The following is a 72,089-nucleotide window of genomic DNA, read 5'->3' on the forward strand; positions in this document are numbered from 1 at the left end:
ATCCCCATTTTTTTGTACTCTTTTTTCTGTTTGCTGCTCTAAATGGGTGTTTTCTGCAACCTTTTCTTCTAAATCATCAAACCTACTGTTGATTCCCTCTAATGTACTCTTCATTTCAGTTATTTTATTCTTTATCTCTCGCCAGTTCTTTTTTTATGTTTTCTATTTTCATTTTTATGTTTCCTAACTCTTTGTTGAAGGTCTCCCTGAGATTACTGAGTTTCCTTATAAACAGTGTTTTGAACTCTGTGTCTGGTAGATTGCTTGTCTCCATTTTGTTTAGTTCTTTTTCTGGAGCTTTGCTCTGTTCATTTATTTGGGACATGTTTTCTTGTCTCCCTATTTTGGCTACCTCCTTGTGTTTGTTTCTATGTATTAGGTAAGGCTTCTATGCCTCCTGGCCTTAGTAGAGTGGACTTATGTAATACATGGCCTGTGGGTCCCAGTGGCACAATCTCCCCGATCACCTGAGCTGGGTGCTCTAGCTGTGTCCCTTTTGTGGGTTGTGTGTTTCCTCCTGTTGTAGTTGAGCTTTGGTTTGTTTGCATGTCAGTGGGAGGGATTGATCCTCAGGTTAATTTGCTTTGAGTACTAGTCATAACTACAGTGAAGGAGCTATTTTTCAGGGGCTGATACAAGGAGCAGGATTAGCTTTAGCAGGGCTGTGGTGCCTGCCCAGTGTGACGTTTGGGTGTGTTGTCCTTGGAGGTGGCCAAGCAATGCTCTGGCTCGATTCAAAGCTGGCCACCAGGTATGCCAGCCTAAGGACCTTCTGGGAGGGGTCTCACCACAGGTCAAGTTCAGCCACAATCTGTGCTGTGCGTGGGGCCACTTGGTATGGGCCACAAAGCAATCCACATATGGCTGCCACCCATGCATGGCTTGGAGGTATGTCAAGAGGCCAAGTGACGAAACAAGTTTGGCTTTCACTGGTGCCAAACTCAGGGCTCCTCAGCCTGAGGAATGGGACATGCCAAAGCCAAATGAAGCTAGTGTAGGTTTGTTTTTTTTTTTGAAGTTTTATGAGATTTTGGGAAAATCCTCAACATGTTCCAGGACAGGCCATTTATATGGAAAAAGAACTAGAACTTGCATGGGTGTGCTTGAAAGTTGGCTGGGGCATGGTCTCAGGGAATCAGGGTAAACAAATGGTGTTAACCAGGTAGATGGAGAATCAAGTATGGTGACCACGTGCATCTACATGACAAGTAAGGAGGAGGGCTCAACAAAAACAACGACTTCTGTCCAGCTCCTCCATCAGGGAGAAAGCTTCCCCCCCAGCCTTTGCCCTGGAGCTGGGCAATTCAGTTCTTCCCTGAAAATCCCTGGCTCTTTTCAAACTGCTACCCCAGCACTGGAGCTCAGAGCGAGTAAGTTAGTTAGTTAGTGAGTGAGTTCATGCATGGTCCCTTTAAGAGGAGCACCTGGGACTCCATCTGCCCTACGTCTCACTCAGACAAAATCTCTGCTGGTTTTCACAGCCAGAAGATGTGGGGGCGTCTATTCCCAGTACTGGAACCCTGAGCTGGAGATCCTGGTGTGGGGCTGGGATACCTTGGTCCTCTGGGGGGACCTTTGCAGCCAAGATATCCCAACATATTTTTAGCTATCACATGCAGGTGTGGGACCGGCCCGTTCTGCATCTCTGCCCTTCATACAAGACTTAAGGTGACTCTTTCTATATGTCTTCTGATTTTTGACTTCTAGAAAGGGAAGTTCCCAAACATATTTGAATAACCCCATTCTCTTCCCCCATTCACCCTATCTCTAACGGTGGTAGCTACTTCCTGCTGGTACTTCTGTGAATTCTCAAAGTTGTCTTTTCTTTATCCCCTTTCAGGATTCCAATTTTTAATACAATTCATCATTAATGTCTATTCATTCCAAGGCACAAAGATGGTTCAACATATGCAAATCAATCAATGCAATACACCACATAAAATAAAGGATAAAAATTATAAGATCATATTAACAGATGCAGAAAAAGCATTTGACAAGATACAACATACATTTATGATTAAAACACTTAATAAAATGTGTATAGAAGGAAAGTGTCTCAACATAATAAAGGCCATATATGAGAAACTCCCAGCTAATATCTTATTTAATGGTGAAAACCTGAAAGCTTTTCCTCCAATATCAGGAACGTGACAAGGATGCCCCCTCTCACCACTGTTATTCAATGTAGTGTTGGAAGTCCTCGCCAGAGCAGTCAGACAAGAGAAAGAAATAAAAGGCATCCAAATTGGGAATGAAGAAGTCAAATTGTCACTTTTTGCAGATGACATGATTCCATATATATATATATATATATATATATATATATATATATATATATATATATATATATCTCCTTAAAGAATCCACCAAAAAACTATTCGAAACAATAAACAAATACAGTAAAGCTGCAGGATACAAAATGAATGTACAAAAATTCATTGCATTTCTTTCTACTAACAATGCAATTTCAGAAAAAGAATATTTTAAAAATTCCTTTTCTAATTACAGCAAAAAGGATAAAATACCTAGAAATAAACTCAACTAAGGATGTGGAGGCTCTATACATTGAAAATTGTAAGACATTATTAAAAGAAATTGAAGAAGACACAAATAAATGGAAAGATAATCTGTGTTCATGGATAGAAGAATCAACATAGTTAAAATGGCCATATTACCCAAAGCAATATACAGATTTAATGCAATCCCCTTCAAAATCTCAATGGCATTTTTTTTAAAGAAATAGAACAAAAATTCATCAGATTTGCATGGAATCACAAGGGACCCAAAATAGCCAAAGAAATCTTGAAAAAGAGAAAGAACAAGGCCAGAGGTATTATGCTCCCTGACTTCAATTTATGGTACAAAGTGACAATAATCAAAACAACGTGGTATTAGCAGTAAAGCAGACATACAGACCAATGTAATAGAATTGAGGACCCAGAAATAAACATATATATATGTGTGTGTGTGTGTGTGTGTGTATATACACACATATACATACATATATATATATATATATATATATATATATATATATATATATATATAATTTTTTACATAAGAGTCAAAAGCATACAATGGAGGAAAGACAGTCTCTTCAATAAATGGTGCTGGGAAAATTGAAAAGCCATGGGCAAAAAAAAATGAAACTAGACTACTCTCTGTCACCATACACGAAATTTAACTAAAAATGAATCAAAGATTTAAATATAAGACCTGAAACAATAAATTGCATAGAAGAAAGCATAGGTACTAAACTTATGGACCTTGGGTTTAGAGAGGATTTTATGAATTTGGCTTCAAAGGCAAAGAAACGAAAATAAATAATAAGTTAATGGGACTATATCAAACTGAAAATATTCTGCACAGCAAAAGAGACCGTCAACAAGACAAAGAGGCAACCAACCAAATAGGAGAAGATATTTGCAAGAACACTTCCCATAAGGGGCTAATATCCAAGATATATAAAGAACTCATACAACTCAATAAGAAAAAAACAAACAATCCAATTAAAAAAATTGTCAGAGTACCTGAACAGCCACTTCCCCAAAGAAGACATACAACATCCAACAGATATCTGAAAAGATGCTCAACTTCACTAGCTATGAGGGAAATGCAAATAAATCAAAACAACAATGAGATACCACCTCACTCCTGTTAAAATAACTATTATCAATAAAACAACTAATAAAAAGTGTTAAAGAGGTTATGGAGAGAAAGGAACACTCATACACTGCTGCTGGGAGTGTAAATTGGTACAGTCACTGTGGAAAACAATACGGATATTCCTCAAAAAGTTAAGAATAGAATTACCATATGACCCAGCAATTCCTCTTCTGGGTATCTATCCAAAACATCTGAAAACATTGATCTATAAAGATATAAGCATTATTCGTGGTGGCCAAGACATGGAAACAATCAATGTGTCCTTTGATAGATGATCGAATAATGAAGATGCAGTATGTGTATGCGATGGAATATTACTTGGCCATAAGTAAAAGATGAAATACTGCCACTTGGACCAAGACATGGAAGCAACCAAAATGTTCTTCGATAGATGAATGGATAAAGAAGTTGGGGTATATATACACAATGGAATACTATTCGGTGGTAAGAAAAGATGATATAGGAACATTTGTGACAACATGGATGGATCTTGAGAGTGTAATGCTGAGCGAAATGAGTCAGACAGAAAAAGCAGAGAACCATGCGATTTCACTGATATGTGGTATATAAACCAAAAACAAGAAAAGAACAAGACAAACAAATGAGAAACAGAAACTCATAGACACAGACAATAGTGGTTACCAGAGGGTAAGGGGGGTGGGGGGTGGGAGATGAGGGTAAGGGGGATCAAATATATGGTGATGGAAGGAGAACTGACTCTGGGTGATGAACACACAATGGGATTTATAGATGATGTATTACAGAATTGTACACCTGAAATCTATGTAATTTTACTAACAATTGTCACCCCAATAAATTTTAAAAATAAATTGGAAAAAAAAACTAATTAAAAATAAATAAATAATAAAATATTTGAAAAAAAGAATTTACCCAACTTTAGCAGAAGAGAGAAAATAAATTGAAAATAAATTAACAGTCTTAGTGACCTGTGGGACTGTAGGAAAAGATCTAACATTCATATCATTGGAGACCCAGAAGGAAAAGAGAGTGGGACTGAAAAGGTATTCAAAGAAATAATAGGTGAAAACTCCCCAAGTCTGATAAAAGACATAAACCTGCAGATTCACGGTGCTGAAAGAATCCCAAATATGATAAACTCTAATAACTTCATACCAAGACACATCTCATTAAAACACTAATTTAATTAAGCATTAATTGACACATCTAATTTGAAAACAAAAAAAGAAAAATGTTGAAAGAAGACAGAGAAAATATAATGATGGTAGATTTCTCATCTGAAACCACGGAGGCCAGAAAGGAGTTGCACACAATTTTCCAAGCACTGAAATACAAGAAATGCCAGTTACAAATTTTATATCTCACGATAATATCTTTTATGAATGAAGGAGAAAATAGAAATTCTAAGACAAAGGAAACTAAGACAATATGTTTACAGGATGCCTACCCGTATAGAATGGCTAAAGAAATTTATCTAAGCAGAAATAAAATGATAACAGAAGAAGGTTTGAAACTTTAATAAAGAAGAATATCTTAGAGGGTAACAATAGAGGTGAATATGATGTTTCTTTAATATTATTTGATGATTGATTTAGAAATTATAGCTCCATGTAATGTGGTGCTCGATATATGTAGAATAAATACATAAGACAATTATATTTAAAAAGTGACTAGTGTAAGGAGACCTAAACGGAAGTAAGGTTTTTGTCACTTTACTCAAAGTGGTGAAATGTTGATAGCAGTAAACCATGGTAAGTTCATGTGTACATAGTAATACCAGAGCAACCAGTACCATGCACAGCAAAAAAAAATGATCAACAAAATGAAAAGACAACCCATGGAATGGAAAAAGAATATTTGCAAACATCGTATATTTGATAAGGAATTAATATCCAAAATATATAAAGAACTCATACAACTCAATAGTAAAAAACAAATAACCTAATTAGAAAAAACACAAACAAATTTATAGTGACACAAAACACCTCATTGGTTGACTGGGGGTAGGGACTGAGTGGAGAGGGGGCATAACAAAAGGGTGTGGGAAATTGGGGGGCTTGATGGATATATTTATTATATTCATTGAGGTGATATTTTCCATATATATGTCAGAACTTATTAATTGTAACATTTTAAATATGTGAATTTTATTGTCAACTGTATAACTCAATAAAGCTGTTTGAAGAAAAGCAGGTTATGAAACACTAAGTAAGGTGGTCTATGCATTAGATGTTACAATATGCAGTTGCTAAAAAGAATGAATGATATATATATATATATATATATATATATATATATATATATAGTGATATATAAACATGTGATGTTATGTTTTAAAAAAGCAAAATGCCGAATGTCATGTATCCCATGGCCTTGTTTTAAAGTAGAATAATATGTTAAAAAAATCCGGAAAATATGTGCCAATAATTACGCAGTAATATCTGGGTAGGCAGGCAGGAAGTGGGGGTGGTAGAGATACAGGACCATATCAACTTCTATATTATATGATTATCTACTATTCATTTTTTCTTTAAAAATATGCATTATGTTTGCTACAAAATGAAATGACATTTGAAAGAGCAAATATCTTGTTTAAATTATTTTTTAAATGATGAAAAAATATTTTTGATATAAAAGTGTTCAGCTATATTGTTGAACAAAATAATCCTAGTTTGAAACAGTATTCACATATATATGTGTGAAAATTTATGAAGGAGAAAACTACAAATTTAACAGTGAATATCCCTGGTGTGTTATACTGTCTTCCTTATATATCTTCTTGTATTTTTGTATTTTCATATTTTCTATAAGCATATGCAATTATTTTCCAGAAAAATACTGGCAATAAAGACATAATCCTATTGTACCTACTGCTCTCAGCTCCCTTTCCTGTCCTTCCGTACCATGTTTCCCTGAAAATAAGACCAGGTCTTATATTAATTTTTGCTCCAAAAGACTCATTAGGGCTTATGTTCAGGGGATGGCATCCTGAAAAATCATTCTAGGGCTTATTTTCCAGTTTGGTCTTATTTTCAGGGAAACACGATATTATAGGTGATGGAAATCCATAGACTATTTTTCCCAGATCCCCTTTCCAGATTGGTATTTATTAGGCTATGTCAATGGGAGGCACAGTTAATAAGGTGGGAAAAAGAGAGAAGCCATTGTTCCTTTTCTTTCCCCCTCTCCCCTCCCCTCCCCTCCCCTCCCCTCCCCTCCCCTCCCCTCCCCTCCCCTCCCCTCCCCTCCCCTCCCCTCCCCTCCTCTCCCCTCCCCTCTCCTCTCCTTTTCCTCTCCTTGCCACACTTCCTGCAAATACAGCAGCTCTGGTCAGGAGGTTATTTCCTTAGCAAGAGCATGGCTCCTCAGGGGAAGTGTAGCCTCCTTGGTTCATGTTTAGGCAGAAGGGTCTGGGCCTTGGTGGTAAGTCACAGTTGCTGTGGCAGCTTAGGCAGCAGTGTGTTCCTGGCTCTGGCTCCAGCTGTGGCAGAAGCCTTGGTAACACAGGACTTGTATGCTCTGATACCTGTAGCTTCAGGGCACTCATGGGCTTTGGTTCTAATGACAAAAGTGGCAGATGATTTTTAGCATGTGGGCTATTGTAACATCAGTGTTGCTCTCTCTCACACACATGAGTACAAGCTACATACTTACACCTTAAAATAAATTAATGATAATGAGAATAGGTTGGTCTTACCAACACCAAGAATGAATGTACCTCTTAAGAAGGACTCCTGGTAGTTAATTGCGCTCAAATTTATAAACAGAATCTAGGAGTCATTGCTAAACAGGGGCCTCTTATGCCCTCTGAGCTTCAGGGAAAAGCTCACTGAGCTCCCTGCCTCCTGCATTGTGTTCCTGCTGTCTGAGCAGATCCTTATAAAAAAGCTCATAGGTTCCTAAATCAAGGCCTGGGCTGAAAGTCGGCCTTGGCCAATCAGAGCTGCACAGCTATATCCTCATTTGCATCTTTGCCAATCAGACAGAGCGTCTCCATGCTGAGAAATCAGGGCTGTTTGGGCCAATCAAACTGTGTGGATTTGGAGTCTTCATTTGCATAAAAACGGACCACTCAAAGACTGGGGGCAGGCACTCTTCTCTATATAAGCCACCTTCCCCTCCGCCTCAGTGGAGTCCACCTTTGGTTTCCAATGAAGACTGTGTTTCCCAGGATGGAGCTAACACTGGAGCTGTCTCACCAGAGTCAGACCTGTAACCATGAAAGATGGGATGTTATGATAATACTCTTATAGTCTTTTTTTCTTTCAAGTATATTCCATGAATGAGGCCTGCTCTGTATGATCCCCATTTTTTTTCTCTTCATTCTCATATCTCTACTATATTCTCATTGACAGATCCCGTCTTTGACATGACATTCCTTTGTGGATTCTTCTTCCCTGTTCTGGCCTTAATCTAGTTCAAAAGATGTTTTTAAACCTCCTTGGAGTTTTCGGAGGAAAATACAAGGGTACAAAAGGTGAGAGCAATTAGTAATTTTAAGTTAAAAGAGTCTAATTAAAAGCACTGCTTTAGTAGAGAATGAAGAATTAAACACAGAACAATGCTCTAAAGATTGTTCCAGAGCATAGGGAATCCATGTTAGATTTCTTCTCTACATTCACATATATTAATGAACCATGTGTATTTTCAGATACTCTGTAGTTCATTTTGGGCTTTGTTTTCCCTTTTTCCTATTCTTGCTATGCCTTCATTAGCCCCTTGCTATACTGCTAATTAGGTTAGTACTAAACACTTTGAATCATTGTAATTTTGTTTATATTGCTTCATAAATGATAGTATTAATCTTTCCTACTTAAACTTCTTTTTCAGAAGTCTCCTGAAAATTCTCAAATATTTTCGCGTGAACTACAGTATTGCTTTAATTACTTCTATCAACTCTAGAGATAAGTATTAAGATTACTCACTTTTTATACTTATGTACTCAGGAAAGTAAGGTACATAAAAGTTAAGGAACTTGAAGTCACATGACTAGTAAGTGGCAGAGTTTGGAAATAAATTCATATCTACCAAATTGCCTGTCACATTGAGAATATCAAATATGTGGGCATTCTGGCATATATCTCCCTCACAATTTATAAAGACTAAACACTGGGTCTAGTGAATATATATATATATTCACTAGACAATGATAATTACCTCAATTCAAAGTACATGCAGGAATAATTCTGGTCCAGCCTGGTTCTTCTTTTATAGGTCCCCTATAAGAGTCAAAAGTAATACTCCTTGCTTTAGAGTCATCAAGAAAGATCACAAAGGGTCATGTTCTTTGCTTGTTAATCCCAAGAAGAGCTGCGTCACACTGCAACTCTAACCTGTCATCTCAGAGTGTGGCAAGAGCTGATTTTTTTTTAATAACCTGTGCACTGTGATGATATAGTTGTTAGGTCTTCAGAAACCTTATTCACATTTTTAAAAAAACTTACTATAATATTACCCTATGTAGTCCAACTCATAGTATCATTAGCCATTGACAGTGTGTATGGACTCAGGAATACAAAATCCCCAAATGTGCAAACTCAAACTTGCATCCCTGTGGGTTATTTGGCGGAGGGTTCTCTGTGGGAGTTCATTTCTCTACAATGAAACTACATTTTCTCTCACCACCGTGTTCCCACACATTTGAACAGAAATATCTAAGCCCTCTTTGGCTGTGGCAGTGACTCACTGACTAGTTTGCCTTTCTCTGTATCTGAGCACTCAACTCCAGTAAGTTCTTTTCTCCTGCTGTTGTGCTGAAGGTGGGGTGACATTCAGCCAGTATGCATTCTTTTGGTCATCCTGCTTGTTTTTAGCCAGTGTTGGATATTGGTCAAGGCCTCTGACTTAGGGATTGTTACAGGCTTTGTATGTCATCTGTAAAAATTTGCTTTAGATAAATTTATCTCTAACGTGTCAAATTTTAACTCAGTAGTAAGGGAACCAGCAAAATAACAAAAGCATTTAAAAGAGAGTTTTCCAGGTCAGAAAAGGTATTGAAATGAAATGGTTACAAATTTGGGGACTAGGAATGCTTACAAAAACAAGTAGGTTTTTGTAATAAAGTTTCTTTCCACAGAGTCTAAAATACATAATGTCCTTGCCAGTTGTTACAAAAGGAAGCTTGTACATGCTGATTATCAGTCAGAAGATAAACCAAACAAACAAACAAAAAAAACCCCAGCACATTTAAGTAGAAAATGTTCACAATATATCTGCCTGAGACAGAGATTGAGTTTTCATACTCCAGCAATAATGCATTAATAGGGACATTTATCAGGAAAGTATGAAACAAAGTTAACAGAGATTGGAAGCAGAGCACAAAATAATAAGTTAGTGCCAGTGATTTTTTTTCAAGCTGCAGAAAGGAAGATACAGAATATATAATTTGCTCATTTCTTAGTTTGTGCACAATTCTTTTTTTCTTTGACCTTCACTCCTTTTGGTTTACTCTTCCAAAAAGCAATACTCATTCTCATATTAACTTACTGTTTGAATAATTGTTTTGTTTGTTTTTCCTTTACAAGTTTTGAATATAGCAAAAATTAGACATAGGCTTACTTTATACACTGTTATTACAATCACGTTTATCAGCAAGGTTTGTACTTATATTTATGTTATTACTTTCATTCACTTTCCACCGTCGAGGAAAATTTTCCAAATAAAATTCTACAGTAAATCAATCTAATAGCAACAAATTAATTTTGTCTATGAACCTGGACTGACAGAGCATGGTCTTTTTCTACATACCCTCCTATATTTATATGAATGCTTTAGGAGTGTTACTCAGCACACACACATACCTCCTTATTGTATAGTTTCTCACTTTCATGGTGAGAAACTACCAAGGCCTGACACATTTGTTGGAAGATTATGAAAGGAATCCAAAACTCTGTTTTAAATGGTCCCTATTAGCTCAGAAATGCCCTGTACCATTTTTATGAACTTGGCTTATTCAAACTAGAGAACAAGAACCAAGAAATTCATCTCCATCTGTTTGCTATACCTATTACTGTGCAGCAATCCCACATTTTCATAGGTCCCCCACAATTTCCAAGGTTCCTAACCTGCCAGAAAAGATTCTTTACTACCTGTGAGGCAGGGAGTTTCTGGGCAGATCAAGCACCAGATAAATTCCTTGGAAGTGTCTTAGGCATTACTATCAAGTATAATCCTTGTTGTTTCATGGTAGGGCTTGCCAATTCTGATTTGGTGATTTTGCCTTCAAATGTGACATTTCTATTGTGGTTTTAGTTACAAACTTGATTTGATTTGTGGTGAGTTACAGTATTGATTCAATTACTTTTGTCAACTGTAGAGATAGATATGAAGATTACGTATATGTTACAGATGAAGAAATTGAGGCACACAAAAGTTGAGGAACTTACTTAAGATTGCACAACTAATAAAAGGCAGGACTGAAAAATCAGTTCATATTTGTCACACTGCTGATCATATTGAAAATATCAAACATGTAACCACCTTGCTATACGCCTCCCTGAAAATATATAAAGGCTAAGCAGTGGGCCTTTTGAACAGCCTCCTATATATCTTGAGTCATCATCTTTAAGGTATTTTTTATTCCCCTGAAAATTCAAATCTACAGTCTGTTTTTACATTAAAGTGTCATAATATGAACATGCATTTCTGAATTCTGATGGGGTACAACTTCTGATGGGGTACAATTCTGATGTTATACCATAACATTCTGAAGAACTTAATCTGTTGTATCCCAAAATCTGATGCCTTCAGTTACACCATGATATTCTTTCCATGGATTTTTTGGAGGGATCACTTGACTTTCATACTACTTAAGGAGTGAGATATTTCTGTTACCCTGTGATTTTGAGCATTATAATAGAAAAGGAGGAGGAAGAGGAAGAGAAGAAAAAGAAGAAAGAAAAACTTCATGGAGTAACTTTCTGAATAGAAGCTACCAAGCACAATACTAAAACATCCCAATGCAAATAATCACAATTAGATTTTTCTCATTAGTTTCACTCAGTCCTCCCTTAGTCAAATGCAACTAATTCTTATTCATTCATCTTGGATCAGTAGTGTACACCTTGAAGTCCTCTGCTTCTGGACTGATAATAGGCCCAGAAATTTTGAATCCCCATCCTGTATACAATCCATTTAACTGTAGTTTTAGGCTAACTTTCTTAAACCTCTCTTCCATTATACCCAATCATTACCCTGTAGCTTGTGACAGGGCTCCATAAGTTCCCATGTGTGTGGGAGGGAGAGGCAAGACTGACAGGCTTGGGGTAATTTTATTAGAGTGATTGAATATATCAGGAAAAGTGCATGGATTCCCTTATTAGGTAAAAAACATAAACATATGAACCTAACCATGACCTTTTCTTAGGGTGTTAGGCAATATTTGTCAAAATGAGTGTAAGAACATTTTATGGATTGTGATTGACAGATCTCTAGGGCTCTCCTATAAAGTGTGGGGCACAATCATCACTAATAACCAAGTAATAATAACCTAAGAATGAAATCTTAAATGTTTATTTGTAAAAAGTTATTGTGTCAGCCCATGCACATGAATAAAAGCATGCTTCTGTGTATACTGAAAAGATAGTTACTGAAACATATTTATATCAGTAACATTTTAGCTATACAAAATTAACCTAGGAGTTAGGAGTTGATTTTATTTTTTTTGATTTGACAGTTTTTTTTAATAATGTGTATCTGGAGGGGAAAAATATATTTCTTCTAACATTGTGAATACAATTAGAAAATAAAGAGCAAATCAAATACACTTAAATTAAGTTTATTTTTCATCCCTCCTTCTATAAGGTGAGGGAATAAGCCTTTATTATTACTTTTAGCTATCTGGAAACTGCCAAAGGTGATTTGGGTGTAAGAGACACTTTGACAGTTTTATTACACTAAATTTAGGGTTAGATTTGGGGGAAGAACATAACAAAAGGGACTATTAGGGGAAAGTGGCTGTCCGATTAAAATTAGAGCATAGGTACCTAAGTAGAAGGAACAGTTTTATTCTTGGATTCCTCATGAACCAGAGTGACAATACAACATTTAAAATTAACACAGCAGAAAGAAGCACAACAATGAGTAAAAATTTAAGCTTTTCCTGAGATCAGGAATAATAAGGGGCAGTATAGAAGAATAAAGGTTAACTATTTTAAAATGAAAATATACATACAGGTGAGGTATATTACATTTTTTGGAATCTGGATAGCATATATGAAAAATAAACAGTAAGTACATATGATCTCATTGTGAGGTTAGACTATATATTCAAAGATCATTTTTTGTTTTAGTTATTTAACCCTCTCCTTTCTGTTATTCTTAGGTTGTTCTTATTTAAACTAGTGTGCCATTATATGTATATATTTAAACATATGGACCCAGATACACATGTATAAATACATATTATAGAAAGGTTTAAACATAAGGTTTAAAACATAATTAAACGTCTAACATATTATAAGGTGATTCATATACCACACTGATTTTGCTGTTTAATTTGAATTTTATAAAAAGTAAATATTTTTATATGTAAGTCTAAATAAAAATCATAAACCCCATGTTTTTCAAGGGTGAACTATATAAATAAAGATTCTTGTATTCCAACAATGATGTGCTACACCAAATATCTAATTGTGGGTCCCAGGAATCTGCATTTTTAATAAGCAACTCAGATGATTTTATTTTGTTCAATAAAGTTTGAGAGTAAAATTAATACAATGTGTTTTTTTTAAAATAATCATTGCATTGCAACTTGATATGTTTGATGCTCTTTGTTTATGGATTCTGATTTTCTTAGGAATTTTCCTGGTACCAAAAGATATTCATTCATTATTTTCAAGTTATCAAAGTCAATTAGACAACTTAGAAATTAAATTTAGGTTGATATTTAAACCAAAAAAACAACACAATCATTTGGCATTAAAATTTGACTCTATAATGTTACGGAGAAAACTTATATTAAAATATAGTCCAAATGGAATAACTGTAGGGCCACATATTTTGTAGCATTGTCTGAAGTTGGCAAGAACCGATTCTTTGGTAAAAATTTAGCTTAGTACAATTCAGTTTCTCACTATTATCTTAAACATCTAATGGGAGGGATGCAGCTTTTCTGAGCAGTGAAATCAGTATATAGACAATCTAGGAAATTCTGATTAGTCTTTTTGAGATTATAACCCTAAACTATGTAAATCTAGAAGACAAGTGGAAAGGCTATGTGGGCTCTGAATCCCGTAAAGCAGAGATCTCACATATTTTTTATTATCATTAGTGTAAAAAATTATGGACATCCCCCAACGTTCATATTTTTAAAGTACATAATGTACTGCAGTACAAGTAATTTATAATGAGTATTTAAAAATTTATAAATAGAAGCTTATAAAATAGATCGAGATGAAAAAATTGAATTTTAAATATTTACTTCCTACGCCCCGCTGAATAGTTTAAATGTGCTCTAAAGTATACATAATTCTCTAAGGAGTTAATTTCTCTACTGCCAATTTAGATATGACACTGCTACTAAAAGTCCTACATGTTCTACACTAACCTTTATAATGTTCAATTTCAGAGGATAATGCCGAACATTTACCAAAGTATTAGTTCCAATTTACACTTCAGCAATGTATGAACCCTTTAGTTGCTTCTCATCCTCACCAGCATTTGGTATATTCATATTTTATATTTTGCTATGTTCATTTTCTATATTCCACTGGTTTCTTTTAAAATATTTTTAATACTAAAAAAATTTACATAATATCAACAGCAATAAAAGAGCAACACTCAGAGTAGAACCTTTTTGTTTTAAATAGCAGTTTCTCAAGGTTTTATGATTTTAAAGAGCAAAGTTTATCAGTTCTCTGTTCTCAATGTTGTTATGTTTCAGTGAACAATGCTTCCTAGTGTTATGTCCTTGACAAACAGTAGAACTAATTCCACAATTTTGCAGAGTTTCTCATGAACAGAAACTGTTTTTATAGAGTTGCAGTGTTGAGAAGGTTTGTGTGTTTTTTTAATTATTACAGAGATCTTAACAGAATGTTCTCTTATAAATCATATCAGACACTACAAGATCAAAATAAATAGACTTTAATCTAGGAGAGATCGAAATGCTTTGTATGTTAAAAGAGCCTCAGGACAAGCTGACCAGCATTTTCTCCCAATTCTGTTAGAGTGAAACAAAATGTTCTTGCTTGCCCAGTAATGTACTTCTATCCATGTTTGCTTTATTAAACATTCTGAAGTGAATTAGTGGGTACATAAAAGTTTACAATTTTCATATCTTGAAAATAATGAACAAATTGCAATAAAATAGGATAGCAGATGAAATCAAAATGTCAGCTTTATTAAGAGGGGAATGTGAATAGCAGGATATTGATCATTATGAGAGTAAAATGGAACTAATAGAACCCCAGATTTAAGCAAACTATCCATCAGCCTAAAGGTTTGTCTAGTCTAGAAGAAGCAGAGAGAGCCTTCAAGTTGCACTACTTGACTCTCTTCACAGGGAAGTCAATATCAGGAGTAGGAAAGAACATTGTGAATTGTCTGCTTGTGTCCTTCCCCCAGTTCTTTACCTTGTTGTTCATTTCTTTCTTATTGATATATAAGAACTAGTTTAGGGATATTTTTGTTTATACAATCATATGCATTGGAAAGTATTTCTAAGTTTGTGATTGATTTTTTTTTAACTTGGTTTATTGTGATTTTATTACTGATACATATATTTTTTTTTCAATTTCAGTATACTCAGATTTTGTTTGACGATTTTTCTTTACAAATGACCTAAGAAAGGAAGTATTACAAGGCCTGACTGAAAGAAGAGACATATTATGTCCCAGATTCACATTCAAAATTATAAAGAATTAGTTCTACCTAAAATATGTATTAATTCACTATAGTCTCAATCAAGACCCTTAACATGCTTTTCTAGTGGAGCTTGACTAGCAGATCTTTAATTTACTAGAGATAAAGGATGACAGAAGGCCTGAAAAAATATGTAAAGAATATTTTAACAGCATTTTTATTATATGAAAAGGGGTTTGCTACTACTTTACTTTTTTTTTCCTCAGGAAGTCACCCACCCTAAGGGTTTAAATGGAAATGGAACAGACATATGTTGCCATTACACTTTAAAGTTCTTTAAAATAAACATTTTTTTCCCATTTAACTGTATTTTAGTTTAACTTGGTGATTCTCCTCCTTCTAAATGAGGGAAGGACCGCCTGCTTTCTCCATCACAGGGAGGGGGCGGAGCATCCTCTGGAAGCTTGGAAGTGAGCAGTGCCTGGCCAGTCTTGGGGGAGGGACTGCATTTCATACAGACTTCCGAGGCTTCCGCTGAAGAGCAGAGGCTTGGAAGTAATGGCTGTTGAAATCTAGTTATTTTCAGAGATTTCTGGAGACTTTGGAGTAAAGGTGAGAAAAGAAGTGACTGCACCTTTGGAGTAGTGGGAAAGGAGTGTCGTTTTGTGAGAGTCATTGTTTCTGTGAGGAAATTAATACCTGGATTGTGTATTCCTCCAGATATTTTAAAAATCCATGTTTTAGAAGTGGGGGAGGTTGTGATCAGATTATACCTGTGGAAAAAATACTTCATGAGATTGCAAAAGCTAACTTTTGAATAGGGCATTTTATGTTTCCATCAAAAAGCAGTGGTGACAGAGATAAATGATGAAACAAAACTTGAGAAATTAATCATCCTTATTTTGAAAAACAGGACTGTGATAATCCCAAATGAAAAATGAAGTTGTTAGTTGGGAGGTGTTAGCTTTTTATTGTACTTTGGTTGTGTTGATTGTGTTTCTAACAAATCTTACTGTTTTAGCGGATTGTATAGTGGTTATCTGAAGTAATGTATAACTGTACAGATTTAAGTATTGTCTACATCTCTACATATCTATCAAAAGAAGGATATATTCTTATTTGTACTGTAATATGAAAAATATCTGAAAATCATAATCTAAAGAATAGTAAATATATATTAATATAATAAAACACAACAAATAATATATCTAGTAATAAAGGATGTCTAAGGAAAAAAGAGAGGAAATTTTCCACTTCTTTCTTCCATATTTCACTTAGCATGTAGTACCTATGTTTGCATAAAAATGACTGAAATGAGAATTTTAAAACATAGAGAAAAAACTACTTACCCCAAAGTGTGTAAACATATAGACATGGAAAGGTGTTCAAATATGTGGGTGAACAAATGTAATTTCAAATAATACATTCTAATATATATTTATATATGTATATATGTTGAGGGAAAAATCAAGGGGATTAGACTCAAATGTAAGCAATGAACAACTTAAGGTTTGGAGTATTAATGGTGTGTATTTTCTTCTTTAGATTTTACATACCTTTAGATTTTTGGGGAAACAAAATGATGCTGAAATAGAACAATCCCTTTTGTTAGACATTTAAATAGATTCCCACACACATCACATTGTCTATAGACGAAGGTGAATTTTTCTGTGGATCCGAGAAGGCTGGTTATCTGTTGCTCGCACTTTTTTTGCAATTGAAATATTTAGACTATAGTCCAGACTTTGGTTCAAGCAGAAGACATTTATTTGCATTTTTACGTACTTATAAGGAAGAATGCAAAACATGTTTAAAACATATTATGGAATAGTCACATAGGGTAGTATATGCATAAATTTGAATACTATGAAGCCATAAAAAGAATAAGCTAATGCAATGAGCTAAATTCAATGATAATAAAAGATTTGTAAGGTATATTCTAAAAATAAGCAAATTAAAGAATGACCTGTATCATATTAGTGCACTATATGCAAGAAAAAAATCTGGAAATAAACATATTACTTTATTAATTGAAGATATAAATGTAGTTGGAAAGAGAACATTTCACCCTTCTGTAGATCACATTTCTCCATTTTTGAAATCTTATTTTGAAAAATGTAAGCTTGAATAATTTTCATGATGAGAAAATGAGACAAAATTTTAGAAACATAGAAAAATCTTGTAAAAGTAATTCAAAAAAAAGATGATGTAGAAAATATTTATTGATATGGAAAGATTAAAATATATTCTTGGGAGGTGTAAAAGTCTGGTTTCAAAAATTATACACATTGATGAATATCTATCAGAAAAATCTAGAAATATATTGAGCAAACCAGTATATTTTGATCATTATTGGGGGGAATTGCTTTCTTCTTTGAAAAATCAAAAAATGAAGAAAGATATACAATATGCACTAGAGATATTGTAATAACAAACATTAAAATGAGGAATTATGATCCCATTTTTATCTGACACACACATACACACACACACACACACACACACACACACACACACACACACTCCTCTTAAATTGAGAGTGAAAAAAATCTGGAAGCCTTTGAGAAGGCTATACTATCTGGATGGCTGTAGTAGCCTTCCCCACTAAGGACCTGGGTGTCTGCAGTTCTAGTTCTAGTCACAAGATGGCACTTGCCAGGTGTCCTAAATTTTCTCCAGTCAACCATTTTTATGAAGTGAGCAAACAAAGCAATAAAACGTATTTTGTATTAGCAGACTACAAGACAGTATTAGAGTATGATTGCATTTCTGTTGACAAATCGTACATGTATAACAGAAAAAGCAACCCACAGAAGGACTGATGTGAGAATTCAAACAGAAAACTTTTTTTTTAAAGTAGCTGCACAGATTTAGCCTATAGAAGACACAAGGCAATTGTTATTCCCCTCTTTCCAGTCCCACATCATATTTTTCATGAGAGGGATGATTTTAGCATGAACCAAATAACAACTGTCACAGAGAGCATTTCAAATAATAACAAAAAGGAAAATAAACATGGCATCCACATCACAGATGAGATTACATCTCCTTCCTGTGTTTCAGAATGACATGCCTGCTAAAGTTTTGTCAGGGAAGTTTCTTGATGGCATTTCCATTTAATTGGTTTGATTCCCTGTCTTCTTCTGGACAGGCTAGGTTAATATCAGAGATGCACACTAACTGAGGAATCTGCATGTGAAGCCAGCTGAGCCCCAGAAAAGCAGTGTGACCACAGAAGTGTAGAGCTGTGAGAAGCCTCTGCTGGACAAGCAACTAGAGTGAGAATCAAAACAACTGGACCACAGGGCCAGACCTGCTTCGATCCACGTGACATTGGGTAAGACTCTTCCCATTTCACGAAATATTTCACGTTAAAAACATATTGAGAACTTGGGGTATAATTCATTTTGCTTCCTGCTCTGCAGCCATGTCATTTTAAATTAAAAGCCACATTTTATATTAAAATAATGTTAAGATGAGAAATTGAGGTATAGATTATTTTGCTTCTTATTCTGCCACCATAATGTTTTGTAATTAAAAGTCATAACTTCTAGCTTGGGGAAAACAATTTCATGTGTTAAACCACTATGAAGAAATCGTTCAAGAGGCTATTTAACTGAGGTTCCAGTGAGTGGCCTGACTCCAATCCTTTACAACTAGGCTAGATTGTTATCACCACATACTAGATAGCATAGTTACGAAGATTTCTTAAGACCTGCTTAAGGTCTTATGACCTTCCTTGAATAGACATCTGTATACCCTCTTGAATAATATTTGGTAATGGTTTAACCTATTTAATTCTTTCCCAACAACAATCACAATCTCTGACGCTTAAACTCATGCTCTTAATGAGGGTATTTACGCTGAACCCCACTATCTGTGTCCATGAGATCTTTGGTTGTTTTGGAAAGCAATAGCAGCTTAAGAACATTAAAGCCCAGCATTCCCTCATGATAACCCGGTGGGGTCCAGAAGGCCTAAATTATCCAGGAACAGAAATAATGTCCCTGACATCGCCAAAGCCCCTCTCATACACATTCCTTTCTTATAGTACAACAGAAATGGTAAAGAGAGGATATTTGGTTGTGTTATCATAATAATTATTTTCTGGTGTTGTTCCCCTCCCCAAAATATTCCATGTCTCTGACCTTCTCTATCTGATACCCACTATTTATTGTGATTTGTATCTTGTCTCCATTCTCATTGTCCACGTTCTTTCTGCTTAGCAAAGTAAACTTCGTATCTGGTCCCTTTTCTTTTTTGTCATGTTTTAATCTAATCCAGTGTTATCCATTGGAAACACTTTATTCAAGTTATTTTGTGAAGTTTCTGAAGGACAAGAAGAGGCTATATAGCTGGTGAAAACCATTTACTAGCCCTAATGCGATAGTCATGGGCTTGCAAAAACTGCTTTTCTGGAAAACCATGCATCTAACACCAGACCAGTGACCTAAGTATTTTTCCACCATCTTTTGTATCTATTGATTGATTTCTTGTATATATCTGGGTATACTAGTTTAGCATGTGCAAATTCATACCGCTGTGGTTAAATTAGGACTTTTCCCATCTTTTCTGTCTCGTCTGCCTCTTACCCAGTACTACATACTTAGACAGGTACTAAACTCTTTTTTTTATTGTACCATTAAATATGGTTTAATATTTAGACAACCTAAGTTAATGTCAGAGATGCATGTGACTCATGCATCTTTGTTAACTATGCTATCTAGTATGAGGAGATGACAACTTAGCATAGTTGTCAAAGATTTGAAAGTTTTCTCTCCACTGAGCTAATAAAGGCCTCCAACCCCGAACTGTCTGTCTGCCTGCCTATCTGAACACTGTAAAAATGTATTTCTGTCATAATGCCTCCATGACAAACTCTTAAAGGCTAGACTATGGGTTCTGCCAACAAAAATCCCTATTTCCTCATCTAAGAACCCTTGATGTCTTTTATTCAAATTGGTTACCAGAATGATCTTGACACAGGCTTACCCTTATGTCATGTGTCGCTGGAAGAAGGATGGCTTCTTTCTTTAGAGTCCCCAATGCAGACAGTATTCTTTCTCTTCGTTTGTTAATTACAGGAAGAGCTGTGTCATACTGCAGATCTATTTCTCTAACCTGAATAGTCAGAGGGTGGCAGGACATAGGAGCTGTGTTTACTCTTTCACTCTGATAATGGATGGGGTTCTAAGGGCCTCAACAACTTCACTTATATTTTATAATTTTTTTGTTTTTAAACTTAGCATAATATTATCTTAAGAGAACTAGCCCTGAGAATGATCCATTGGCATTGTGTAGGTTTTAGCACTTCCTGGGAAACACTTCTAAGTTTAAAGCAATAAAAATATAAATTTTAATTTTTAATTTCTTGAGTATTTTGTGAACACAAAAGCTCAAAAGAAGAGAATAGAAATATAATTTTCCCATATTGAATTAGCAACTGCAAACAACAAAAACACAAGGACAAGGAGTTGCCAGTTATAAATGAAATGAAGTAAAATGGGCATTTCTCTGCATAACAAATGTGTTTTAGCCCCTATCCAGAAATAGCATATCTGAAAGGGAAGGTAGTCAAACGCCACAACCCAAAGAGACATGTTATATCTACTCTATAGCAAAGTGAATGCAATCATGCTGATATGGTCAGTGGAAAAGCATAGCATAGGAAAAACTACATATATATATATATATATATATATATATATATATATATATATATATATAATTTTTTAATAAAAAGTTTATTAGGGTGACAATGGTTAGTAAAGTTACATAGGTTTCAAGTGTACAATTCTGTATTACATCATCCATATATCACATTGTGTGTTCACCACCCAGAGTCAGATCTCTTTCCATCACCATATATTTGATCCCGTCTACCCTCATCTACCACCCCCACCCTCCTTACCCTCTGTTAACCACTAAACTATTGTCTGTGTATATTAGTTTTTGTTTCTTTATTTGTTTGTCTTGTTCCTTTGTTGCTTTCAGTTTTATATCCCACATATTACTGAAATCATATGGTTCTCCACTTTTTCTGTGTGACTTATTTCGCTTAGCATAATAATCTCAAGATCCATCCATGTTGTCACAAATGGCACTATTTCATATTTTCTTATGGCAGAATAGTATTCCACATTGTGTATATATACCACATCTTCTTTATCCAATCATCTATTGAAGGACACTTTGGTTCTTTCCATGTCTTGGCCACCATAAATAAAGCTGCAGTGAACATCGGAGCACATATATCTTTACAGATAAATGTTTTCAAATTGAAAAATATGTATTTTTTAAATTTGTGTGGGAATGTGGTTATATGTAAAAGACAGAGAGCTCATAGATGAGTATGGTAGTTACTGAAGATTGTTGTAGTTCACCAATGTGTTCACCAGCAGGGATGTGAGATTACGCAGTACTCACTCTGGGGTACATTCACCAATTCCCTCACAAGCTGAAAGTGAATGATATCATCTTTCGTTCTACCAAAGAGATAGGATTCCAAATCCAGAAGGCAGCGAGTACTGGAGGAAAGAGAACACATCTTTCTGTTTGGGAATCTGATAGACTTTGGCTCTGATTTTGTCTTGCCCTCTTCTCTACTTTGTGACCTTGCTCATGAGCAAGAGTGCCCACTTCATTCCTTTGCCATCTGTCCATTGTATCATTTCATTGCTTCTTTGTAAGTCAAAATAGGTAGAAAAATGAAATCTTGTTTACGTTTGCATCTCTTCAATTATTAGGGAAGGTGAGTATCTTTTATGTATTGTTCAGTTCTAATCTTTATTTTGAATGTTTGGGTTTTGAGGAGCCCCTATGAATAGCACCTCCCTTTTCCCACTGAACAAATTGAACAAATTGATATAAAACAAGTGAAGTTGCAGATGGAAGAGAAGATGTCAGCTTTTGCACAAGGGGATGGTAAGTTGAAGGACAATAATTATTGTTGAGAGTTAAGTGGGCCTTATAACACCAAATTTAAACAAATCTACCAAACAGCCTAGAGGCTTGCAACTGTACAAGGACAGAAACACTTGTACTTGTACTACATGAGTTTGATCACAGAGAAGTAAATATTAGGAGCAGGAAAGAATTATGCCCTTGGAAGATTGTGAATTGCTTATTTATGTCCTTTGCTCATTTTTTAACTTTGCTATTTATTTCTTACTAATTTGTAAAGAGTTTATTAATATCTTTAGATTAGAGATTTTCTTGAATTAAAAAGTTTTTGTCAAGTACTTCTGTTTTTAACTTTGGTTTATTATGTTTTACCATAGTATTTTTTTCTGTTTTCTTTCCATTTCATTATATTCAAATACCTCTTTCTTTAAGGATTTTGATTGATGTTGTATGTTTAGAAATGGCTTTACTTGAAAAATCTATGAAATGTCCTGAAGGATAAATGAGACAACCTGAATAAAAAGACATACCATGTTCTAGGGCCAGGAGAATTAAAATTGTAGAGATTTAATTCTCCACAAAATAATGTGTGTATTCACTGCAATCACAAACAAGGAACTAGTGGGTCTTTTTAATGGAATTGCCCAGCTGTTTCTTAACATGTTTTGTAACATGTTACAAATATGTAAGAGATATTTTTACTGGGGCTTTACATGATAAAAGGATTTGCTACTTCTTTTCAAGAAATCACCTACCCCTGTGGTTTGAATGGAAATTAAAGAGACACATGATGTTGATTTCGCTTTCAAGACTTTTAAAATGAGCGTTTTTCCCCTTTAAGTGAATTTCAGTTAACTTGGCGATTCTCCTCCCTCTAATTGAGGGATTCTCCTCCCCATCACAGGGAGGGGGGGCGGAGCATTCTCTGAGAAGCTTGGAAGTGAGCTGTGCCTGGCCAATCTTGGGGGAGGGGCTGCATTTCAGGAGGCTGCAGCTGACAAGAAGCTTCAAGGTAATGGCTGTCTTAAAGCTAGTTATTTTCTGGGAATTTCTTTGGGCTTTGGTGTTACGGTGAAAAAAAAAGAAAAAGAAAAAGAAATTGTTGCCTGCAAGAGGTGGGGGTGAAACACGGTTTTGAGAAAATTGTTGTTATTGTGACAGAGTCAACCCCCTGAAAATTTAGTTTCTCCCGATATTTTTTGAAGTCCACAGTGTGGGAATGGGCGATCATATTACAGCTTCTAAATTAAGACTTCAGTGAGGCTTGCTGTTCATGTTAATTTTTTACGTGGCATTCCATGTATCTATCTTCATCACAGAGTTTATTATATTTTTATTTAAACATTTATTATTCTACACAAAAAGTAACTGATAGAAAATGTGACCATAAAAAGTGATTGAGACATACAAACACAAATATAATGTACAGGAACATGGAAGGGATCCAGATATGCTATTGAGTGATAACATTGTAAAAAAATATATATATGCGTTTTCCTTAAGGAGGGAACTAGACTCCCCTGTTAACAGCATATCTGGAGTGCTGGGATTACTGGGGGTTTCAAAATATATTTTTAACCAGTTTCAGCATTTTAAAAATTGCTTTATTCCATGATAATTTTTATAATTAGAAGAGCAACATGAAGCTGAAATAGCATACCCATTTAGTTGGAGACACATAAACATTCAGACACACACAGGCATGCAAACATTCCCCCCTTGTCTTTTGCCAATAGAGGAAATTTTCCTGGACTGGATCAAGCGAATAGCCTGGTTGCTGTGTTAGCTATAGCCCTGCGTGTGTCCTCCTTGCAACTCATTCTTTCTCACCACAGGTATGGCCATCGTCAGCAAGAACTGTTTTTCTATATCTTTTAAGTTTAAGAGTGAGACAGAGAGATGAGGTGGTTTATTTCTGTTAGCAGTTTTTAAAATATTATGTGGCATGGTGCATCCATACAATTGAATATTATATAGCTGACAAATAGATGTATGAACATATAGTGATTTGAAAAGATGTCTGAGTATTAGGTGAAAAACGAAAATTGCAGAATGGCAAGCACCACATTATGTCATTTAAAGATAAAGGACTGTGTTAATACATTATCTGTAGCAAAATAAAAAATATATAGAAGACTAATGGGATTATTTGTGTCGTTAGAGAGACAGGATACTCTTCACTATGTATTTAAAATATTTATTAATATTCAGTCATTTTTTAAGAATATCAGAAAAAACATTTGAGATAAAATGTTACAAATTAGGGGCGAACATTACATTTGACATGATTCATTTAAAAATCACATTGAAAATACGTATTGATACGGAAAAACTTTCAGACCATGGGCTTGAGCGCAGTAAAATGCTGGTCTGAAATTATATGTATTCATGTATATATGTAAAGAAAAAAATATAGAAGGATATTCAGGAAACAATAATGATTATTTCTTCCAGAATTATCCTTCTTTTTTATAAATCTTCATCTTTTCAGTTTTCAGTAAGCATGCAGCTTTCTTTTGATCAGACCATTGGAAGTAAAGATATTAGCAAAGATAGTAAAGACTAGTAAAGATATTGTGTAATTCATAACAAACCTCTAAATTTGAGCATGGTATATGCTAGAAGCCTGAGAAAACTGCAGGCTTGGCAAGATGTAGTTCCCACCCTTCTATAAGAAGGATATGGTAGTAACAGGATGTAGTTCCGGTACTCGTCACAAGATGGCGCTAGCTAGATTTTCAAATTTTTTCTAGGCAACTATTTTTATGACGTGAGGAGAGCCATGAAAAGATTTTTGTGTTAGCAAACTATGAAACAGCATGTAGAGTGTTATTGTAGTTCCATTCACAAATTTGTGCCTAGAATAAAAAGCCCCACATTAGGACTGATGTGAGAACTTAAAAAGGAAGCATTAAGAAAAGTAGCAACATTGAATTTTGCCTATAGATGACACAAGGCAATTGTTATTTCCTGCTCCTCTGTCACCACCTCAGACTTTTCCTGAGAGAAATGATTTCAGCATTAACCAAATAACTATGTTACAGAGAGCATTTCAAACAATAAGAACAAAAAAGAAAATAAACATGGCATCTACATCACAGATGAGATTTCATCTCCTTCCTGTGTTTCAGAATGACATGTCTGCTAAAGTTTTGTCAGGGAAGTTTCTTGATGGCATTTCCATTTAATTGGTTTGATTCCCTGTCTCTTTTTGGACAGCCAAAGTTAATATCAGAGATGCACATGAACTGAGGAATCTGCATGTGAAGCCAGCTGACCCCTAGAAAAGCAGTGTGACCACAGAAGTGTAGAGCTGGGATAAGGCTCTTCTGGACAAGCAGCTAGAGTGAGAATCAAAATAACCGGACCACAGGGCCAAACCCTCCTCCATCCACGTGACATTGGGTAAGGTTCTTCCTATTTCATGTTAAAAAATGGTTAAGTTGAGGATATGGAGTACAATTTCTTCTTATTCTGGCTCAGCACCATAGCATTTTAAATTAAAAATCTCAGATTCTAGTGTTAGGAAAGAATTAATTAAGTTAAACTCCTATAAAGAAATTATACAAATGGGTATAATGATGTCTACTTATGGAAGACTTCTAAATGCCAGCCAACTGCCTGGCTCTCAAGAAATCTTTGAAAACTACCCTATTCAATAGGTAACCATTGTGTCCAAATACGTGACTCCTAAATTCATCCTGTTAGTAAGGTCATTGTGTTGTTGTCTAAGTCCAGGAGACACAAACACCAGTACCTGTGTCTGGCTGCCTTTGTTAGATGGGGCAGCACTGACAGCTTTAAAAAGTTAAGCTATTACCTTAGAATAAACCTTGAGAGGCCCCAAAGTATCAAAGTATCCAATACCAGAAATGGTGTCCCTGACACACTCACCAATACCCCTCCCCCCAATCTCCTACCATACAACACATTAATTTGTTATATGTAATAGCTATAATAAGGCCCACACACTGGGGCAGTATAGAACTACTTCTCTTTTCTTGCAACCACAATATGTTTCTTTGGTGCTCAATATTTATTCATTGCTTTGTATGTCTTTTCCATTTTCATTGCCCACCTTACTTCTCCTTTGACAGAAGTAATCCCTTTGCTTATTTATTCTCTTTTCTCTTTACCTTTTCTTTAAGTGAGTATCCTCTAGTATTGCCCATTCAAAATTATTTTCAAGCGTCCTTGCAAGTAAGAGAAAATGATTTAGTGGCCCTAAGGCAATAGAGACCTCTAAAATCACTTGGTGTTTTTTTTTAAACATAAAAAAAAAATTTCATTATTAAATTTTATGTGTGTAGTTAGACAGTAATTTTACCAAAAAAAGTACAAAAAAAGAAAGAAAAAGTAATGGATTAATAATTTTAACTACATGAAAGTATTCCTTCTAAAGGCACAAAAAAGAAGCACTTCAAAAGGAATAGACTCCACAAGGTTCAGAGAAAGATTTGCACATAGCACTATATGTAGTAAAGCAAGCCTAGCTTCTTTATTCTTACAGTTCTTGAGTTATCATTGTCTTCAATCTTCTCTTTAAACACAGGAATATGTAGTGTCACAGGGCTTAGAGATACAAACTGTGCTGGAAGCAAACTCAAATGATCCTTTAACTTACAAATGATTCTTTAGTTTAACTTCAAACTCAAATGAGCTTAAACTTTGTATTGGTCAGGATTCTCCAGAGAAGCAGAACCAATAGGAGGTTATTGATGATTGATTGATTGTAATTATGGAGGTAGAGAAGTCCCATGATCTACTGTCTGCAAGCTGGAGACCCAGGAAAGCCAGTGGTATGATTCAGACTGTGTCTAAAAGCTTGAGTACCAGGGGAACTGATGGTATAAATCCTACTCCCAGGGCAGGAGAAGATGAGATGTGATGTCCCAGCTCAAGCAGTGAGGCAGCAAAAAGAAGTGAATTCCCCTTTCCTCTGCCTTTTCTTCTATTCAGACCCTGGATGGATTGGATGATGCCAGCTCTCATTGGGGAGGGAAATCTAATTTATTGAGTCCACCTATTCAAATACTAATATCATCCAGAAACATCCTCACACAGACATACCCAGAAATAATGTTTAATCTGGTCACTCCATGGCCAGTCACGTTGACATATAAAATTAATCATCCCACACTTGATTGTGTATAGCTGAGTCTACTTGTGTAGGGAGTCAAAAGATATAACTGGGAGTTTTACAAATTAACTTCTAAGTAGAATACAATATTTCTTAAAGGATAAGTCATAAATGTGCTGCTTTATTTTTTTTATTATTAGTTTCAGGTGTACAAAACAACATAGTAATTAGACATTTATGCACCTCACAAAGTGATAACCCCAACAAGTCTACTACCCATCTGACACCGTACATAGCTATTATGATACCATTGACTATATTCCCTATGCTGTACTTTACATCCCATGACTATATATTCTTTAATTATAGTTGATATTCAATATGAAGTTATCCCTCAATAAGTCTAGTACTCATCTGACACTATACATAGTTTTTACAATATTATTGACTTTATTCCCCATACTATATTTCACATCTCTGTGACTATTTTGTAACTACCTATTTATACTGATATATAATCTTGGGCAAGGGAAACAAAAGAAAAAATAAACAAATGAGACTACATCAAACTAAAAAGTTTTTGCACAACAAAGGAAATCATCAACAAAATGAAAAGACATCCTCCTGAATGGAAGAAGATATTTTCCATTGATACATCTGATAAGGAGTTAATATCCAAAATTTATAAAAAGACTCATACAACTCAACACCAAAAAAAAAGGAAAAAAATCCAATTAAAAACATGGGCAGAGGACCCAAATAGACATTTCTCCGAAGAGGACATACAGATGGCCAATAGACATATAAAAAGATGCTCAACCTCACTAATCATCAGATAAATGCAAATAAAAACCTCAATGAGATACCACCTCACACCTCTCAGAATGACCATCATCAATAAATCAACAAACAACAAGTGCTGGTGAGGATGTGGAGAAAAGGGAACCCTTGTGCACTGTTGGTAGGATTGCAAGTTGGTGAAGCCACTATAGACAACAGTATGGAGGTTCCTCAAAAAATTAAAAATAGAACTACATTATGACCCAGCAATTCGACTCCTGGGTATTTATCCAAAGAAATCCAAAATACTAATTCGAAAAGATATATGTACCCCTGTGTTTTTTGCAGTACTATTCGCAGTAGCCAAGATATGGAAACAACCAAAATGCCCATCAATAGACAATTGGATAAAGAAATTGTGGTACAGTTATACAATGAACTATTACTCTGCCATAAAAAAAGAATGAAATCTTACCATTTGCAACAACATGGATGAACCTAGAGGATATTATGCTATATGAAATAAGTCAGAGAAAGACAAATACCAGATTATCTCACTTATATGTGGAATCTAAAGAACAGAATAAATGAACAACCAAAACAGAAATAGACTCATAGATACAGAGAACAAACATGGTTGCTAGGTGGGAGGGGTGTTGGGAAGATGGGTGAGAAAGGTGAAGGGATTAGGAAGTGAAATCACTGGTTTTGTAGTTAACCAGGCTTCTACACCTTCCTTTCACTCACATGGTTTAATGGCATGTGAGATCTTCAGTGTAGTTAAAATCTCTGCCAATCAGGATAAATTTCACAAACTATAGGATGTGGATGTCATCTGGATTCTTGACATTTGTCCTGTGCTAACTAACTTTCAATGATAGATATTTAGTGAAGATGTGAATTTATAGAAATAATTATGTCACATCAAAAGTTAGGTGTCTTAGGTGCCCTAACATTTTAAAGCAAATTCAAAAATTGAAGTTAATAAAATTTAAAGAGATTAAAACAAACTGAATTTCTAATATATTCTTTGTACACTCCAGAGGATATTTTCACATATATCTTGTGGTACTCACAACCTTCTTTTGCAATCATTGATCCAAAGTACAAATCAAAATTCCTGTATGTAAACCCATTACTCTCAGAGTAAAATACAAACTTCTTATATAGGTCATATTCTGGTTTAGATGCTTTTTTAAGACTTGGGCTTATTGAGGTATAGTTTACATAGAGTTAAATTCACTCTTTAGGTATATAGTTTGATGAGTTTTGACAAACGTGTACAGTCATGTAACAGCAAATACAGGCATACTTTAGATATTGCAGGTTCAGTTCCAGACCACTGCAATAAAGCAATTATCACAATAAAGTGAGTCACACACATTTTTTGGTTTCCCAGTGCTTATAAAAGTGATATTTATGCAATATTGTATAATTTTAGGTGTGTGATAGCATTATTTCTTTAAAAATGTACATACCTTCATTTAAAATATTGCTATAAAGTGCTGACCATCATTTGAGCCTTAAGTGAATTGTAATTTGTTTGCTGATGGAGGGTCTTGCCTTAATGTTGATGGCTGCTGACTGATCAAGGTAGTGGTTGTTGAAGGTTGGGATGGCTGTGCCAGATTCTTAAAATAAGACATACCATCCTCTCTAAAGTTAATCATTTCTAGCTTTGAATTGAAAGTGAGAGGTATGCAAATCTTTCTTTCACTTGAACACTTAGAGGCCATTGTAGGATTATTAATTTGCCTAATTTCAATATTTTGTGTCTCGGGGAATAGGGAGGCCTGAGGAGAGGGGGAGATATGGGAGACTGCCAGATCGGTGGAGCATTCAGAACATACATATTTATTAAGTTCACCATCTTATATTCACGTGGTTTGTGGTACCCCAGAACAATTACAATAGTAACATCGAAGATCACTGATCACAGATTACCATAACAAATACAATAATAATGAAAAAGTTTGACATATTGTGAGAATTACCAAAATGTGACACAGAGACACAAAGTGAGCAAATGCTGTTAGAAAAATGGTGCCAATACCCTTGCTCGGTACAGGGTTGCCACAATCCTTCAATTTCTAAAATACACAATATATGCGAAGCACAGTAGAGCAAAGCACAATAAAATGAGATTAGCCTGTACAGTCAAGTTATAGAATCCTTCCATAACTCCAAAATGTTTCCTCCTGCCCCATTGTAGTTAATGCTTTCTCCATCCCAATTCTTGGCAACCATTGATGATCTGAATTCTGTCCCTATATTTTTTTTATTTTCCAGAATGTCATAGAAATGGAATCACGCAATATATAGCCTTTTGCATCTGGCAACTTTTACTTAGCATAATGTTTCTGGTATTTACCCATGTTGTTGAATCTATCAATAGTTTATTCCTTATTATAGCTTAGAGGTATTCTATTCTACAATGTGTATGTCTACTCACCAGTAGATTTATAGTTTTGGTTTTATAACTATTTATAAAATTATTATATGCATTCCATAATAGGTCTTTGCCCATAAGTTTTCATTTCTCTTGGGTAAATACCTAGGCGTAGGATTTGAGGTTTATATGGTAAGTGTATGTCTGTCTATATTAGAAACTGCCAAACTGTTTTCTAAAGCAGCTGTGTTATTTTACATTTCTACCAGCAATGTATGAGTTCCAGTAGCTCTGCATCATTGCCAGCAGTTGATATTGTCAGGTATTTTTCCCCCTCTTTTTAGTATTAGCCATTCTTATAAAGGTGGTAGTGGTGTCTCATTGTGGTTTTACTTGCATATCCTTAATTACTAATACCACTGGAACATCTTTTAAAGTGTTCATTTGACGTTCATATACAGTTTTCCCCCACTATCCAAAAGTAGAGTGTTCCTATGAAACCTTTCATAAGTCAAAATGGCATAAAGCAAAGAAGGAATTACTGTTAATTTATATGGAAAAAAACATGTAGCATTTCCAGATCCAAAAATAACCCACCAAACCATACCAAATAATGCGTATAACCTAAAAATAACATATGAGGTGTGATCAAAAAATACTGTGAGGGGGGTTGTCACTTTGTGAGGGATGTAAATGTCTAACTACTACATTGTTTTGCACTCCTGAAACTAATAAAAAAAATATTATAGTAAAAGACACATTGTCATTAATCCCCCTCAAAATACTCCCCCTCGCTTCGAACACACTTATCCCATCGTTCTTGCCACTTTCTGAAGCAGTTCTGGAAGTCCTTCATGAGTACCTTTAGTTGCGCTGTTGTGACTGCCTTGATGTCCTGAATCAACTCAAAATGTTTACCTTTCATGGTCATTTTGACTTTGGGGAAGAGCCAGAAGTCGCAGGGTGCCAGATCCAGTGAGTAAGGTGTTTGAGGACACACCGTAATATTTTTATTTGACAGAAATTGCCATACCAGAAGTGATGTGTGACACGGAGCATTGTCATGATGGAGGATGATTTACAGCACACTTTAAAACACACCTTCTCTCAACTCTAGCTTACACCCAATTGACTGCATCGAACAAGTTGAAACTTGCCACACACTGTTACTAAGGTTTGACGTTCCACTTCCTGCATTGAAGATCCCTCTCTTTTTTGTTGAATGGCATTCGGCAGGCAGCAGCATTCACCATATTTTTTGTTCATATAGCATATAGTAAAATCAGGAATGATATGATAAATACATGGTTTGTATAAAGGATAAATAATATATGTACAGTGTACTTTCATCTGTTGAAAAGACTGATTTCTCCTTAAGTATAAGATAACAGAACACCACAGTTTGTACACCCATCAGTTGGCTCAAGCAGTAGACTTTCCACTTTATGCATTACTGGATGCTGACTAAAAGAGACCACTTTGCTGCTAGCAGAACCAATAGTAACTTGTCAGCTTTCAAGATTCTTTTTCTCTGTGTGTAAATAGTATGAATGGTGGACACGGGCAAGTTTAAAGAACATACAGTGTCCTTATTTCAGTCACCATGATTGACACCCTTAATGAGAGCCAGTTTTACCCTAAGCATTACGCCCTTACGAGCTCTTTTAGGCTTTTCTGATACCTTAGGACATATCTTGCTAATGGATGCACAAAATAAATCTAGATAAAGCACAGATGCTCACAGAAACAGTTGAAAGTTATGAAGGGTTGATGCTGAGATGCTGAGTATAGTTCCCAGGGAAGGAGCTGGGTGGTGCCATTGTCCTTGCTGGGGGTGCACACTGCCTCTTATAACTGCTCACTGCAAAACAAACACTGAACTCTATTTTTAATTTTTGCCTTTTTTCGTAAAAGTGAAAATCCTCGTAGGATTTGTTTTTGTTGTTATTAGAGAAAACAGGTACTAATGTAGGTCTTTCATAAAAGTGAAGTGGCTTAACACAAACTTGGAAAGAGTGGGGAATACTTGTATCTTCAATTCTTATTGGGTTAATATTATTGTAAGAATTCTTTATATATTCTGAATAAAAGTTCTTTATCAAATATGTGTTTTGCAAATATATTCTCCCACTCTGTGGATTTTCATTTTATTTTTTGAAGAGCAGAATTTTTCAAGTCCAATTTATCAAGAATTTTATGGCCCGTGCATTGTGTGTCCTAATAAATCTTTGCCTAAAAGAAGGTCTCAAAGATTTTCGTTTTCTTCTAGAAGTTTTCTAATTTTTGCTTTTACATTTAGGTCAGTGATTCATTTTGAGTTAATTTTTGTATATGGTCTTAGCTAAGGGGTCAAGATGGATATTTCTGCATATGCTGTCCAATTTTTCCAGCACTATATGCTGAAAAGACCATCATTTCTCCATTTAATTGCCATTGTCAAAAATCTATTGAGTCTACCTAAGTGGCGCCTTCTGCTACTGCCCCCTCTTCTGCAGCCCCCTTTCCAAGGATCTAGGTGCTTGAGTGGATGCTCACACTTCCCCCACTAGCCACCGTCCCCCTCCCAGTGCCAGCCCCATCAGGTTCATAGCCTGTCTCACTGGCAGAACTTGGGCTCAAGCCAGAGATATAGTTGGTGCTGTGTTGGTGGTTGGCTTAAACCTGAGTTTCTAGAACTGCCTCTGTTGGTGGCATTGAGATTATAACTAATGAGTACAGCGACCTCTGTACGCCATGAGTTTGGGTCAGGCTGGCCGAGTTCCCCAGGGGGCTGGGGAGGTAGCCCTTGTTAAGGTCTGTGACCCTCGCTGTTGTGGGGAACACGGACTAGGGAGTCACCTCCATTAGGAGCTGAGGGCTTGATGGATAGGGGACCTCCACTGGGTGCCAAGTTACTAGTGGCCACCACACGCCTTGTGGGTCTCCACCAGAGCCAGGGCCTTTTCCCTGGTGGACCGCCGGCTGTATGAAGGCTGTGAGTGGGTTCTTCGACCAGTGGAGGGCATGGGCAAGAGCTGAAGAGAAGGTAGGCCTGGGATGTGGGATGAACTGCCATCTCCTTTCAGAGGGCAGAGACCAGGCCTGGGGCATACTGATATTTCTTGAGCCCAACACAGTTTGGAGCTTTGCACCCAGCAGGTGCTTAATAAAAGTTAGTTGAATTGATCGGGTTCTGGCATCTGCCTTCTGCAGGACAGTGGAGCTGCTAGAATTCTCACACCAGTGGGGGTGAGGTGGCACCCGAAAGAGAGGGAGCTGGAGAATGAGAGGCTCATGCCGCGGATGGACCCAGAATTTCAAGATTGGGGTGGCACAAGCAGATAACAAAAAAGAATTTAATAAAATTGATGCCTTCTTGAAAGAAAAAAAATCCCTTGAGTATATTTGCTAGTCTGTCTGTATTGTATTTATATGTCTATCTTATGCCAATAATACACTATTTTGATTACTAGTCTTGAAATCAGGTAGCGTGAGTCTTCCAACTTAGTATTTCCTTCTCAGAATTGGTCTGGTTATTCTAGTTCCTTTGCTCTTGCATAAACATTTTAGAGATATCTTCTCAATTTCTACGCAGTCTACTGGGATTTTGATTGAGATTTTAATGGTTCTATAGATATGTTTGGGGAGAGTTTACATCCTAAAAATAATCTTTCAGTCAATGAACATGATATATTTCTCCATTTATTTAGGTCTTCCTTAATTTCTCTCATCAGTGTTTTGAAGTCTGCAGCATACAAATTGTGCACCTGTTGGTTAAATTTTGTCCTACATTAGTATTTCCTGTTTCTTGATATTATAAATGGTTCTTTTTAAAACTTCAACTTCCAAATTATATTGTATAGAAATGAACTGTTTTATATTGCCCTTGTGTCTGTGATATTAACAAACAGTTATTAGGTCTAGTCGCTTTTTTTTTTTTTTTTTTGTAAACTCATTGGAATTTTCTTTTTTTTCTTTTCATTAAATTTATTGAGGTGACAATTGTTAGTAAAATTACATAGATTTCAGGTGTACAATTCTGTATTACATTATCTATAAATCCCATTGTGTGTTCATCACCCAGAGTCAGTTCTCCTTCCATCACCATATATTCGATCCCCCTTACCCTCATCTCCCATTGGAATTTTCTACACAGATAAATATGTTTGCAAATAAAGACAGTTTTTTTTCTTCCTTTCCAATATGTATGCCTTTAATTTATTTTTTGGGCATTGTTGTATTGGTTAGGCTCTCTAATATAATGTTGAATAGAAATGGTAAGAGCAGACATCCTTGACATGTTCCTGATTTTAGAGGAAAAGCATTCTGTGTTTCACCATTAAGTATATTAACTCTAAGTTTTTTGTAGATGCCCATGATCAGGTTGAGGAAGACCCATTTAATTCCTAGTTTGAGAGTGTTTTTATCATGGATGTTTGTGGAATTATGTCAGATGATTTTTCTGCGTTAATAGAGATGATCTTTTCTTCTTTCCTCTTTAGGCTATTGATATTTACATTGATTTCCAAATGTGTAAACTATCCATGCATTCCCAGGATAAACTCCATTTGGTCATAATATATTATTCTTTTTCTCTATCATTGGATTTTACTCGATGTAATTTTATTTTCTATATCAGTCTATACCATTTTATGTATCATATATGACATATGTATCATATATATGCTATATATATATATGCTATATATAATGATATATATGATAGATATATAAAACATTGGATGTGTCTTTGTTTGTGAGAGACGTCGATCTGTAGTTTTCTTTCGTGATGTTTTTCGCCTTGTTTTGGTATCAGTACAGTGCTGGTATCATAAAATATGTTGCAGATCATGTCCTCCTTTTCTTACTGTATTGTCATCTGGCTTGCATAAGACACTGTGCTTTACTTAGAGTGGAGCCTACAGTGCTAGCTGATTTTTCTCAATGATCTTTCTCTACCCTAAATTTTCAGCAGTCCCTTCACACCTGTGCCTATAGAAAGGAGTCTCTCTTTGTGCCCTTGCCTATTTCACAGCAGTAGGCTCCTGTTATTATTTGATGCTAGGTTCATGATGAGCCAGGGAGGACTCTGTTGTTCTGTCCAGCCTTAAACTTAGGGAGGCACTAACCAGTTGGACCTTGAGGGTTGCACATTTTTCTCAGCATTCTTTTTCTCTTGGCATGGCAGCTAACCTCTGATTTGTATCTGGGGGCTGTCTTTGGTGGGAGATACATTCTTTCCTCTTCCTCATCAGTAGCTGACCACTGCCTTTTACTCCTGTAGGATCCTGGGCCTGAGGGGTTTCCTGCTCCTCCTAAGGGGCAGACAGGTTTGCTTCTATCCCACCCCCAGAAACAATATTTGTTTTTTTTTGTTTTTAAACTGAGTTTAGGAGAGGGTTTGCTGTTTCTCCCCTAATGGCTTAGGGTTTTTGCTTCCCACGGAAAGGTTTGGATAGTGTGTTGGGCTGCAAGTCTATCTGCCAGCAGTATCCGATTGCTTCCTGCGTACCTGAATCACTGAAATGAGCTCTTTTTAGCCTCCTCCTTTATACCCAGTCATGTTTGTGTGCTTCTGGTTAAGGATGGAGGAAAAGAACTTGGTAGTGAGTGTATTAGTTCCTAGGATGCCAGATATTCCAAACTACTGATACACTAGCCCATTAAGAATTTAAGACTTCATTAAAATTTCAGCTGATTTCTTTGTACCGGCTTGCTGACCGCCACCTCTGTCTCCATACTTTGCCAAAGGTGAAACAGTGCATATGTCCCTCTTTTAAGGGGTTACTCACCCTTTGGAATTCAGTTTACTTCAGTTCTCTGATGGGCTGAAGGAATGGTATGATTTTGTTGATTATATAGATTTGTATTATTGTTATGGGTGACATTCTTTTAAATCTTTAGTAGAACTGGTGTTTTCAAATTATGTATGGGTATTATTTTTGTTTTCTTTGTTATTATGCTTTAGGAAGAAGCAAATAGTTTCTAAAGCATACTTGTAAAGAGTTTATTTTTATATAATGGTTATTAAATTTTTTCATTTAAGTTTTTATTTTGAAATTATCCATTAAAATCATACATTAAGTATCATACATAATACATGACTTTTTCTGTATATATTTCTTTGCGTTTTACACATATATACATTCATGTCATCACTACCAGTCAGAATACAGAAGAGTTCCATCATCCCTACAACTTTCTGTGCTATTTTTATGTAGTCCCATCCTCCCCTTACCTGTAACCCCTGGCAGCCACTGATCATGTCACCATCACCATACTTTTCTCTTTTTGAGAATGTCATATAAATACGGAATCGCACAGTATTGTGGTGGAGGCACCCTAGGTGACCCACCCCTTTGTATAACTCCCTCCCCTTAAGTTTGGGCAGAACCTGTGATTTGATTCTAATCAGTAGAATTTGGCTAAAGTGATCAGATGTCACTCACTCCCATAATTACATTCTGTTATATAAGACTAATTTATGTTAAATTAGATGCAGAGCCAGGTATAGAATTCTCTAAGTTCCAGTGACTCCAAATACATAACTATTTCAAATTCATTAATTAATTCACCCATTCATCTCACACATATTTATAGAACATATTTCTCATTTACAGTGAGGTAGGTACAGTGTATTTTAGTGATTAAGAGCATGGGCTCTGGAGTCAAATACTATGTGCCAAATACTCTCTAGATATCCTTGTAAAAGGTCATTAACCTCTCTAATGCCTCATCTACAAAATGGGAATATTCATAATACCTACATAACAAGATTTTATGAGAATCAAGGGAGATGGTATATACAGAGCACTTGGCAGAATGCCTGGAACACTTTTGGCTTCTATCTTTTTCATCATTATTATTAATAATACTGTTGGTATGCAGAATGAGTCAGCTATAGGTGCTCTCCTTCATAAAATAACTATCTTATTATTAAATGAGATAATATGTCAAGTGCTGGGAACTGTGCTGGCATATAGAAAACTTTTATAGGTAATAGACATTATTATATCTATAATTATTATCTATCTTCGTTATAATAATAGTAGTATTAGCATTTATTATTAGTTATCATTCTTCTCCTTCTACAAAACAGTAAAATATAAGATGTTATCTAATTAATCTTTTCCTTTGCATTTTGTTTGGAAAATGGTGAGGTTGTGTAGCATTTCCTAATTTATGTGCAATATAGGAAATAGAATAAATACAAGAGTGTAGTTTTAATGAAATGACCATACTTTATGTGCATTTGTTTTTTCCAAAATGTGAAATGAGAAGACAGAATGAGAAATATTACATTATAAAATACATAATTGAATATAGCTCTTCATTTAAATAAAGCCATATTTATATTGGCCTGATAATACTCTTTATATAGTAATGATTTGAAAGCTTTGAAAAGATTCATTCTGTAATAAGAATGATATTATTTTTGTAGGTGATTGTAAGATCAACTATTTTGTTCTACTAAAAGAGTGGCTGGAAAACACGGTGACTTAGGTAAGATAGAAGTTTATTGTTTCACTAAATTAAAATGATTGGAATGAGGTGATCCCCTTATTCAGGGGTTTAGGTATTTCCATCCCTTGTAAGTTATTGTCTTTTTTTAAGTCACTTTTTGGTCCAGAATGGCTATCCAAATTTTATCATGCTCAAATTCTAGAGGGGAAGCAAGAGAAAGAGGGCAAGTAAAAAGAAAACCCAAGCTGGCTGTTTACCCCCTTTGGAGGTACCTTCTCAAGAATCTTCACAACTATTTCTGTTTACATTGTTTGGCAAGAAATGCCATCACATGGCCATCCATGGCTTATAGTAAGGGAGTCTAGGAAAAATAATATTTTAACAGTTTACACCCACCCTGAATACAACTAGGATTCTACTAATGAGGAAGAATGCAAAGAGTATAACAGATTTAGGGTGGGCAACTAGAAGTTCTGCCCTAGTCATTATAAATGTGGTACATGGTTGTAAGAAAGCATAAATCATATAATAGAAGTCTGCAAAAGATTGAAAGGGACAACTTCCTGTGGCAGAGAGAATGCAACATATTCACAAAACCCTGTTTCGTTTTCCTCCTGGGTCACAGAGAGACTACGTTCCCCAGCCTCTGGCAGTTTTAGCTAGGTGACTGTGACCAGCAGGGAAGTTTGCCAGACCTGGCCCCTAAAAATTTCCACAGGATTTTCGAACCCTTTCTTTATGAGATTGCTAGCCAGATGCAAAGAATGCAGTGGAGGACTTCAAGGCCAAAGAAGATGGTAGGGACATAGGATGGAAGAAGTTTGAGTCCCCTAATAACTGCTTGGAAGAAAGAACCCTCCCTCTTTCTGACAACGTGATTACCTACATTGAACTTTGAGATCAGCAAAATAAACTTTTGTGGTTGAACTTCTGAGATTTAGGGGTTGTTTATAGCACAAAACATTACGTGTAATTATTAGAGCCCTCACTAATACATCAGCCTAGAGATGATCTTCTTTAATTTATTTGCATTTATTATTCCAAGATTAATACTTGTATAAAGGTGGCTTTTTAAAAATATGTATATATTACATATTATATGGCACACAGGCACTTTATTCCCAAATATCTTCATTCCCAAAATTATCACTAATGATATTTAAAATTGGCTTTCTAAGTTAAATCAGAAATCTAAGTTTAAATTTAATACGGGAGAATTTTAATGAACAAAATTTGCTAAATTTATTTCAGACATACATACGGGGGTGCCAAAAAATTGTATACAAGTGGACACTTTGGTCAATGTTGCTCAAGCAGTAGTTCACTGTAATCAGAAGTGTCTGGACACTGATGGTAACCACTTTGAGCACCTTCTGTAATTGCAGAAGTCAAACGTGACTTGTATTCATCTTTTGTTATCAGTATATATTGAGTACTACAATTTTAATACAGTTTTCCTTTCTTAAAATGTGTATGCATGTTTTGGCGCCCTCTGTATAAACAAAGACATGTGAATTTTTAAACATCAATTTTCCCCACATTGAATTGCCTGAGACAAAATATAAGAAGAAGGAATTGCCAATTGTTGACGAAGAGTATGTGAAATGTATACTCTACTGCCAAATCAGTGTTTTTCAGCCTTTAGTGAGAAACACCCATGTCTGTGAAGAAATCTCTGAAACGTTCCTGAAGCGCTTAAGAGATCAATTGAATCAAAGTAGAGGCATATCATGTACTGAAAACAGAAAAAAACATGTGTATAAAAAAGTCTTCTCCATAAAGTAAAGTACAGTTTTAGTGCAATCCCATTGAACATCCTCAGTGAGTTATTTTAACAGAGCTTGACCAGCTGGGTTGTAAATGTACCTGTAGAGGTAAGGTGCCAGATAAGGCAAGGAAAAAATATGTAAGGAGTATTTTAATGTAGATTTTTGTTTTTTAATAACGTGATTTGCTACCACTTTTTATCAAGAATTCACACACTCTAAGGGTTTGAATGGAAATTAAACACACACTTGTTGCCATTTCATTTTAAAATCCCTTAAAAAGGAATATTTCTACCCCTTAACGCTTCAACAGTTTAACTTGGCAATTCTCCCTTCTGTAATTCAGGGAGGGGCCTCCTGCTTTCCCCATCACAGGGAGGGGGCGGAGCATTCTCTGAGAAGCTTGGAAGTGATCCTGTGCTTGGCCAGTCTTGGGGGAGGGACTGCATTTCAGGAGCCTGCGGCTGAGAAGAAGCTTCAAGGTAATGGCTTTCTTAAATCTAGTTATTTTACCAGTGCCCTAGAGAAAAGATGAGAAAAATAGGAATGGTGGTCTTGGAGTGGTGAAAAGGGTGTGTAATTTTGAGAGAATTGCTGGCATTTTTAAGGAATTAATCTTTTAGAATTTTCTGTATTTCCCAATGCTTTAAAAGTCTACAGTGGGAGAAGGGGAGATCAGATTAAAGTCCCTATATTAAGATTTCAGTGCAGAATGGCCGTTCATGCTAATTTATTGACTTGACATTCCATGTTTGTATTTCTGGAATGTTGTTACTGTTTGAATTTTTAAGCATTTATTAATTTACAAAGAAAATGATGAATAAAAATATTTGACAGCATGGGGGAAATACTCTTATGAATTGGTTGACACATAGAAAACTATGTGTCACCTGTATATGAGCATGGAAAGGCGAACAGATATGTAGTTGAGTGGAGATACTTGCACATATACTATATGCATGGTTGGGGAAAAAATCTCAGAGAAAATAAACTCCCATGTTAGTCAGCATTTCTGAGTGGTCAGGTTACTAGTATTGTAATATTATTTTTTCGCCTATTTCAGGATCTTCAGAGTAGATTTCCCCTTGATTATTTTTATAATCATGAAAGAAAAATGAAGCTGAAACAACATACACATTTTATTTCAAACACATGAGCATTCACAGACACACACAGTCATACAAACATGCCCCCTCCTTGTTTTGTTTTGTTTTTGCCATAGTGGACATTTTCCTGCACCTCATCAAGCGTGTAACCCTAGTTGCTGCGTTGGCTACAGCCTTGCATGTATCCTCCTTGCAACTCATTCTTTCAGATCTCATGTAAGGCTGTGGTTGGCAAGAACTATTTTTCTGCATCTTTTAAGAATGAGACAGAGAATGTATTTGGCTTATTTCTATAAGCAGTTTTTAAAATATTATGTGGTGTAACTATACAATGGAATATTATATATCTGGAGAATGGAAACATAGAAACATGACCTTCTACATGTAGTGATTTGAAATGTCTGATAAATAGCACAAAGTGAAAAAGTAAATTATAGCATAACATTTGTCATATGATCACACTTAAAAATAAATATGTGTGTTACTAAAACATGTATGCTACTACAATACATGCAACAAACCTGAGAAAACATATCTGCCACACTATTAATAGGATCATTTGTGTAGTTGGAGAGACAGGGCAAGCTTTACTGCTCTCTATTTAAAATATTAGTATATACTTATTTATTTACTTGTTTTTCATCGTCAGGGAAAATACTGAGAAAAAATGCTGCAAATGTGGGAAAAAAACATTTAAAATAATTTGTAAAATATCATGTGAAAAGCATTTATGTAGAATGATGTTGAAACTGTGTTCTTAATTGAGATCTGATGTTGGTTTGAAGTGATAAGCATTTATACATGGAAACAATTCTAGAAATATAGAAAATATTCGTAGTGATTATTGTATAGAGTTGTACTTTATTTTGCATATATCTTTCTGCATCTTTTCAATTTTTAATAAGCTCCTGGGTGTTTTTATAACCAGAAACGCTGTAGTTGAAGTCATTATGATCCTATTATAATCCTACAAAACAAAACCCTTTAGCTTAGACTAGAAAATTCTGGAAGCCTGGGAAGGCTTCTGGCCGGCTAAATCTATTTCCTAACTCTTCTCTCATAAAAAGGATCTGATGGTGCCTATGCCTCCTGGGGTGGCCGCAGTTCTGATTCTGGCCACAAGATGGCACTTTCCAAGTTCCCTAAAATTTCTCCAGGCAACCATTTTTATGAAAATGGCAAAGCAATGAAACATATTTTTGTATTAGTGGACTATGAGACAGCAGGTAGAGTATTGTTAAAATTCCAATTATAAAATTATTTATATATATATATATATATATGGAAAAATCCACAAGGTGATTAATGCGAAGATTGAAACAAAATCTACAATCTGGCTCAGAGTAGACACAAGGCAATTGTTACTTCCCTTCTCTCTTGTCCCACCTCACACTTTCTCAATCAGAGAGATGATTTCAAAATGAACCAGATAGCATAACTGTATCACAGACAGAATTTAAAACAATAAGAACAAGAAGGAAAGTAAACATGGCATCTACATCACAGATGAGATGAAATCTCAATCCTGTATTTCAGAATGACATGCCTTCTAAAGTTTTGGTAGGGAAGTTTCTCTTAGCTTTTTCCATTTAATTAGTTTGAATGTCTGTCTCCTTTTGGACAGTCTTTCTTCTTTTGGAGTGAGAATCAAGACAACCGGATTATAGGACCAGATACTCTATGATCCACGTAACACTGGGTAAGGCTCCTCCCATTTCATGAAAACATTTCACATTAAAAATTTGCTGAGAACTTGAGGTATAATTTATTTTTATTCCTGCTCTGCAGCCATAGCATTTTAAATTAAAAGCCACATTTCATACTAAAACCATGTTAGGTTGAAAATTTGAGGTATAATTCATTTTGCTCCCTGTTTTATAGCCACACCAATTTGTAATTAAAAGTCGTAGTTTCTAGTTTAGGGAAAGAATCTCATATGTTAAACCATTATGAAGAAATTGTGCAACAGACTCTTCAGATTTCTACCTGAGGTCGTAGCCAGCCATTCATTCTCAAGAAATCTTTGATAACTATCTTTTCCAATAAGTAAACATAGCAACCATTCTGAATCTGTGCCTTCTAAGCTCATGCTTTTAACAAGGTCATTGTACTACTGTCTGGTTCCAGGAGATCCATACTCCATTATCTTTGCCTGCCTTGGGTGAACAGGAAAGTATCACTAATATAAAGCTATGTGTTCAGTTAGAACAGTGCTTCTCAAGGAGTTCTTGGACAAACTGCATTACGATCACTTGAAAACTTAGAAATACAAGATGTTAGGTCCTATCTAGACCTTCTTAATAAAACTCTCAGGATAGGGCCTAGAAATCTAGTTTATTAAGACCTCTAGATGATTCTGACACCTCCAAAATTTATAGTCCCACTGCCGTAGTATAACATTAGGGGCACAAATGTCCCAAAATATCTAATGACATAAATAGAGCCCCTGATACAACCACTGCAACCTTTCCCACCTCTGCCAGCATGTACACAAATTTACTCCTTAATAGTCATGTGCAATAATAAGGGCAAATTCTTGAATTTGAGGTATTATAAACCACTTCTCCAATTCTTTTCCCCCACTTTATATTGTGCTGCATTTTCTCTTCCATCTCATGCCTCGCTGAGTATTATTTCCTTTTGTCTATTCTCTATTTGCAATTGCTCACCTTCTGCTCTAGCAAAATAACTTTATTTGCTGATACTTTTCTTCTTTTCTTGTTCCCTATTTCAGTATCTTCCACATTGTCACATTCAAACAACAGACTCAAGCGTCCTTGGGAAATTCTGCTGGAGGAGAACAGGCTACACAAGCTGTAAACACTTTGTAGTTCTAAGACAAAGGAGACTTTGGTAAGACTGTTGTTTCTGATAGGAACTGCCTTAGCAGTGACGAGAGTAGCCAGACAACTCAGTCTCTGATAATAACCTTGTAGCACACAAATCCAAGTCATGATGGATGCCGAGTATGTCCTATGCAATTGGGAAGACCAGTTATGGCCAGCAAAAGTTTTGTCCAGATCTGAGACTTCATCAAACAGTAAGAGAAAAAAGACATTTTTCCTAGAAGTTCAAATACTCTCACTAGATTTAAAAATTAAAGTGGAAAGCACGGAAACAAAGATCCTAAATAAATCGCAGATTGAAGCCATCACCTCCTCACTAGCAGCACAGTCAGAGGGCAGTGCTCCACCTAGAGAGGAAACAGCCTATGCAAGGTCATTAAAAGTGGCACTGGATATTCTGAATGAGAAAACAAATTCGAATCAAGCAAGCAGTTCAGATGAAGAAGAGGCCACTACACTGTCTCAAAATGTACCACCAGAGCTTTCTGATTCACCACCTCGTAAAAAGTGTAGAGAGCATGAAGGAGACTTATCAGAGTGTCTTGAGGAAAGTAAAAATCCAACATTCCTGTCAGTATCTTCAGAGAGTGATGATTCCCTGTATGATGATAAATCACAGGTGGATGCAACCACTGATACCATTTCAAGTGAAATGGAAACAAAGTCATCACAAAACTGCAGCTGGTACCAAACTTCCCCTTCACTTTCAGAAGAAGATGAAAAGGAGAGCAAGGAAAAGATTGACATATCAACAATTACGCCTTTTCATTCCACAGTTAAAGAGGAGAATGTATGTGTTAAAGATGAGAAGTTCACTCCAACTTGGCCGTCAGGTTTCTTCACTGTGCCCAAAGCTGTGAAAAAGGAGCCAGAGGACATCTGCCCAGAGACCCTGGCTATTTCCTCTGAACGCTCTTCCTTCTCAGAGAATACTGAAGATCCCGGAGAGGGTCCCTCGAACCTACACTCAGACACCAGCCAGAATCAACCTACTGTGGAATCAGAGATTGGTGCTGCAGCATCCTCCAGGTATTGTTCATGGGAATCTCAGGTTTTATTTAGTGCCTCTAACCACGTCCTGGATTATTCACACCTTGTGAATAATGAAAGAAGTCTTCAGAGACTGGATTTTGAGGAACTTGGGGAAGAACTTCAAGCTTCTGACAAATCAGGGTATCTAAATCTTATTGATGCTTCTGTATTAGATGACAGTGAGGAAGATGAAGAAATTCCACGCTTAGTTTTGAATTATGGGCCACGTTCATTTGAAACAGGAATGATAGTCTGGTTTAAATATCAAAAATACCCATTCTGGCCTGCAGTGGTAAAAAACATCAGGAGAAAAGAGAGAAAAGCAAGTGTGCTTTTTGTTGAGTCAAGCATGAATCCTGAAAAGAGAGGCATTAGAGTGTCTTTTAGAAGATTAAAGAAATTTGATTGTAAAGAGAAACAAGAACTAGTGGATAAAGCCAGGGAAGATTACAGAGAAAGTATTGACTGGTGCATCTCACTGATTTGTGACTATAGAGTTAGATTAGGTTGCGGTTCTTTTGCAGGCTCTTTCTTTGAGTATTATGCTGCTGACATTAGTTATCCAGTTAGGAAAACAATCAGACAGGATACCTTCAGGGACTTATTTCCAAAGCTGCCTAATGAAGATTGTAGGGAACATAAGGCTGTGACTTCCAAAACCAAGAAAATGTCCTTCCAAAACATTCTCCCTGACCGAATGAAGACTGCTCGGGACCGAGCCAACAAGAACCTAGTGGACTTCATTGTGAATGAAAAAGGAACAGAGAATCATCTTCTGGCCATTTTAAACGGCACAAAAAGGTCCAGGTGGCTGAAATCGTTTTTGAATGCAAAGGGTTTTTCTCCCTGTATTGAAACATACTTAGAGGATGAAAATCAGTTGGATGAGGTGCTAAAATATTTACAAGAAATCTACAAACATATAAACGAAAAAATGCTGGCTCTGATAAGAGAAGATAAAGTTAAATTTATCCTGGAAGTTCTTCTGCCAGAAGCAATCGTTTGTTCAATTTCTGGTGTTGATGGATTAGATTACAAAACAGCTGAAGCAAAGTATTTAAAAGGACCATGTCTAGGATACAGAGAAAAAGAATTATTTGATGCAAAAATCGTACATGAAAAGAGACGGAAACCACTAACAAATGAAGCTCATTAAATCTTTTGAGAGTCCAAACCATAACAGGGAGCTTAATAGATAAGAGTTTTAAAAAGTCTCTCTAACACATAAATACTTTGCAGAAATGGGAGACTGGCTGATGTGTGCACTTCTTTTGTTTTTGTTTTGTTTTTTGTGGTTTTTTTGGCGATCACTATGATCTATGAATATTACTACAGCAACATTTTCTTTTTTTATGCTTCTTCAAAGTGAATTTTATTAACATATTTCAGCAGTTGTACTTTCTTGGATATTTCTAGAATGCATAATTCCTAAATGATTTTTAAGGGAATGTACTATTTTGGGTGGGTTTTTTTTTTTTTTTTTACATTTTTGTGTCTATGCTGTATAGTTAAATACAGTGTGCACAATCATTTACATATTAAGATTTCACTCGTATTAGATATTAAGCAAGATAATTAGAAAAAAGTGTAAGAAACATCAATTATATATTTTTGCTTAGTTTTTTTAAAAAAAATACTGGGTTTCTCTTAAGATAGTTGAATTATTTTTCCTGCCATGCCTATTTATTTTTGGAAAAACTATCTCTGAGACATAGAACCAAAGATAGAGATGCTTTGCTATATATTATAACTAACTATAATTGCTTTTGCAAGAAAACAATCTGGAATTCAAAAATAAAGTAAATGGATTACCTGCATGCAGTCTATATGTGTGTGAATAACATCTCAGCATGCAGAAAATAATTTTGGCAGCCTTAAACAGGATTGTTCATTCTACCCTGGCCTGACATTCAATTTATGGAAGTGTCTATTCAATAGCTGAATGGTTTCTTAAAACAGACAGGCTTTTGGCTGTTTTCATGACTAACAGTAACTGTATCTTAATATAGCCATCTGACCACATGTGGAAGGCAGCTAGAGTGATTGTATTCACAGTCTGGCTACTGCAGAGTATGAGTCCAGGTTGACTGCTTAAAAGCCCATCTAGTTTGATATAAACTGTAGAAAATTCAAGCACTTTGTTCTGAGTCTTGTACCTCTAAATAAATAGTCATTGGTTTCAAATCAAGTAATCTGTATCACCTGGCTTATTTGTAGAATAGTTCCAATTGGTTCCAATAATATAAATGTCAAATGTTAAGTCATTCCAGGCTACCACAAAGAATAGATGGACCAGAATCTGTGAATTTGGAAATGGTTCATAGAAAAAGCCTCCACTTGGCTAAATATGACAATTATCCAAATATATTTGAAAATGCACAGTTAAGAGTTAAAATCTAACTTGAAATAAGACTTGTGTGAAAATAAATGTTAGAAGGGCTACTTTATTTTAGAAACTTGACATAAAAATAAATGCTAAATGCTTAACATGAACTTGTCTGCATTTTAACTCTTAAAGTGAGACAACTGTTACTCTTGAGCTTTTGTACTGTGTTTACATGGCCACTTGTTTATGTAAACTTTGCAAAACTTTAATGGTTTGATTTGTAATAAAACGTTATATCTTTCACCTTGGATGTTCACGTCATTATACTTCCAATTGTGTAGTTACATACCTGGTCTCTCTCTCTCTCATATATATATGAAACATATATGTATATATCAATTGATATGTATATATCAATTATACATATATATGTACACACATATGTATATATGTATAATTGATATATACATATATATAATTTGTATGGAATTTTTGCTTATTGTAGTTATCATTATTTTAATGCTTATTATACATTATCATTCTAAATAAATAGTCACTTTCATGATTGACTTTGCATTATTTAAAAAAAAAGCCTTCCAACTTGTATAAGCTTCAGATTCCACAGAACCTTTCCTGGACCCTGCCTGACAAAAACCAGGACACCTTGGACATATAGCCTGTGTCAATCCACATAGCTTCCTCATGCTCCTGAGGAGGATTTGACAACAGACTATCACAATATATCCTCGGAAAAATACGCTGTATTTACTCCATAACACTGTGTCCCTTTGATTCCAGTATATTACCCACCTTCAGTTTTCTCAGTGGAGCCATTTCCGTCTCTTGGTTCTAGCGTTTTCTTAACTACTTCATTCATGTATTCATTCATTCACACATTTGTTAGTCAGGAAAGCAAGCAATGTGTAGTTTAAAGTTTTGCTTTGAGGATTTAAGGTGCCAGATTTAAGGTGACCCAAATGACAGCATCAGGTTTAAAGTAAGCCGAATGACATTCTCATTTCTAAAATGACTAGGTTATACTACTTCATAATAGAGAGAAACATTTATTAACCTCATAGACTAACTGCCTGTATTTGAAAACCAGAGTCCCAAGCTTCCCAAAATTTGTCAATTCTTGTGTATCTTGTTTGGGGTAAAGAGAGGGCACCTGATTCCTCCCAGGATGTCATTTATATTGTGGCTTATATTAAAGTTAGGGAGACGTTTCTCAGGCATCTATTTCCTTCTTTGAATGAGTTTCAGCCTGAGTAATTGAAGCTAGCTCTAATAATGCCCTAATCTAGATCTCTAACCTAGGTTTGTGTGTCTGATGGGAGTACCCCGTCTAACCCATTGGATTAAGGAGACCCTCAACTCTTCCAGTAATAAGGCAGATTGCTGAATATCAGACCCAGATTTTAATTTTAAGGTTGGCAGAGCTGCATGGAAACTGTATTCACAATATTTACAGGTCTCTATATCAATACATGTACCCAAAAAACTCTGAGACTTGCAAGAGTACTGAGTATGAGTATCTTGAATAACTACAATCCCCTGACCCCTCAGCCTGGCAAAAGCAGTTTCCTAACCCTTGCTATTGGAGAACAGCTTCCTTGTTCCCAGAGATAAGACAAGCTACCTCACCTATAGTTGCTACCTCAAAGGACATTGCTTGTCTTACTCAACATCCATCAATGATATTTTTTATTGCTCCCAACTCATGACGAGGGTAAGTTATCACAACACAAGAAGAAAAAATACAGTCTCTGTTTAGGTGGAAAAACCAGAAGGAAGTATAGGAACTAGGTAATATGTACTAGCATGAACCGGGATAATATATGTTGGAATGGATTTTGAGGATGTTGAATTAGCAAGGGAAAGGAGCAGGCTATAAGTAAATATAGGGGAGAACTTACTGATGTGTGACTCAGGGTTCAATGACCTGGAGCTTTCTTAATATGCTGCTCAGGCGGCATCTTTAAGTGTGGACAACAGCCTATATATAGTAAATGAGATGGAGACACTGGCACTTTCTTGCCAGTTTTGAAGAATTGGTGAGAAGATCAAATGGTTTACTGCACAAGACAAGAGGACTTATCTCTAAACTATCTCCCCTGGGAAGGCAGAGAAAACAGTATTATACTAAGAACTGTGTTGGTGAAGAGGAACAGTGACATATTTGAGAAGCTCAATGTTGGCTCTCCTCTGCAAACCATGATCGGAAGTAAACTATGTTGCAATGGAAATGATAGGTTTCCCAAGTAGTAGGGCCCAGATGGCAGCACAAAAACTCAGGGGCAAATTGGGCATCATTACCATAATGGGAAGCAAGGTTAGAGTAGAGTTGGGCTATGTTGACTGACAGAAATCTGTTGCAATGACTTACAAACAGTACTCCAAGGATAGATGTATGCACAGCTGACTAGAGTATTACTTCTTTTGTACAAAAAGAAAACCAAACTTGGAAATTTAAAGCCTGATGTTAGTAGCTGTGGTGGAAAATCACAATCCCAACCAACTTTTCAGATCTGCAGTGCAAGTAGCCCTGCTACTAAGGCCAGGAGTCAGCATATCTGGCAGTGCTTACCATATCTATGGTAGATACACTATCTAGTCATTCTAAGCCATAACATGGGAGTACAGCACAGCATGATGGAGTTCTGAACAAAAGCCATAGCTCTTGGGCCTATAAACTCCTTGCCATTTTAAAAACAGCTCCTTGTATATTATTTAGCATTAGTACATATGGAGTATCTACCCAAGAGATACCAAATAACTATGACAGGTGCTGCCTACCATGTGCTGTACATTATAAGATTCACCCAAGTGATAAGGTCTGGCAGTCTCAAGAGCAGTCCACACTATGACAGAAATGCTACATTCAGGATCTAACCAGAGTAGACACAAATAAATCAGCAGATTGCACAAAACCCCATGCCATTGAGCATTGTTTCAATAATGACCCTCATAGGGTAGGAGATGATGTATGACAACTAATGGAAGAGGAAATTATGAAGACAGGTGCAAAGATATGTCAGCATTAAATATTGATGATAGCTGTAAATGAACTGCCACCTCATTTCCGCTTCAGTTGGAATAGACTTGAAAAATAATATTGAGTACTGGTCATCAAAATGGCGGCATGAGGTGAGCCTCGGGAAATCTCCCCTGGACTTTACAACTAATCGGACAACTGTAACTCCACAAAGGACTCCCTGCACAGCAGACAGGCAAGAAGAAGAGGCCCACTACTGAATTCACCTAAAGGTGGGTGAATTGCACAAGCGGGGCAGAAGGGAAGGGAGAAAGGCGGAGACAGAGCCTCGTGGGCTCAGGACGCAGACCTAGCTCAGTGCTCCGAGCTTGCTGCATCCCGGAACTACCACAGCTGTGGGAGAGGGAAGAACTCGGACTGCTAGGGCTCCGCTTATGGCCCACAGGGCTGAGGGGGCAACATATAACACGGCTGAACCCAACGCTCACAGCAGAGACCTCGGAGAAAAGACTGAGGGAAGAAGGCTGAAAACAGTGGTTTAAGTCCTCACTGCCGAGCACAGAATAGAAGCAGTAGGCACTCAGACGAGCCGCCCCCTCCCTACCCTCCCAAAGCTTGCACTGCCCCCACCTGCCCTGAGCTAGAAGCAGAACAGTAGCAGTGTCAGATCAAAAGAACAGAATATTTGCTATTCTGAGAACTATGGACCGCAGACACAGATTCGCAGCCCAACTAGTTCCGGCAAAGAGCAGGGAGCTCTGGAAGCAGGACCAGCTGTGGTGGTGGTCACCGCCATTGCTTTGGGACACGTCTCACAGCTCACCCCACCCCTGGCCCCACCTATATGGGCGGATCCCTGAAACAGAACTGCTGAAACAAACGGGCTCTGAATCTGGTACAGGAAGAGCTTTGGAACTTCAAAATCTCTCCACATACCCACACAGATACTATGCCCTGTGACCCAGGCAAACTATTAACAGAGGAGAAGCCCATCTCCCAGGGAATCCCCCCATTGTGTGAGAAGCTGGAATAGTGCAAAGAAAACATAACACTACACTGTGAGAGAGAAAAAAAAGGCTGCAGTCGGAGAGAAAATAAAACATTCTACCAACAAGTACTGGAAAACAAAAGAAAGACCTCTTCCTATCTACCGGTTGCAGAAGCCACTCCTGTAGATGTCTAGGAAGAGAAATAATAAAGCAGTAATTGCAATCAAAAAAGGCAACAAGACAGCTCAGAAAGAAAGTGAAAAGTCTTCAGAAAAGGAACTTAAAAATATGGAAATATGTGACTCAAATGACAGAGAATTCAAGATTGCAGTACTGAAAAATCTCAAAGAGATGCAAGAAAACACAGAAAGGCAGTTTAATGAACTCAGAAACACAATCAAAGAGCAACATGAGCATTTTACGAAAGAGATTGAAATTTTTTTTAATTTTTTTTTATTAAATTTATTGGGGTGACTGATTGAAATTTTAAAAAAGAACCAAATAGAATTTCTGGAGATTAAGAACTCAATAGAAGAAATTAAGAACAAAATGACCAGCTTAGGTAGTAGAGTTGACGAGATGGAGGAAAGAATCAGTGACATCCAAGATAGAAACCTGGAAATTACACAGATGGAAGAAGAAAGAGACTTGAGACTTCAAAGAAATGAAAGAACTCTACAAGAACTTTCTGATTCCATCAGAAAGAGAAACATAAGAATAATGGGCATTACAGAAGGAAAAGAAAGAGAGAAGGGAAAAGAGAATATATTCAAACAAACTGTCGATGAGAACTTCCCAAACTTGTGGACAGAACTAGATCTTCGAATCCAAGAAGCAAATAGAACACATAATTAGCTCAATCCCAACAGGCCTTCTCCAAGGGACACTATACTAAACCTGTCTAAAATCAATGTCAAAGAAAGAATCCTCAAGGCAGCCAGGAAAAAGAAGATGGTAACCTACAAAGGAAAGCCCATTAGATTATCATCAGATTTTTCAGCAGAAACTCTACAAGCCAGGAGGGAGTAGAACCGAATATTCAAACTCTTGAAAGAGAGAAATGATGAGCCAAGAATAATATATCCAGCAAAGATATCCTTTAGATATGAAGGAGGAATAAAGACCTTTCCAGACATACAGAAGCTGAGGGAATTTTCCAATACACGACCTGCACTACAAGAAATACTGAAGGAGGCTATTCGACCACCATCAACAGTGACAATTTGTGGCAACCAAAACATAGAAAGGGAGAGAGTAAAGTCCTGAACCAGAATATGGGAATGGAGAAAGTAAGCATGCTGAAGAAAATGGAATACTCTAAACGTCAAACTTTCTTTCACATAAACGTAAGGGTAACCACTCAAAAAAATAATAATTCAGAACTGAAATATATACTGTAATAAAAGAACGAATGGAAGGAAACATCATAGAATACCACCACACAGAAATAATAAACAACAAAAAAGCAAAGAAACAATGGAGACACAGCCTTACCAGAAAACTAAAGATAGAATGACAGGAAATCCTCACATATCAATAATCACCCTAAAAGTAAATGGACTGAACTCACCAATTAAAAGGCACAGAGTAGTAGATTGGATCAAAAAACTAAACCCAACCATATGCTGTCTCCCAGAGATACATCTCAGCTACAAACACAAGCATAGACTGAAAGTGAAAGGGTGGAAATTGACATTCCAAGCAAATGGTATCCAGAGAAAATCAGATGTAATCATACAGATATCAGATGAAACAGACTTTAGTGTGAAAAAGGTAACAAGAGAGAAAGATGGACATTTCATAATGATAAAGTGGACTATACAACAAGAAGACATAACAGTCATCAATATATATGCCCCCAATCAGGGAGCATCGAAATATACCAAGCAACTACTAGCAGAACTAAAGGGAGAAATTGACCAAATCACGATTATACAAGGGACTGAAATACATCATTGACAGCTATAAATAAATCATCCAAACAGAAAATAAAGAAAGAAATAGCAGCCCTAAATGACACATTAGACAAAATGGACATAATTGACATATATAGCGCACTTCGTCCTAAAACATCAGTCTATATATTATTTTCCAGTGGACATGGAACATTCTCAACGATAGACCGTATATTGGGAAATAAAATCAGCCTCAGCAAATTTAAGAAGATTGAAATCATACTAAGCATATTCTCTGATCACAAGGCTTTGAAATTGGATATCAACTGCATAAAGAAAGCAGGAAAAAAACACAAATACATGGAGGTTAAATGGATAACCTCACGTTACACCTTAAAGAACTAGAAAAAGAAGAATAAATGAAATCCAAGGTCAGCAGAAGAAAGGAAATAACAAAAATCAGAGCAGTGGTATATGAAATAGAGAACAAAAAGACAATAGAAAAAATTAATGTGACAAAGAGCTGGTTCCTTGAAAAGATTAACAAAATTGACAAACCCTTGGCTAGACTCACTAAGATAAAAAGAGAGAAGACACTAATTAACAAAATCAGAAATGGAAAAGGGGAAGTTATCACAGATGCCACAGAAATACAAAGGCTCATCCAAAAATACTGTGAAGGACTATATGCCACCAAATTCAATAACCTACAAGAAATAGACAAGTTCTTAGAAACATAGAGCTTCAAAGGCTGAACCATGAAGAACTGGAAAATCTAAACAGACCGATCACCAGTAACGAAATTGAATCAGTCATCCAAAACCTTCCCAAAAGCAAAAGTCCAGGACAAGATGGCTTCACTAGTGAATTCTACCAAACCTTCAAAGAGGATCTAATACCAATCCTGCTCAAACTCTTCCAAAAAATTGAAGAAGAGATAGTACTCCCTAACTCATTCTATGAGGCCAACATTACCCTGAAACCAAACCTGGTAAGGACAACACAAAAAAAGAGAACTACAGACCAATATCTCTGATGAATACAGATACAAAAATCCGAATCAAAATTCTAGCAAATCGAATACAACAATGCATTGAAAAGATTATTGATCACAACCAACTGGGGTTCATACCCGGAGCACAAGGATTGTTCAACATCAGCAAATCCATCAATGTGATACATCACATAAACAAAATAAAGGACAAAAATCATACGATTATATCAATTGATGCAGAAAAAGCATTTGACAAGATACAACATCCATTTATGATTAAAACACTTAATAAAATAGGTATAGAAGGAAACAACCTTAACATAATAAAGACCATCTATGACAAACCCTCAGCTAATCTCATAATTAATGGTGAAAAACTGAAGCCCTTTGCTCTATGTTCAGGAACACGACAGGGCTTTCCCCTATCACCTCTGCTTTTCAACATAGTGTTGGAAGTCGTTGCCAGAACAATCAGGCAAGAGAAAGAAATAAAAGGCATGCAAATTGGGAATGAAGAAGTTAAATTGTCACTCTTTGCAGGTGACATGATGCTATATAGAGAGAAACCTAAAGACTCCACGAAAAAGCTATTAGAAACAATCAACGAATACAGTAAAGTTGCCGGCTACAAAATCAACGCACAAAAGTCCATTGCATTCCTATATACTAACAATGAAATCTCAGAAAAAGGAATGCAAAAAACAATACCTTTTCCAATTGCAGTAAAAAGAATAAAATACCTAGGAATAAACTTATCCAAGGATGTGAAACAGCTATATGCTAAAAACTACAAGACATTTTTATACAAAATTGGAGAAGACTCAAAGAAATGGAAAGACATCCCGTGCTCATGGATTGGAAGAATCAACATAGTTAAAATGGCCATATTACCCAAAGCAATATACAGATTTAATGCAATCCCCCATCAAAATCCCAATGGCATTTTTTAAAGAAGTAGAACAAAAACCAACAGATTTGTTTGGAACCACAAAAGACCTCGAATAGCCAAAGCAATCTTAAGAGAAAAGAACAATACTGGAGGTATCACACTACCTGATTTTAGCTTGTACTACTGGGCTACAATAATCAAAACAGCATGGTATTGGCAGAAAAACAGACACAGAGACCAATGGAACAGCATTGAGAACCCAGAAATAAAACCACATAAATATGGACAGATAGTTTTTTGTTGTTTTTTTTTAATTAAATTTATTGGGGTGACAATTGTTAGTAAAATTACATAGATTTCAGGTGTACAATTCTGTATTACATCATCTATAAATCCCATTGTGTGTTCACCACCCAGAGTCAGTTCTCTTTCCATCACCATATATTCGATCCCCCTTACCCTCATCTCCCACCCCCCACCCCCCGCCCCCGTTACCCTCTGGCAACCACTAAACTATTGTCTGTGTCTATGAGTTTCTGTTTCTCATTTGTTTGTCTTGTTCTTTTGTTGTTCTTGGTTTATATACCACATATCAGTGAAATCACATGGTTCTCTGCTTTTTCTGTCTGACTTGTTTCGCTCAGCATTACTCTCTCAAGATCCATCCATGTTGTCACAAATGTTCCTATATCATCTTTTCTTACTGCCGAATAGTATTCCATTGTGTATATATACCACAACTTCTTTATCCATTCATCTATCGAAGGACATTTTGGTTGTTTCCATGTCTTGGCCACCGTAAACAAAGCTGCAATGAACATTGGAGCACACGTGTCTTTATCTCTAAATGTTTTCAGATTTTTTGGGTAGATACCCAGAAGAGGGATTGCTGGGTCATATGGCAATTCTATTCGTAATTCTTTGAGAAACCTCCAGATAGTTTTTGACAAAGAAGCAAAAAACATGCAATGGAGGAAAGACAGCCTCTTCAATAAATGGTGCGGTGCTGGGAGAATTGGATAGCCACGTGCAAAAGATTGAAACTGTACTGCTGTCTGTCACCATGTACCAAAAATAATTCGAAATGGATCAAAGACTTAAGCATAAGACCTGAAACAATAAACTGCATAGAAGAAAATATAGGTACTAAACTTATGGACTTTGGGTCCAAAGAGCATTTTATGATTTTCACTCCAAAGGCAAGGGAAGTAAAAGCTAAAATAAATGAATGGGACTATATGAAACTTAAAAGCTTCTGCACAGCAAAAGGAACCATCCACAAAATAAAGAGGCAACCAACTGAATGGGAGAAGATTTTTGCAAACAGTGCCTCCGTTAGAGGGCTAATATCCAAAGTATACAAAGAACTTATGCAACTCAACTACAAAAAAACAAGCCACCCAATTGAGAAATCGGCAGACGACCTGAAGAGACATTTCCCCAAAGAGGACATATAAATGGCAAATAAACATATGAAAAAATGCTCAACATCTCTAATCATCAGAGAAATGCAAATAAAAACCACAAAATGATATCACCTCACCCCAGTCAGAATGGCTATCATCAACAAGACAAATAGTAACAAGTGTTGAGGAGGCTGTGGAGAAAGAGGAACCCTCATACACTGTTGGTGGGAATGCAGACTGGTGCAGCCGTTATAGAAGGCAGTGTGGAGGTTCCTCAAAAAATTATGAATAGAATTAACGTATGACCCAGCAATCCCTCTCCTGGGTATCTACCCAAAAAATCTGAAAACATTTATGCATAAAGACACGTGTGCTCCAATGTTCATTGCAGCTTTACTTACCGTGGCCAAGACATGGAAACAACCAAAATGTCTTTCGATAGATGAATTGATAAAGAATTTGTGGTACATATACCCAATGGAATACTATTTGGCAGTAAGAAAAGGTGAAATAGGAACTTTTGTGACAACATGGATGGATCTTGAGTGTATAATGCTAAGCGAAATAAGTCAGACAGAAAAAGCAGAGAACCATGTGATTTCACTGATATGTGGTATATAAACCAAAAACAACAAAAGAAGAAGACAAACAAATGAGAAACAAAAACTCATAGACACAGACAATAGTTTAGTGGTTACCAGAGGTAAGGAGAGAGGGTGGTGGGAGATGAGGGTAAGGGGGATCAAATATATGGTGATGGAAGGAGAACTGAGTGGGTGGTGAACACACAATGGGATTTATAGATGACGTAATACAGAATTATACACCTGAAATCTATGTAATTTTACTAACAATTGTCACCCCAACAAACTTTAATAATAATAATAATAATAATAATAATAATAATAATAATAATAATGAATGTAAAACTTCCAGTTGACAGAGCGCCCACTTGGTCTTTTAATTTGTATAGAGGAAGTTGTAGCTTGTGGTGGTTTCCCGGACTGTGGAGAATGACTTAGCTGATATACCAGGTCTTGGAAAGAGAAGCATTGGAATTTGAAGGTAAGAAAGTTTGGAAAAGAGGCATGTGGATGGAACTATGGGAATGGAAACTACGCACATGTATCTCTGTACCTCATATTATTGGTCATCCAAGGAATTGACTGTAGAGAAGACACAAAAAAACAAGTAGATCTGATGACTCATGCTGTGGATGTCAAACAGCTTGTCTTAGTTCTGACAATCATCTTAGTTCTGACATAATGGATCCATGAATTGTCATGGTGGCAGGGATGGAGCCTAAGCTTGAGCTCAACAGTGTTGGTTCTTTCTCACCAAGGGTGATAGGGCTACTGCCACTGCTGAATGTATAACTCCCCAAAAGTAACATCTGATGCTGGGCTCTTATTCCTGCACCTTCATTCAAGGATATCATCCAGCTACCTCATTCCACATTGAATGCACTACACCCATTCTATCTTAGAGGTGGCAGTTATTCATCCTCACAAGAATGGATACCACCTTTGGACCCACAGGATCAAACACCGCTTGCCTGTAGTGTGGTGCAATTTCATAACACAAACTTGTTTCACTTTTCCTCCTTCCTTGTTTTACTACTCACTTTCCTCATGCTGGCTCACTAGAACCATTTGCCAAACAAACTACTTACATGGAAGCCACTGTGTCATGCTGTCTTTTGTGGGCACTCAGACTAAGATAACCAGCAATAATGTACATATTTTATAAAATATAAGTAGGTACCACTGTATCAAAAATGTGTTAAATGTTTTAAACTTATTAATAAATGAAAACTATTAAAAGTAGTAATTTGTCCAGTTCTTCATTAGATAGAGTCATACACTTCCCCCTATTCCTTCTGCCAAAATCAATAATCTAAATTTTCACCTATGAAACTAGAGAAAGAAGAGCACATTAGATCTAAAATAAGCAGAAGAAAGAGAATACATAGAGTAGAAATCAACAAAATTGAAAACAGGGAGGGAAACAAAAGAGTAAATTAATGAAACCTAGAGCTGGTTCTTTGAAAAACATCAATAAATTCGATAATATTTTAGTGAGGGTAACCAAGAAAAAGAGAGAGACAGAAGATACAACTGACCATTATTAGCAATGAAAGAGGGGATACCACTACTGATCCCATGGATATTAAAAGAATAATATATTATCAGTAACACTACACACACAAATTAAATAACTTAGATGAAATGGACCAATTCCTCAAATAGTTTCAAAGGCAATTATTTTATATTTCTTTTGACTCTACTTGATGTTTTAAAATAGGATTCACATTCTTTTATTTTACATGAAAAGGCACTGGTGTCAGATATTAAACAATAGTAATTTTTAAAAAAAATAATGTATATTTTCCCAGAAATATAAATCTATTTTTCCTTTTATTTATTTATTTTTGCTTCATTTATATAAACCATTGTATTTCTTTTTAAGGCAATTCCTAATTTCCCCCTATTAAGACAATTTATTTTTGGAAAAATATCTTTGAGACCTCAAACCAGTGACAGAGATGCTTTCTTGTATATTTTTACTAACTTCACTTGCTTTTGCAAGGAAATAATCTGCAATTAAAATAAAGTTAATGTATTACCTGTATACAATCTACATCTGTTTGAATGAAATGTCAGTAAACTACAGTAAATTATTTTGCCAACCTTGAAAAAAATTATTCACGCTACACTTCCCTGAATTTTCACTTATGGGAGTATCAATTCTTTAATGGCTCAATGGCTTCTTAAAATAGACATGTCTTTTTGACAGTGACTGGGTCTTCTTAGTATACGAGTAGCTATATGACCACATTTGGAAGGCAACTAGAGTTACTGTAGTCAGGATCTGGCTACTCTAGAGTATAAGTCCAAGCTGACAGCTTAAGAGCCCATCTAGTTTGTAGAAAATTTAAGCACTTTGTTCCGATTCTTGCATTTTCAAAAATGTAATTTGTCATAAGGCAAACAAGCTTTATCATCTGGCTTATTCAGAGATGAGATCTAATAGGTTCCAATAATATAAATGCCGACTGGTAAGTCATTCCAGATTGCTAGAAAGAATGGATGGAACCGGTCTAGGAATTTGGAAACGTATTACAGAAAAAGCCTCCATTTGGCTAAATATGACAAATATCTGAATATAGATAAATATACACAATTAAAAGTTAAAGTCCGAAGCCAATTCATTGTTTTTCTTAATTTGAAACAATTTTTTTTTAAAATAAATGTTGGAAAAATTATTTCAAAACTTGATCTAAAAATAAATACTAAGGGCATAACTTAGACCTGACTGCATTTTTACCTCTTAAGGTAGGCCAACTGCACCTCACATGAGACGTCATTTACGTATGTTTTTTCATAGTAATGACTATGGTAGCTGAATTTATTGGGAGAATGAGACCACTTTCCTAATTTCCCCTCATTTTACAGAAGCATCCTTAACTAAAATTATATTGCATTTCCTATTGGATGGGTGATGACCCATTTTCCCTTTACTTAGTAAGTTAATGTTTTAAGAGGAAGACAGAAGTTCAGGCAAAATAATTGCAAAGAAAAATTGTAATATTTTGTACACATTTTCAATGTATGATGTAGAAGTTAAAATTATTTATAATTAATTTGCATGGTGTTGCTGAAATTGTGAAGTAGAAAAGTCCAAGGATCTTTCAATCCACTGAAGCAATGAATAAGCTTGCAAAAACTATCAGAATCAATTTTTTTGAAACTCTGGAATCTAATAAAAAATATACAACAGAAACCCAAATGTCCATTGACACATGAATGGATAAACAAAATGGCATATACTCGTACATACAGTGGACTATTATTTAGCCTGACAAAGGAAATCCTATAACATGTTACCATATAGATGAACCTTGAGGACATTATGCTAAGTGAAATAAGCCACTCACAAAAAGACAAGTACTTTATGATTTCACTACTATGAGCTATCTAAAGTAGTCAAATATATAGAGACAGAAGTAGAATGGTGGTTACCAGTAGCTGATGGAGGGAAATGAGGAATTGTTGTTTAATAGGTGTAGAGTTTCAATTTGGCGAGATAAAAAAGTTCTGGAGATCGGTTTCACAACAATTTAAATATACTTAACACTACTGAACTATGCACTTAAAGATAGTTATTATGGTCAATTTTATGTTACTTTTTACCATCATTTTAAAAATACAACAACCAGGGAAGTCCTTAAAGAAGAAAGAAGATGGTAATTTTTGGTGAGAGACTGTTGAGGAATTTTTACTTACCTGTCTATCATCTACCACTCACCAGCTCAGAGGTGGCCATGGGATGACAGCCCACATGCCTGGTATAGCTAGCTTTCTAGTGCCAGAGGAGCAATATTGATATGGTTTGCAAAAATATGTGGTTGTGTATTTTGACTTGTCTGATAGCTCCCTTAGGAGACTTGCCTTTGTTTTGACTCCCTCAGAACTTTCTCAAGTTTGGAGTAGCCTCCCTGGTGGTATTTCTCAAAATCATTTAAAGGCACATACAAGCAACCATCTAGAGCAAGGAACAATAGACATAGCAAGAAACAGACAAACTGAAAATTCTGGCAAGGAAGCAGCTGGGGAAGGAGATACATGGAGGAATAAGTGTTTTGAGATGTTCTTATTTATGCTGGGGACTCTAGAAGGACACATGCATGCCCAAGGCTAAATGCATCCTTATAAAAGACCTGAGAAGACGCAAATTTTCACCTCTCCTTGATCTTAAGGCTCAATATAAACAAGAAGTGACACCTACGTTGATTTTTAATGGCCTGGCTAAAGTGTTGAAGCAGTGCCCCCAACCCAAAGCCAATGTACAAAGAAAACACCAGAAGCGGTTTTTTTGTTTGATAGGGTTTTGTTTCTTTCCTTTTATTTTTTTTACTTTTTTTTTAACATTGTCTATCTCTTTTCATTTTTAATTGACTCAAAGCTTTTAAGGAAATCTCTGTCAAATCAAGAACTGGCCACTATGCTAATGGAACGGAGACTTTAGTGACCACACACAACAAAGAATATGCTCTTTTTTTTAAATTAAACTTTATAAGGGTAACAATTGTTAGTAAAGTTACACAGATTTCAGGTGTACAATTCTGTGTTACATTATCTATAAATCTCATTGTGTGTTCACCACCCAGAGTCAGTTCTCCTCCTATCACCATATATTTGATCACCTTTACCCTCATCGAACACCTCCCTCCCCCCCTAACCCTGTGGTAACCACTAAACTATTGTCTGTGTCTATGAGTTTTTGTATCTCATTTGTTTGTCTTGTTCTTTTGTTGTTTTTGGTTTTTATACCACATAACAGTGAAATCATATGGTTCTCTGCTTTTTCTGTCTGACATATTTTGCTTAGCATTATACTCTCAAGATCCATCCATGTTGTCACAAATGTTCCTATATCATCTTTTCTTACATCAAACAGTATTCCATTGTGTATATATACCACAACTTCTTTATCCATTCATCTTTCAAAGGACATTTTGGTTGTTTCCATGTTTGGCCACCATAAATAGAGCTGCAATGAACATTGGAGTGCACGTGCCATTATGGATAAATGTTTTCAGATATTTTGGGTAGATACCCAGAAGAGGGATTGCTGGGTCATACGGTAATTCTATTTGTAATTTTTGAGGAACCCCCACACTGCCTTCCATAGCGGCTGCACCAGTCTGCATTCCCACCAACAGTGTATGAGGGCTCCTTTTTCTCCACAGCCTCTCCAACACTTGTTACTATTTGTCTTGTTGATGATAGCCATTCTGACTGGGGTGAGGTGATATCTCATTGTGGTTTTTATATGCATTTCTCCAATAATTAGTGATGTTGAGCATTTTTTCATATGTCTATTTGCCATTTGTATGTCCTCTTTGGAGAACATCTCTTCAGGTCCTCTGCCCATTTTTCAACTAGGAAGCAGTTTTGCCTCAAGACAGCAACACAGAAATTCTGCCTGAGTTTACACGCTTCAGACTCAAGATCACAAGAGCAACTCTTGCTAGATTTCCCAGACTGTTGGTTTTTTGTGAAGATTTTGGACTTACCTGCCCCCAAGTCACACGAGCCAATTCCTTAAGAAAGATGATAGACAGACAATAGATGATAGATAGATAGATAGATAGATAGATAGATAGATAGATAGATAGATAGATAGACAGATAGATGATAGATAGATAGATAGATAGACAGATAGATGATAGATAGATAGATAGATAGATAGATAGATAGATAGATAGATAGATAGATCCATCTCTAATCTATTAGTTCTGTTTTTCTGGACAACCCTAATGCAAGTTCCTTTAGTGAAATTTTCATTTCAGTTCTTATACTTCTCAATTCCAAGGTGTTTATTTGGTTCCTTTTTATAATTTATATCCTTTATTGATATTCCATATTTGATAAGACATAATTCTCATGGTATCCTTTAGCTCATTAAGCATATTTAAATGTGTTAATTTAAAGTTTTATTTACTAAATCTAATGTCTGGACTTCTTCAGGAGCAGTTTCTATTGTCTTTTCCCTGTGTATGGACCGTACCTTCTTGTCTTTTTGTTTATCTCATAATTTTTTGCTGTATATTGGGCATTTTGAATATTACAATTTGGCCACTCAGTAAACCAGATTCTCCTCTATCCCCAGGGTTTAGTATAGTTTTTTTTCTGTAATAGTTATTGTTTGTTTGTTTAGTGACTTCTGGACTAATTTTTAAAGTCTGAATTCCTTGTCATGTGTAGCTAATGAAGTCTCTCTTTTCTTCCACCTGCTTGGTGATTTGACAGAGATTTCCTTGAAGCCCTGGAATTTTTAAAATCCCAGTTATTGCAGATGGGGTCTTTGTGTGTATTGGGGCACTCACCTTGTCAGTTTACAGCTTTACTTAATCCTGCATTTTTTGCTTGCAGAGAACCTAGACGTCAGCCAGAGATGAGAGTTTATAGCATTCTCAGGTATTTTCTGAGTATACACTGCACCCTGGGATTGCAGGACACTTTCTTTATTCCCAAAAATGTGATAGCTTTTGCTAGACTTCATTTCCCAAATTCCTTAATCCCACCCTTTACTCCTAGGCTTTTGGGTTAGTTTATTAAATTGTCCCAACTGTAATCCATTAACCTAGGCAGCAGTAATTAATACATTTACCTTTAAATGTTTTCAACAACTGTCCCCAGTAACCACCTCAGGGCTGGGAAGGTTAGATGAGATAAGAGCAAGCCTTTGAACCAGTACTATAGGGATCCACCAGAGAGATCAAAACAATCAACCACATTTCTTTGAGAATAAGGTCCCTATTATACTTCTGGTACTGCTACCTACTCTAGATGTAGCCTGCTGTTTTCAAGGCCTCCACCAAACTTGGGGGTGAGCGATAGAACCAGGGTAAATTAAAATGTCAGAAAGCTCTCTGACCAGGATTCAGCTGTGTGTTTTTTTTTCTTATTTATTTCCCTGTTTTCTGCAAGATTTAAGTTAGTGTCCAGAGTTCATATAAAGTTGATTTTGACAGGTCTCTCCCTAGTTTATTCATTGCTTTTGTGGAGGGACAGATTTTTGTAGTTACCTACTCTGCCTTTTTTTTTTTTCTCAATTCTATTTTAAAATACTTTTTTTAAAAAATAAACTTTTGTGAAATAACTGTAAATTCAACAAGCAGTTATAATAAATTATATGTTATCCCTTGCACACTTTGTTCAATTTGCCTCAGTGGTAACACTTTGCAAAAGTGTAGCATATCACAACAATAATATTTACTTTGACATAATCCACCGATCTTACTCATATTTCATCAGTTTTACTTGAAGCTGTGTGTGTATGTGTTCGGCATGTGTATTTGATTATTACATTTTTCCCTGAGTAGGTTTGTGTATTTACCACCACAATTAAGATACTAAACAGTTCCAACACCAAAAGGATCCTGTTTTTTGCTCTTTTATAAACATAGTCATCTTTCTTTCCTCCTTCATCCATTCATAATCACTGGTGTTAAACAGAAACTTTCACAGCCAGAAGCATTTCTAAAAGAAATGGTTAATTGAGCCACTTGCATGCCAGAAAAAGAACCAGGTCCTGGGGCATGCAGTCTAAACCACCACCAGCAGGGCTAGGTGCAACACACAAACATGTCTGTCGTCCTCAAGTTCTGGAGTTGGCAAGCTCCTTTATACCTCAAATTTGAGGAAGAAAGATTAAGTTGTTTTGAAAGAATTTACGTTGGCTATAGATAAAGGAATTGGAGCAGGAAAAGTGGGGCTAATTCTGGGACAGATGCATGATCCCTAGGAAGGAGTGTGTGCTCTTTACAATTGGCTGTGGATAACAGTCCAAAAAGATCATGTGGAGCAAGATGTAGAGGTGCCTGGTGGTCAGTGGCACCTTATGGTAAGCTACTGCTGTTCTCTTTAGGTAATTACAGAAATAGCCACCTAGAAGTTAGTAATTCAAAGTTTCAACATACATTCAGGAATGGAAGCAGTCTTCTGTTGGTTTTGCCCTGCAGTTGTTAACTGATTAACCTCTTTAGTCTCTTCCTTCCACCCTCTGGCCTACTGTCATTTAATTTAGGACATCTCAGAATATTTTCTCATTGGCAAATACTAATCTGTCCATCATTTATCAAATATTATTTCAAAAATGTTATTTAAATGAAATAAAAATGTTTATAACCTTTTTTGCTTATCTTTTTTCACTCACCATAACTTCTTGGAGATTCATTCAAATTGCGTGTATAGCTTGTTCATTTTCATTGCTGAATAGTAGTATTTCATAGTATGGCTATACTACAGTTTCTTTAACCATTTACTTTTTAAAGGACATCTGAGTTATGTTCATTTTAGAGTATTACAAATAAGGCTACTGTGAACATTTGTGTACAGATTTTTTGTAAACATAAATCTTTATTTCTCTGAGATAAATGTCCATGGGTGCAATTGTTGGGTCCTATAGTAATTGCATGGTCAGCTTTATAAGAACCTGCCATACAATTCTCCAGAATGTGTGAATCATTTTACCTTTCCCCGAGCAATACATGAGTGATCACATTTCTCTGCATCCTCACCAATATTTACCATTGATACTATCTTTTATTTTAGCTCTTCCAATATGTGTGTAGTGATAGCTCATGGTGATTTTAATTTGCATTTCCCCAGTGGTTAAAGATATTAAATACCTTTTCATGTGCTTACTTTTGATCTGTATATTCTATTTGGTGCAATGTCTGTTCATGTATTTTGCCCACTTTCTATTTGAATTTATATATACATATAACCTAATATATATGTGTCTATATATACATACAGAAGGTGCCAAAAAATGTATACGCATTTTAAGAAAGGAAAAAACTGTATTAAAATTGTAATACTCAATATATACTGATAACAAAAGATGAATACAAGTCACGTTTGACTTCTGCGATTACAAGAGGTGCTCAAAGTGGTTACCGTCAGTGTCCAGACAGTTCTGATTACAGTGAACTACTACTTGAGCAATGTAGACCAAAGTGTCCACTTGTGTACATTTTTTGACACCCCCGGTATATATAATATACATAATATATACCGGGGATGCCAAAAAAATGTACACATTTTAAGAGATGTTATCTTTAAATATATATATATATATATATATATATATATATATATATATATATATTACATTTATATTTAATATGTATGTATTATGTATTATGTACAATATGTGTAGTTTCTCTTTTTACCGTTGAGTTTTGAGAGTTCTGTATATAATCTAAATTCTAGTCCTTTGTGGGATATGTACTGTGTAAATATCTTTGGTTGGCCAATTTGTAGCTTTTCTCTTTATCCTCTTCACATAGACTTTCAAGAGCAAAATCTTTGATGAGGGTTAATTGATCAATTTTTCCCTTTTTTCATTATACTTTTGATGTAAAAACTAAGAACTCTGTTTAGCCTTAGGGTACAAGAAGTTTCCCCTATGCTTTATTTTTTCTAGAAATTTTATAGTTTTGTATTTTACATTTAAGACTTCACTCCATTTTATGTTAAGTCTTTTGGCAAGGTGTGATGTTTAGTCAAAGTGTGTGTGCTTTTATTGTTTGTTTTGTTTTTGTGTTCTGCCTATGGGTGTCCAACTACTCCACATCATATGCTGAAAAACTTATCCTTCCTCTACTGGACTGTTTTTGCATCTTTGTCAAAATCAGTTGGGCATAGCTGTATGAGTCTATTTCTGGATATCTATTCTCTTCCCTTAAGGAATATATTTTTCCACCAGTGTAACTATCATAATTATTATATAGATACAGGTATAGATGTAGATATATAGGTGATATAGATATAGATTGATATAGATATAGTTAGATATAGATATAGATGATATAGATATACAGATACAGATAGATAGACATAGTCATAGACATAGACATACACACCACATTGGGAAGAGTGCATTATTCTTCTCTTACGAAATTGTTTTGGCTATACTAAATCCTTTGTGTGTGTGTGTGTGAGTGTGTGTGTGTGTGTGTGTGTGTGTGTGTGTATATATATATATATATATATATATATATATATATATATAATTTTGAATAAAGTTGTCTATGCCTACAAAAAACTGAGATTTTTATATGAATTTCAGTAAACCTAAAGATAAATTTGGGGAGACTTTACATCATTACTTGTTGAGTCTTCCAATCCATGAACACAGCTTGCCTTTCCATTTATATAGGTCTTCTTTGATTTCTTTCATTAGCATTTTGTAATTACCAGCACAAGATCCTGTACATGTTTTGATAAATGTTTCCTTTTGTTTGGAGTACGAGTACTTATATATTATTTAAAATTTCAGTTTCTGCAGGTCTTTTGTCAGCATATAGACATACAATTGATTATTTTTTGCATTCAATATTATTTTACATTAATTTCAGGTGTACAGCATAGTGGTTAGACATTTATATAATATAAGAAGTAATCCCCCTGACTAATCTAGTACTCAACTGGCATTAAACATAGTTATTACCATATTATTGACTGTATTCCCTATGCTTTACTTTACATCCCCATGACTATTTTGTAACTACCAATTTGTACTTCTTAATACCTTCAACTTTTTCACCCACCCACAGTGTATCTATGAGTTTGTTTCTGTTTCAATTGTTTGTTCATTTTGTTCTTTAGATTCCACATATAAGCAAAACCACATTGCATCTGTCTTTCTCTGTGTGATGTACTCAACTCAACACAATACCCTCCAGACCCATCCATGCCATTCCTTTCTATGGCCAAGATCCCGTTCCTTTCCATGGTCATGCAGTATTACATTGTATATATGTACCAACTCCTATTTCTCTATTCATCAATTGATAGACACCAAGGCTGCCTCCACATCTTGGCCATTGTAAACAATGCTGCAATGAATATGTGGAAGCACATGTCCCTTCAAAGTACTGTTTTGGGTTTCTTCAGATAAATACCCAAAAGTGAGTGTACTGGGTCCTTCCTTGTCTCTTGTTGTCTTTGTTTTAAAGTCTATTTTGTCTGGTATAAATATTGCTACCCCAGCTTTTTTTGTTGTTTGTTCCCATTTTCATGAAATATGTTTTTCCATCCCTTTACTTTCAGCCTGTGTGATTCTTTCAATCTGAAGTGAGTCTCTTGTAGACAGTACATGTAAAGGTCTTATTTTCTTATCCATTTAGCCATACTATCTTTTGATTGGAACATTTAAGATATTTACATTGAAAGTAATTGTTAATAGGTATGTAATTATTGCTATTTTATTATTCATATTTTTTATCTTTTGATCTTCCTTTTCTTAAAAATATTTCCTTTAACATTTCTTATAATATTGGTTTGGTGATGACAAACTCCATTAGTTTTCTCTTGTCTGGAAAGCTCTTCATCTGTCCTTAAATTCTAAATGATAGCTTTGCTGTGTAGAATATTCTTGATTGCAGGTCATTGCTTTTTATCACTTTGAATACTTCATGCAAATCCCTTCTGGCCTGTAATGTTTCTGCTGAGAAATCACCTGACAGTCTTATGGGAGCTCCCTTGTAGGTAACTAACTGCTTTTCTCTTGCTACTTTTAAGATTCATTCTTTGTCTTTAACCTTTGGCATTTCATTTATGATGTGTCTTGGTGCAGGCCTGTTTGGGTTTATCTTGTTTTGAAACTCTTTGCACTTCCTGGGATTGTATTTCTACTTCCTGTGAAGGATAGGGAAGTTTTCCATCATTATTTCTTCAAATAGGTTTTCAGTTCCTGGTTCTCTTTCGTCTCCCTACGATGCAAACGTTGTTGGTATGCTTGATGTTGTCCCAGAGGTCCCTTAAACTATCCTCATTGTTTTTAGATACTTGTTTTTCTTTTTGCTGTTTTCTACTACCTTATCTTCTAAATCATTCATTCGATTCTCTGCATCATCTAATCTACCGTTGATTCCCTCCAATGTATTCTTTATTTCACTTATTGTATTCCTTATTTCTGACTGGTTATTTTTTTATGTTTTCTATCTCTATTTTTATGTTTCCTTTCTTTTTGTTGAAGTTCTCCCAGAGATCACTGAGCATCCTTATAACCAGTGTTTTGAACTTTGTGTCTGGTAGATTATTTGTCTCCCTTCTGTTTAGTTCTTTTTCTGGAGTTTTGTTCCGTTCTTTTATTTGGGACATGTTTCTTTTTCTCCCCATTTTGGCTACCTCCCTGTGTTTATTTATATGTACTAGGTAGGGTTGGTATGCCTCCCAGTGTTAGTACAGAGGACTTATGTAGTAGGTGTCCTGTGGGACCCAGTGGCACAGTCTCCCTGATCTCCAGAGCTGGTTGCTCCCAGTGTATCCCTTGTGGTTGTTGTGTGTGCCCTCCTGTTGTAGTTGAACCTTGATTACTGTTCATACATCAATGGGAGTGACTCACCCTCAGGCTGATTCATTGTGAGGGCTGGCCTCCGTGACTACAGTGTAGGAGCTGTGGTGCAGGGCTGACCCTACAGAGCAGGATTCACTTTAGCAGGGCTCCGGTGCCTGCCCAGTGTGCTCTTTGGGTTTGTTGTCATTGGAGGCAGCTGGGTGATTCTCTGACTCAGTAAGAACCTGGCCTCTGGGGGTGCCTGTCTCCAGGGCCTCTTGAGAGGGGCCCCACCACAAACCAAGTTCAGCCACAGTCTGTGCTCTGCCTGGGGACACCTGGCATGAGCTACAAAATCAATCCACAGATGGCCGCCACTTATGCTGTGCTTGGAGGTACCTCAAGAAGCCCGGCCTGGAACCAAGACCAGCTGTGTCTAGTGCCAGACTGAGGGCTGCTCAACAGGAGATACAGGACATTCCAAAGCCAGGTGCTGCTTGTTTGGATTTTTGAACCTTTGAGAGATTTTACAAAAGCTGAAGCATGAGCCAAGAAGGCTGTTCATTAGAAAAGCCCACTGGAAGTGGCTGGGTCTGCCTGAAAGTTGGGTGGAGTGAGATCTCACATAATCACCAGGGTAGGACAAAGGAATAGTTTTAGCTAGGTTGATGGAGACTCATATATGGAGGGTGTCTGTAACTTCATGCCATAAAGGGGTGGGGCTCCAAAAGAAACAATAGCTTCTGCCAGCTCCGCCATCCAGAGGAAAGCTGTCCCTCCAGCCCTTGCTCTGAAGCCAGACAACTCAGTTCCTCCACGTATGCCCCTGGCACCTTTCAAACTCCTGCTGCAGTGGTGGAGCTCAGAGTGAGTGAGTCCATCAATGAGTAAGTCCATGCATGGGCCTTGTAAGAGGAGCACCTTAGACTGCAGTGGCCCATGTCTCACTCAGCCAAAATCTCCTCAGGTTTTCACAGCCAGAAGTTATGCAGAATTCTCTTCCCAGCACTGAAACCCTAGGCTTGGGAGCCTAATGTGGAATTAGGATCATTCATTCTTCCAGGGGGAACTCTGCAGCCCCAATTTTTAATGGTCACATATGAGTGTGCAACCAGCCTGTTCCATGTCTCTGCCCCTCTTACCAGTCGTGATGTGGCTTCTTCTGTATGTCCTCAGTTATAGAATTTCTGTTCTGCTAGACTACAGGTGATTCTCAATAATGGCTGTTCTGAAGATTAGTTGTAATTTTGATGTGGTGGTGAGAGGAGGCAAGCACACTGTTTGCCTGCTCCCACTCTCTTGACTGGAAATCCAATAGTCAATTGATTGTCAACAAGGTTACCAGGCAATTTGAAAGATGAAAGATGACCTATTCAACAAATGATGCTGACACAATTGGATTTTTCTTTTCTTTTTTTTTTTAAATTAAAGTTTATTGGGTGACAATTGTTAGTAAAGTTACATAGATTTCAGGTATATATTTCTGTAATACATCATCTGTATATCACATTGTGTGTTCACCACCCATGGTTAATTCTCTTTCCATATTTTTAAAAAAGTGACTCTTGACCCATACTGAAGACCTAACATTAAAAAAATTACTCCAGGAGTGACATCAGCAAGATGGGAGATTAATTAGTGCTGGATCTTCCTTCCCCTACAGGCACAATGATTCAATGATACATTGATCAATTCTTTTTGAGAGAAAACCAGAAACTAGCTGAATGCTTCTTGCATCCAGAGTGAGGGTGAAACCAGCTATGTCTAAGCCAGCAGGAACATTTGAGACATCCTCGTATCACAAGCACTACATCTGGCACAATGCCATATGACCAGGAGGAACATCCAGCTTCAAGCTTCTCCATGGGGAGGAAAAGCAAGGCCTGGACCATATATCCAATGTTCTACTTTTTTTGCAGGCCTTCAAGAGGCTCTAGTTTCTACCTTGCCTGTCTTAGCATGTTGATGGGACACAGCATACTGTACACATCTGGAAGGCCAGCATTAACAAAAACTGCAGTTTGAATTAGCAAGGTAGTACTCACCATAACCCCACCCTCCAATTCAGCACAGAGCAGATAAGTGGAAGAAAAAAAGTTGCCAGCTTCTTGCTGGGGAGAGACCAGATGCCTGGGGATGGCTAAGATAAAAAATGGTCTTTTGAACTAGCACAAATATTTGAGAGCCTTTGGGTGAATCTCTGGTGAGGATGATTGGTGATAGTCTTCTCTTATATGAGGCCAGTCGGTGAAGACTAGGAGTGATGGCTGTTTTGTCTAATGCACAGATACCAACACAAAGAGTCAAGGAAAATGAAGAAGCAGGGAATTATGTTCCAAACAAAGGAAGAAGATAAATCTCTAGAAACTGACCCTAATGGAATATAGATATATGATTTGCTTGACAAAGAATTCAGAATAATGATAACAAAGATGTTCAATGTTGGCAAGGATGTGGAGAAATTAGAACCCTCATGTACTGTCCATGGAAATGTAAACTGGTAGAGCCACTGTGAAAAACAGTATGGCAGTTCCTCAAAAAATTAAAAATAGAATTACCGTATGATCCAGCAATCCCACTTTGGTATCTAGCCAACATAATTGAAAGCAGGGTCTCTAAAGGATATTTGTACAACCATGTTCATAGCAGCATTATTTGTAATAGTTAAAGTGTAGAAGCAACCCAAGTGTCCATTGATGGATGAGTGGATAAGCAAAATGTGATATAAAAATACCATGGAACATTATTCAGCCTTAAAAAGCCTTAAAAGGGGAAGGAATTCAGCAATATGCTACAACATGGATAAATCTTGAGAGAATTTTGCTAAGTGAAATAAGCCAGTCACAAAAAGACAAATACTGTATAACTTCGCTTATACGAGGTACTTAAAGTAGTCAAAATCATAGAGAAATAAAGTTGAATGGTGGTTGCTAGGGGCTGGGGAGAGG

The 72,089-nt window shown here is 36.1% G+C and overlaps 1 protein-coding gene across 4 annotated transcripts; it reads left to right on the forward strand.

Annotated features, from left to right (window-relative positions):
- Window positions 1-15,905: 15,905 nt before the first annotated feature.
- On the forward strand, window positions 15,906-47,421 carry PWWP3B (PWWP domain containing 3B). 4 transcript variants are annotated; one of them, XM_019713859.3, is made up of 9 exons: window positions 15,906-16,059; window positions 18,599-18,784; window positions 23,255-23,362; window positions 24,087-24,185; window positions 25,570-25,755; window positions 38,020-38,081; window positions 40,155-40,290; window positions 42,539-42,613; window positions 43,649-47,421. In XM_019713859.3, the coding sequence occupies exon 9, from the start codon at window positions 43,867-43,869 to the stop codon at window positions 45,946-45,948; it is 2,082 nt and encodes a 693-aa protein (XP_019569418.2). In that variant the 5' UTR covers window positions 15,906-16,059; window positions 18,599-18,784; window positions 23,255-23,362; window positions 24,087-24,185; window positions 25,570-25,755; window positions 38,020-38,081; window positions 40,155-40,290; window positions 42,539-42,613; window positions 43,649-43,866; the 3' UTR covers window positions 45,949-47,421. The 4 variants fall into 4 exon arrangements, with proteins under 4 accessions (XP_019569418.2, XP_019569417.2, XP_088650941.1 ...); XM_019713858.3 differs by lacking the exon at window positions 24,087-24,185; XM_088794815.1 differs by lacking the exons at window positions 15,906-16,059; window positions 18,599-18,784 and having other exon boundaries at window positions 21,167-23,362.
- The last annotated feature ends 24,668 nt before the right edge of the window (window positions 47,422-72,089 follow it).

The sequence above is a fragment of the Rhinolophus sinicus genome, chromosome 18 (genome assembly GCF_057876585.1).
Source record: "Rhinolophus sinicus isolate RSI-liver-muscle chromosome 18, RSI-T2T, whole genome shotgun sequence".
Classification (NCBI taxonomy): domain Eukaryota; kingdom Metazoa; phylum Chordata; class Mammalia; order Chiroptera; family Rhinolophidae; genus Rhinolophus; species Rhinolophus sinicus.

Coding starts and splice junctions, on each gene's coding strand:
- PWWP3B (XM_019713859.3), top strand. CDS start 43,867: ATGATGGATGCCGAGTATGTCCTATGCAATTGGGAAGACCAGTTATGG.